Source organism: Ambystoma mexicanum, unplaced genomic scaffold (genome assembly GCF_040938575.1).
Source record: "Ambystoma mexicanum isolate Mex_15411 unplaced genomic scaffold, UKY_AmexF1_1 Mex_scaf5, whole genome shotgun sequence".
In the NCBI taxonomy this organism is placed as follows: Eukaryota; Metazoa; Chordata; class Amphibia; order Caudata; family Ambystomatidae; genus Ambystoma; species Ambystoma mexicanum.
In genome coordinates, this window is record NW_027182466.1 from 4,342,993 (window position 1) to 4,415,081 (window position 72,089).

Consider the following 72,089-nt stretch of genomic DNA (forward strand, 5'->3'; position numbering starts at 1 on the left):
CTTCGTTCGTGAGAACTCAGGAGATCGACCTGGTAGTGGTGTTTCCAGCTCCCTCTTATCCACGGTTCCCTTCGCGCCAAAACGGAGGGGAGCAAATGGGAGATCCGCTCATCAACACACATACCATACGTGGACCAATCACGGACCACGGTGGTCCCAGGCATTCACACCACCCTAGACTCTCTGGCACCCAGGATGTGTATTGGGACCAGACATCCCAGCCCCCACCCTGGAGGCACACAAACGACATGTAGAAGCCCGCGAAAGCAACCACGTTTCGCGGGAAAGTACATGCCCAAATAAGGAAGGCCCCGGGTCGCCCGACCTGGGGAAGGTGAAGGGAGCAAGACGGTCAGTGGACAGGACAAAGGAGCCTCGTGGTCTGGCCATTTTGGGAGCCAGGCCACCATTTTGGGTTCAGTGCGAAAAACGTGCTCAGAACGCCAAAAGGAGCTCAAAATAAACAAAACGATCGCTGCCACCATTCCAGTCCCTGAATGACTTGCACCGATCAAATACCATCCTAAAAGAGTATCTAGGGCCTGTAGAAGGCTAGAGACCCAAGAGAGCTGTAACTTAGCTTACAGTGCCCTCTTGTGTCATGTTGCACTAAAGCCGCAACACGATAAAAGAAACTACGGGAAACAGCGTTCCCCGGTACTGACTGCCTTAAGGGCATGTCAGTTTCCCCGTAAGAAAGGAGCGAAAGCCCAGAGAAGTGCGGCAGAAGGCTGTACTTCTCTGGCAAAGTCAAGAACAAGGTTAAAAACAATAGCAAAAAGTTTAGGGGTTGCCACATGGAAGGAAAATTCCCTACAATTACGAAATCTTTCCTAACACTCGCCCCTCCCAGACTATGGACAGGGGGAACTAATCCACCCCTGGATGAGTCTCTTGTTCAGGTCGGTTAAACATTCTGGACAACCCATCAGCATTGCTATGTTGGACACCTGGCCTATGCTCAATAGTGAAGTCGAAGCCTTGTAGACTTATGGACCACCTAAGCAACTTTGGATTCTCCCCCTTCATGTTCATTAGCCACTTTAACGGCTTATGGTCAGTCTGCACAGTGAAGTGGGTCCCATAGAGGTAGGGCCTCAGCTTCCTTAGGGCCCACACAACAGAGAAACATTCTTTCTCTACCGTGGACCATCTGAGCTCTCTGTCCTTAAGCTGGCGACTAATAAAACCGATAGGGTGTTCCTTACCCTTCTCATCTACTTGTGATCGTACAGCTCCTATCCCAGTGTCAGAGGCATCCGTCTGCACGATAAAAGGTCTTTGATAATCCGGGGCCCTAAGGACAGGGGCCTGGCACAAGGAGTCTTTTAAGCCATTGAAGGCCTTCTCACACTCGTCGGTCCAAGTTACCTTCTTGGGTTTCTTCGGAGTTGTGAGGGCAGTCAGAGGAGCAGCTATGGTGCCATAGTCTGCCACAAAAGTGCGGTAATACCCCGTGAGTCCTAAAAAGGCTCTCACTTGGGTTTGCGTAGTGGGGGTAGGCCAGTCTTGTACTGCTTGTACCTGACTGAGTAGAGGCTGTCTCCTCCCTCCACCTACTTCATGTCCAAGGTAAACCACTGAGCCTTGTCCATTTTGGTGAGGGGCCACGCGGACACCCTCAAAAGAGCTCTCTGAAGGACTGCTTTGGAACAGGTCGGGGAGAGGTTCAGACTCCTCTTCCTCAACGTCTGAAGCCAATAGCAGTGCTGCGATTTCGCCGCTTGGGACGAAAGCCTTCAGCCTATTCATGTGAAACACTTTGGGAGCCTTTCCAGGCCTTCCAAGGTCCACTGAATAGTTAACCTCACCCAGGGGCTCCACCACTGGGTAAGGGCCTGACCAATTGTCCTGTAAAGCTCGAGGCCTTATGGGATTCATGATCAGGACTTGCTGACCAAGTGTAAAGTTGATGAGGGAAGCTTTCTGGTCGTACCAAGGTTTCACCAGCGCTTGCCCTGCCTTCAATTTATCACTAGCCAAGCCCATCAGAAGTACCATCCGTTTTCTGAGCCCTAGCACATAATCAACTACATTGGTAGTAACAGGGGGAGTGGGCGTCTCCCATCCCTCCTTGACAATGGCTAAGGGTCCCCGTACGGGATGACCGAACAGAAGTTTGAAGGGGCTGAAGCCAACACCCTCCTGTGGTACCTCTCGGTAGGCAAACAGTAAGCATGAAACAAGAAGATCCCATTTTCTTCTCTGGGGCTCCTCCAGAGCCCCAATCATGCTCGTTAACGTCCTGTCGAAACGCCCCCCCAGACCATTGGTCTGGGGGTGGTATGCAGAAGAGAACCTGTAGGTGACCCCACATTCTTTCCACATAGCCTGCCTATACTTCGACATAAAGTTGCTGCCATGATCCGACACAACTTCTTTAGGGAAGCCAACCCTAGTAAACATGCCGAGTAAAGCTTCTGCAACTGGCTTGGCAGTTACAGTTGTAAATGGGACGGCCTCAGGATACCTGGTTGCATGGTCGACCAGCACCAGGATAAACCTATTGCCTGAGGATGTTTGCGGGTCAAGGGGACCAACCATGTCGATCCCTACCCTTTCAAATGGTACCCCCACAACTGGGAGCGGTACCAACGGAGCTTGGATTGTCGCGCCAACCTTACCAGACAACTGGCAGGAGGCACAACTCCTGCAGTGACTTTCTACTTGCTCCCCCATCTTGGGCCAGTAGAAGTGCATGGATAACCTTTGCTTGGTTTTCCTCATACCGAGGTGACCAGCAATGGGAACTTCATGCGCCAACTGCAGGAGGAAGGGCCTAACAGCAAGGGGAACCACCAACCTCCTATGGTCTCCTTCTGTAGACTCTGTGGGCTCACTATACAGGAGTCCACCTTCCTGGTAAATCCTACGCATCCCAGGAGGTTCACCCTCAAGCTGGGAGCAGGCCTGTCTCCTTAGGCCTTCCAGAGATGGGCACTCACGTTGGCCTTTACTGAATTCGTCCCTATCAGGACCTCCTTCAACTAACAAGTCTTTTAGTTCAGGATGATCGTTGGGGTCGAATACTTCAGGCATCGCCACCTCCTCGTCAGGCCCGGGCGATTGACCAACTTCCTCCACCGCAGTGGTAGGCGAGCTCGGGGGAATATTCTCTTTCCCTCGTTTTGACTTGTAGACTCCTTTCGCCTTGGGCTTCCCCTTCGGCTGGGGCGGCGTATTGGACTTGGCCAATGCTGCCGTGCTTGAGACCGTGTGTAGGGTCTTTCGGCAGTGTCTCCTACGAGCCCTAAAGCTCTGAGATCATTACCTAACAAGACCTTTCCCGGGACGTTTCTCTGAATGCTCACTGGAATCCTGAATGCTGTACCATTTAAAGTAAGATTTACAGGGATCACGGGAAACATACGGAGGGGGCTGTCAGCCAACTTAGTGGGCATCAGAGTAGCTCTGGCAACTTCCTCTGAGTCTACCAAGGTAGAATCCACTACAGTGCGACTGCACCCACTATCCCTAAGAGCTGGAGTATCCACTCCATTGATCAGCACACTGTCTTTAAAGTAGTGCTTGGTATTATCCGGAATCCTAGCATAAGCCTCTGCGACTTTAGGCTCCCAGGAACCCAGGGACACTAAAACTACCTCAGCCTCTATCCCGCTGGGAAATGAGTCTGAGGAGAAGGATGCTCCTGTAATCTCTTCTTCCTCGTAGGAGGAGAAGGCCAGATTAGCGGAGTGGACCCCCAAAGGTCTAACCTTACACCGGGGATCCCCCTTCACATGGTCAGTTGCTCCACAAGACAAACAAGCCCCAGTGGGTCTGTTTACGTAGGGAGGCTTATTGTAACCAGAGTTCTGTTTCGGAGGCTGACCTCCACTACCCTGTGAGTTCTCTTGTGTCTTACCCTTGTTTTTCTTTTTGTGGCCCTTATGGGAAGAAGATTTAGCAGATTCCCCACCCTCCATATCTTTGGACTTTTTCCCTTCCTCCTGCTTACCAGGATGAGTTTTGTCCTTATGGGACACTCGATGTGACACCCATAAGTCTGCTGCAATGGCCAGCTTCTTAGGATCTATCTCCTTCGAATCGGCCAAATGCTGCTTAAGCTCCGGGGAAGAAGAAGCAAAAATATGTTCCAGCATGACAAGATTTATCATGCCTTCGAAGGTAGAAACCTTATAATCTTCGACCCAGCCAGTTAAGTTTTTCAAGGATTCAGCGACATAAGATACCCAAGTACCACCTTCCTTTTTCTTATACTCTCGAAAACGCTTTAAATATTGGGCCGGAGTCTTCCCAAACTTTAAAATGAGAGTTTGCTTTAACATTGCGAAATCAGCCCGCTCAGCGTTCGACATTTCCATAATGGCACTACAGCCAGAATGGGGCAGTCTACTGAGCAACCACGCAATCTTATCAGCACTGTCAACTTTTTGAACCTCGCATGCATACTCAAACGCATTCAGCCAGTCCATAATGTCATTCCTTTCTTCATATACACTGAGCAGATCTTTTGGAAACCGTGGATGAGAGGAAGCCCCAGACCCATGTCCAGGACCCTTGGACCCATTTGCAACCTGAAGCTTGGCCAGTTCCAACTGGTGATCCCTGTCTTTCTGTTTTTCTGCCTGTTCGATTTTTAGTTTGGCTATGCTGAATTCAAGCTCCTGCTGCCTAAACCGCAGCTCTTGCTTCTTGAATTCAAGCATAGCCTCCCCATCAACACTGGCAGAGGAAACATTAGACATTACATCCTCCCTGTCCTCGTGGTCGCGATGGATCAGTGCAGCGGCAGAACCGTCGGTTCTACCAGTGAGAGCAGCCCCACCACCTTCTGCACTGTCCTCGGAAGTTATAGCGTCAAGCTGCGCTTCTTGCCACGCCACGATTCTCTGGATCATTTCCAATTTTGTGCCTTGAGAGGAAACACCTCTCTCCGCACACATCTTTTTCAATGTTTCTGATTTGGAAGCATTTAAAGTTAACAAGGTATTTGCTTCCATACTGTTTGATAGGACTATGGCCTTTTTAAAGTTATTCTATAACAATTCACTACGTGTACTGTTTGGAATAACCTGAAATGCCTTAGTTCGAGCGCAACACTGGATACCTTCAGTCGTATCCCACCGCTGTACACCAATTTGTTAAGACGGATTTCTGAACTCTGTCCTGGTGGCGCAGAAGTTCAGAAGGCCAACCTAATTACTTGGAACAGGGTAACCTCTGGACAAGCCAGACCAATCAAGGTAGCGATCGCGGCGGTCAAGACTAGGTCTCAAGAGGGGTGAGGGTGACTGAAAGCCCGCAATGAGCACACAAAGCAAGAGCGCTTACAAACTACTCCAAACAGTTGTTATATCAAAAATAGATATACATTTATTTTAAGGCCTTTAAAATAATGACCGTAGCGAGAAAATCACAATATCACAATATTAAACCAACACATACCATATCAACACAATATATATACAAATACACAGTCGCAAGCGTTTAAAGCACGAAATATGTAGTCCACCTGCCAGGGAAGGAAAACAGGCAGTGCGATACCGCTTTAGACTCAGTTCGCCTTCAGAGGCACCTACTAGATGGAAGTCCGAGCCCTGCGAAGAGTGGAGCCTTGTGCTCAAAGTACCTGCCACGCCGGTGCCAACGGGCAAAAGGGGAAGCTCTTCGGAGGAAGTCAGGCAGTTCGGGTTAGTGCACAGCAGAAGGAGAACAGGTTCCGTAACTCAAGCGCAGCCTCCACAGCGGGCAGAAGCAGAGCGCGAGTACGGCCAAAAGGGTGCTGTTTTTACACAGCAGGGAAAAGCAATGGGATACTGCAGGAGGGCGACCAGATCCTAGCTAAACTACTCACCGGTCCCCGAAGCAAGCAGACCCAGGCTTCTCCACGTTCGTTTTAGCAGCTGGCAGGTTCAGAAGAGCAGGGAACGCCTCGTAGTCGTGTAGAGCAAAAAGACGTCCCAATCGACGAAACCAGCACAGTTTGTTGTCGCAGCAGGACAACGGAGCGGCCGTGTGTATTCGAGCCAAATGTACACTCCTCCCTTCAGACTTGGGAACGCCAAGTGTACGAAGCGTGGGAGAGTGACAAGGACTCGGAATACAACACAACCTGGCGGCGGTTACAGAGCAGGACTCCCTTGTAAGCTGGTCAGTCAACTGGATGGCCCAGAGACACTTCCGAAGGCTTACTTGGCAGGAGAGGATGAAGTCGCCGGGAATAGCTGTTCCTGCTATTCCAAAGGTCGAAGCACCAGTACAGGCCTTCTGGTTCGATCCAAGGAGGAAAGGGTTTCACAGGACGACAGCAGTGCAAAGGAGGATTCCTTCAGCGGGTCACCAGCGATTCCTCGGTCCAGCCTCTTGGTTGCAGGATACTTGGCTCCTGTATTCCTTCGTTCGTGAGAACTCAGGAGATCGACCTGGTAGTGGTGTTTCCAGCTCCCTCTTATCCACGGTTCCCTTCGCGCCAAAACGGAGGGGAGCCAATGGGAGATCCGCTCATCAACACACATACCATACGTGGACCAATCACGGACCACGGTGGTCCCAGGCATTCACACCACCCTAGACTCTCTGGCACCCAGGATGTGTATTGGGACCAGACATCCCAGCCCCCACCCTGGAGGCACACAAACGACATGTAGAAGCCCGCGAAAGCAACCACGTTTCGCGGGAAAGTACATGCCCAAATAAGGAAGGCCCCGGGTCGCCCGACCTGGGGAAGGTGAAGGGAGCAAGACGGTCAGTGGACAGGACAAAGGAGCCTCGTGGTCTGGCCATTTTGGGAGCCAGGCCACCATTTTGGGTTCAGTGCGAAAAACGTGCTCAGAACGCCAAAAGGAGCTCAAAATAAACAAAACGATCGCTGCCAAAATTCCAGTCCCTGAATGACTTGCACCGATCAAATACCATCCTAAAAGAGTATCTAGGGCCTGTAGAAGGCTAGAGACCCAAGAGAGCTGTAACTTAGCTTACAGTGCCCTCTTGTGTCATGTTGCACTAAAGCCGCAACATGATAAAAGAAACTACGGGAAACAGCGTTCCCCGGTACTGACTGTCTTAAGGGCATGTCAGTTTCCCCGTAAGAAAGGAGCGAAAGCCCAGAGAAGTGCGGCAGAAGGCTGTACTTCTCTGGCAAAGTCAAGAACAAGGTTAAAAACAATAGCAAAAAGTTTAGGGGTTGCCACATGGAAGGAAAATTCCCTACAATTACGAAATCTTTCCTAACAGCGATGTGATATCTCAATGATTCTAATACCAAACCAGAGACCCGTCCTTTAACATGAGATGGGATATCCAACTCCTTCCCATTCCAATCCTGAGCCACTCCTGATAGCAGAGATGTGATGTCTCAATGCTTCCAATACCAAACCTGAGATCCTTCCTATAACATGAGATGTGATATCCAACTCCTTCCCATTCCAATCCTGAGACCCTTATGATAGCATGAGATGTGATATCTCAATGCCTCTTATACCAAACCTGAGATCCTTCCGATAGCATGAGATGTGATATCTCAATGCTTCTAATACCAAACCTGAGATCCTTCCTATAATATGAGATGTGATTTCCAAATCCTTCCCCTTCCAAACCTGAGACCCTCCCTTTAGCATGAGATGTGATATCCAACTCCTTCCCATTCCAATCCTGAGACCCTTCTGATAGCATGAGATGTGATTTCTCAATGCCTCTAATACCAAACCTGAGATCCTACCTCTAACATGAAATGTGATATCCATCTCCTTCCCTTTCCAAACCTGAGACCCTGCCTACAGCATGATATGTGATATCCAAGTCCTTCCCATTCCAATCCTGAGACCCTTCCTATAGCATGTGATGTGATATCTCAATGCTTATACCAAACCTGAGACCCTTCCTATGGCATGAGGTGGCATATACAACTCCTTCCCATTCCAATCCTGAGACCCTTCCTATAGCATGAGATGTGATATCTCAATGCTTATACCAAACCTGAGACCCTTCCTATAGCATGAGATGTGATATCCAACTTCTTCCCATTCCAATCCTGAGACCCTTCCTATAGCATGAGATGTGATATCTCAATGCTTATACCAAACCTGAGACCCTTCCTATAGCTTGAGATGTGATATCCAACTCCTTCCCATTCCAATCCTGAGACCCTTCCTATAGCATGAGATGTGATATCTCATGGCCTCTAATACCAAACCTGAGATCCTTCTTCTAACATGAAATGTGATATCCAACTCCTTCCCCTTCCAAACCTGAGAGCCTTCCTATAGCATGAGATATGATATCCAAGTCCTTCCCATTCCAATCCTGAGACACTTCCTATAACATGAAATGTGATATCCAACTCCTTCCCATTCCAACCTGAGACCCTTCCTATAGCATGAGATGGGATATCCAACTCCTTCCAAATCCAATACTGATACCCTTCCGATAGCATGAGATGTGATATCCCAATGCTTCTACCAAACCTGAGACCCATACTATGGCATGAGATGTGATATCAAACTCCTTCCCATTCCAATCCTGAGACCCTTCTTATACCATGAGACTTGATATCTCAATGCTTCTAATACCAAACCTGAGACCCGTCCTATAACATGAGATGTGATATCCAAATCCTTCCCCTTCCAAACCTTAGACCCTTCCTTTATCATGAAATGTGATATCCAACTCCTTCCCATTCCAATCCTGAGACCCTTCCGATATCATGAGATGTGATATCTCAATGCTTATACCAAATCTGAGACCCTTCCTATGGCCTGAGATGTCATATACAACTCCTTCCCATTCCAATCCTGAGACCCTTCCTATAGCATGAGATGTGATATCTCAATGCTTATACCAAATCTGAGACCCTTCCTATAGCATGAGATGTGATATCCAACTCCTTCCCATTCCAATCCTGAGACCCTTCCTATAGCATGAGAAGTGATATCTCCATGCTTATACCAAACCTGAGACCCTTCCTATAGCATAAGATGTGATATCCAAATCCTTCCCATTCCAATCCTGAGACCCTTCCTATAGCATGAGATGTGATATCTCAATGCTTATACCAAACCTGAGACCCTTCCTATAGCATGAGATGTGATATCCAACTCCTTCCCATTCCAATCCTGAGACCCTTCCTATAGCATGAGATGTGATGTCTCAATGCTTCTAATACCAAACCTGAGATCCTTCCTATAACATGAGATGTGATATCCAACTCCTTCCCATTCCAATCCTGAGACCCTTATGATAGCATGAGATGTGATATCTCAATGCCTCTTATACCAAACCTGAGATCCTTCCGATAGCATGAGATGTGATATCTCAATGCTTCTAATACCAAACCTGAGATCCTTCCTATAATATGAGATGTGATTTCCAAATCCTTCCCCTTCCAAACCTGAGACCCTCCCTTTAGCATGAAATGTGATATCCAACTCCTTCCCATTCCAATCCTGAGACCCTTCTGATAGCATGAGATGTGATATCTCAATGCCTCTAATACCAAACCTGAGATCCTACCTCTAACATGAAATGTGATATCCATCTCCTTCCCTTTCCAAACCTGAGACCCTGCCTATAGCATGAGAAGTGATATCCAAGTCCTTCCCATTCCAATCCTGAGACCCTTCCTATAGCATGTGATGTGATATCTCAATGCTTATACCAAACCTGAGACCCTTCCTATGGCATGAGATGTCATATACAACTCCTTCCCATTCCAACCCTAAGACCCTTCCTATAGCATGAGATGTGATATCTCAATGCTTATACCAAACCTGAGACCCTTCCTATAGCATGAGATGTGATATCCAACTCCTTCCCATTCCAATCCTGAGACCCTTCCTATAGCATGAGATGTGATATCTCAAGGCCTCTAATACCAAACCTGAGATCCTTCTTCTAACATGAAATGTGATATCCAACTCCTTCCCCTTCCAAACCTGAGAGCCTTCCTATAGCATGAGATATGATATCCAAGTCCTTCCCATTCCAATCCTGAGACACTTCCTATAACATGAAATGTGTTATCCAACTCCTTCCCATTCCAACCTGAGACCCTTCCTATAGCATGAGATGGGATATCCAACTCCTTCCAAATCCAATACTGATACCCTTCCGATAGCATGAGATGTGATATCCCAATGCTTCTACCAAACCTGAGACCCATACTATGGCATGAGATGTGATATCAAACTCCTTCCCATTCCAATCCTGAGACCCTTCTTATACCATGAGACTTGATATCTCAATGCTTCTAATACCAAACCTGAGACCCGTCCTATAACATGAGATGTGATATCCAAATCCTTCCCCTTCCAAACCTTAGACCCTTCCTTTATCATGAAATGTGATATCCAACTCCTTCCCATTCCAATCCTGAGACCCTTCCGATATCATGAGATGTGATATCTCAATGCTTATACCAAATCTGAGACCCTTCCTATGGCCTGAGATGTCATATACAACTCCTTCCCATTCCAATCCTGAGACCCTTCCTATAGCATGAGATGTGATATCTCAATGCTTATACCAAATCTGAGACCCTTCCTATAGCATGAGATGTGATATCCAACTCCTTCCCATTCCAATCCTGAGACCCTTCCTATAGCATGAGAAGTGATATCTCCATGCTTATACCAAACCTGAGACCCTTCCTATAGCATAAGATGTGATATCCAAATCCTTCCCATTCCAATCCTGAGACCCTTCCTATAGCATGAGATGTGATATCTCAATGCTTATACCAAACCTGAGACCCTTCCTATAGCATGAGATGTGATATCCAACTCCTTCCCATTCCAATCCTGAGACCCTTCCTATAGCATGAGATGTGATGTCTCAATGCTTCTAATACCAAACCTGAGATCCTTCCTATAACATGAGATGTGATATCCAACTCCTTCCCATTCCAATCCTGAGACCCTTATGATAGCATGAGATGTGATATCTCAATGCCTCTTATACCAAACCTGAGATCCTTCCGATAGCATGAGATGTGATATCTCAATGCTTCTAATACCAAACCTGAGATCCTTCCTATAATATGAGATGTGATTTCCAAATCCTTCCCCTTCCAAACCTGAGACCCTCCCTTTAGCATGAAATGTGATATCCAACTCCTTCCCATTCCAATCCTGAGACCCTTCTGATAGCATGAGATGTGATATCTCAATGCCTCTAATACCAAACCTGAGATCCTACCTCTAACATGAAATGTGATATCCATCTCCTTCCCTTTCCAAACCTGAGACCCTGCCTATAGCATGAGAAGTGATATCCAAGTCCTTCCCATTCCAATCCTGAGACCCTTCCTATAGCATGTGGTGTGATATCTCAATGCTTATACCAAACCTGAGACCCTTCCTATGGCATGAGATGTCATATACAACTCCTTCCCATTCCAACCCTAAGACCCTTCCTATAGCATGAGATGTGATATCTCAATGCTTATACCAAACCTGAGACCCTTCCTATAGCATGAGATGTGATATCCAACTTCTTCCCATTCCAATCCTGAGACCCTTCCTATAGCATGAGATGTGATATCTCAATGCTTATACCAAACCTGAGACCCTTCCTATAGCATGAGATGTGATATCCAACTTCTTCCCATTCCAATCCTGAGACCCTTCCTATAGCATGAGATGTGATATCTCAATGCTTATACCAAACCTGAGACCCTTCCTATAGCATAAGAAGTGATATCCAAATCCTTCTCATTCCAATCCTGAGACCCTTCCTATAGCATGAGATGTGATATCTCAATGCTTATACCAAACCTGAGACCCTTCCTATAGCATGAGATGTGATATCCAACTCCTTCCCATTCCAATCCTGAGACCCTTCCTATAGCATGAGATGTGATGTCTCAATGCTTCTAATACCAAACCTGAGATCCTTCCCATAACATGAGATGTGATATCCAACTCTTTCCCATTCCAATCCTGAGACCCTTATGATAGCATGAGATGTGATATCTCAATGCCTCTTATACCAAACCTGAGATCCTTCCGATAGCATGAGATGTGATATCCAACTCCTTCCCATTCCAATCCTGAGACCCTTCTGATAGCATGAGATGTGATATCTCATTGCCTCTAATACCAAACCTGAGATCCTACCTCTAACATGAAATGTGATATCCATCTCCTTCCCTTTCCAAACCTGAGACCCTGCCTATAGCATGAGATGTGATATCCAAGTCCTTCCCATTCCAATCCTGAGACCCTTCCTACAGCATGTGATGTGATATCCAAGTCCTTCCCATTCCAATCCTGAGACCCTTCCTATAGCATGTGATGTGAAATCTCAATGCTTATACCAAACCTGAGACCCTTCCTATGGCATGAGATGTCATATACAACTCCTTCCGATTCCAACCCTGAGACCCTTCCTATAGCATGAGATGTGATATCTCAATGCTTATACCAAACCTGAGACCCTTCCTATAGCTTGAGATGTGATATCCAACTTCTTCCCATTCCAATCCTGAGACCCTTCCTATAGCATGAGATGTGATATCCCAATGCTTCTACCAAACCTGAGACCCATACTATGGCATGAGATGTGATATCAAACTCCTTCCCATTCCAATCCTGAGACGCTTCCTATAGCTTGAGATGTGATATCCAACTCCTTCCCATTCCAATTCTGAGACCCTTCTTATACCATGAGACTTGATATCTCAATGCTTCTAATACCAAACCTGAGACCCGTCCTATAACATGAGATGTGATATCCAAATCCTTCCCCTTCCAAACCTTAGACCCTTCCTTTATCATGAAATGTGATATCCAACTCCTTCCCATTCCAATCCTGAGACCCTTCCGATATCATGAGATGTGATATCTCAATGCTTATACCAAATCTGAGACCCTTCCTATGGCCTGAGATGTCATATACAACTCCTTCCCATTCCAATCCTGAGACCCTTCCTATAGCATGAGATGTGATATCTCAATGCTTATACCAAATCTGAGACCCTTCCTATAGCATGAGATGTGATATCCAACTCCTTCCCATTCCAATCCTGAGACCCTTCCTATAGCATGAGAAGTGATATCTCCATGCTTATACCAAACCTGAGACCCTTCCTATAGCATAAGATGTGATATCCAAATCCTTCCCATTCCAATCCTGAGACCCTTCCTATAGCATGAGATGTGATATCTCAATGCTTATACCAAACCTGAGACCCTTCCTATAGCATGAGATGTGATATCCAACTCCTTCCCATTCCAATCCTGAGACCCTTCCTATAGCATGAGATGTGATGTCTCAATGCTTCTAATACCAAACCTGAGATCCTTCCTATAACATGAGATGTGATATCCAACTCCTTCCCATTCCAATCCTGAGACCCTTATGATAGCATGAGATGTGATATCTCAATGCCTCTTATACCAAACCTGAGATCCTTCCGATAGCATGAGATGTGATATCTCAATGCTTCTAATACCAAACCTGAGATCCTTCCTATAATATGAGATGTGATTTCCAAATCCTTCCCCTTCCAAACCTGAGACCCTCCCTTTAGCATGAAATGTGATATCCAACTCCTTCCCATTCCAATCCTGGGACCCTTCTGATAGCATGAGATGTGATATCTCAATGCCTCTAATACCAAACCTGAGATCCTACCTCTAACATGAAATGTGATATCCATCTCCTTCCCTTTCCAAACCTGAGACCCTGCCTATAGCATGAGAAGTGATATCCAAGTCCTTCCCATTCCAATCCTGAGACCCTTCCTATAGCATGTGATGTGATATCTCAATGCTTATACCAAACCTGAGACCCTTCCTATGGCATGAGATGTCATATACAACTCCTTCCCATTCCAACCCTAAGACCCTTCCTATAGCATGAGATGTGATATCTCAATGCTTATACCAAACCTGAGACCCTTCCTATAGCATGAGATGTGATATCCAACTCCTTCCCATTCCAATCCTGAGACCCTTCCTATAGCATGAGATGTGATATCTCAAGGCCTCTAATACCAAACCTGAGATCCTTCTTCTAACATGAAATGTGATATCCAACTCCTTCCCCTTCCAAACCTGAGAGCCTTCCTATAGCATGAGATATGATATCCAAGTCCTTCCCATTCCAATCCTGAGACACTTCCTATAACATGAAATGTGATATCCAACTCCTTCCCATTCCAACCTGAGACCCTTCCTATAGCATGAGATGGGATATCCAACTCCTTCCAAATCCAATACTGATACCCTTCCGATAGCATGAGATGTGATATCCCAATGCTTCTACCAAACCTGAGACCCATACTATGGCATGAGATGTGATATCAAACTCCTTCCCATTCCAATCCTGAGACCCTTCTTATACCATGAGACTTGATATCTCAATGCTTCTAATACCAAACCTGAGACCCGTCCTATAACATGAGATGTGATATCCAAATCCTTCCCCTTCCAAACCTTAGACCCTTCCTTTATCATGAAATGTGATATCCAACTCCTTCCCATTCCAATCCTGAGACCCTTCCGATATCATGAGATGTGATATCTCAATGCTTATACCAAATCTGAGACCCTTCCTATGGCCTGAGATGTCATATACAACTCCTTCCCATTCCAATCCTGAGACCCTTCCTATAGCATGAGATGTGATATCTCAATGCTTATACCAAATCTGAGACCCTTCCTATAGCATGAGATGTGATATCCAACTCCTTCCCATTCCAATCCTGAGACCCTTCCTATAGCATGAGAAGTGATATCTCCATGCTTATACCAAACCTGAGACCCTTCCTATAGCATAAGATGTGATATCCAAATCCTTCCCATTCCAATCCTGAGACCCTTCCTATAGCATGAGATGTGATATCTCAATGCTTATACCAAACCTGAGACCCTTCCTATAGCATGAGATGTGATATCCAACTCCTTCCCATTCCAATCCTGAGACCCTTCCTATAGCATGAGATGTGATGTCTCAATGCTTCTAATACCAAACCTGAGATCCTTCCTATAACATGAGATGTGATATCCAACTCCTTCCCATTCCAATCCTGAGACCCTTATGATAGCATGAGATGTGATATCTCAATGCCTCTTATACCAAACCTGAGATCCTTCCGATAGCATGAGATGTGATATCTCAATGCTTCTAATACCAAACCTGAGATCCTTCCTATAATATGAGATGTGATTTCCAAATCCTTCCCCTTCCAAACCTGAGACCCTCCCTTTAGCATGAAATGTGATATCCAACTCCTTCCCATTCCAATCCTGAGACCCTTCTGATAGCATGAGATGTGATATCTCAATGCCTCTAATACCAAACCTGAGATCCTACCTCTAACATGAAATGTGATATCCATCTCCTTCCCTTTCCAAACCTGAGACCCTGCCTATAGCATGAGAAGTGATATCCAAGTCCTTCCCATTCCAATCCTGAGACCCTTCCTATAGCATGTGATGTGATATCTCAATGCTTATACCAAACCTGAGACCCTTCCTATGGCATGAGATGTCATATACAACTCCTTCCCATTCCAACCCTAAGACCCTTCCTATAGCATGAGATGTGATATCTCAATGCTTATACCAAACCTGAGACCCTTCCTATAGCATGAGATGTGATATCCAACTTCTTCCCATTCCAATCCTGAGACCCTTCCTATAGCATGAGATGTGATATCTCAATGCTTATACCAAACCTGAGACCCTTCCTATAGCATAAGAAGTGATATCCAAATCCTTCCCATTCCAATCCTGAGACCCTTCCTATAGCATGAGATGTGATATCTCAATGCTTATACCAAACCTGAGACCCTTCCTATAGCATGAGATGTGATATCCAACTCCTTCCCATTCCAATCCTGAGACCCTTCCTATAGCATGAGATGTGATGTCTCAATGCTTCTAATACCAAACCTGAGATCCTTCCTATAACATGAGATGTGATATCCAACTCTTTCCCATTCCAATCCTGAGACCCTTATGATAGCATGAGATGTGATATCTCAATGCCTCTTATACCAAACCTGAGATCCTTCCGATAGCATGAGATGTGATATCCAACTCCTTCCCATTCCAATCCTGAGACCCTTCTGATAGCATGAGATGTGATATCTCATTGCCTCTAATACCAAACCTGAGATCCTACCTCTAACATGAAATGTGATATCCATCTCCTTCCCTTTCCAAACCTGAGACCCTGCCTATAGCATGAGATGTGATATCCAAGTCCTTCCCATTCCAATCCTGAGACCCTTCCTATAGCATGTGATGTGATATCCAAGTCCTTCCCATTCCAATCCTGAGACCCTTCCTATAGCATGTGATGTGAAATCTCAATGCTTATACCAAACCTGAGACCCTTCCTATGGCATGAGATGTCATATACAACTCCTTCCGATTCCAACCCTGAGACCCTTCCTATAGCATGAGATGTGATATCTCAATGCTTATACCAAACCTGAGACCCTTCCTATAGCTTGAGATGTGATATCCAACTTCTTCCCATTCCAATCCTGAGACCCTTCCTATAGCATGAGATGTGATATCCCAATGCTTCTACCAAACCTGAGACCCATACTATGGCATGAGATGTGATATCAAACTCCTTCCCATTCCAATCCTGAGACGCTTCCTATAGCTTGAGATGTGATATCCAACTCCTTCCCATTCCAATTCTGAGACCCTTCTTATACCATGAGACTTGATATCTCAATGCTTCTAATACCAAACCTGAGACCCGTCCTATAACATGAGATGTGATATCCAAATCCTTCCCCTTCCAAACCTTAGACCCTTCCTTTATAATGAGATGTGATATCCAACTCCTTCCCATTCCAATCCTGAGACCCTTCCGATATCATGAGATTTGTTATCTCAATGCTTCTAATATCAAACTTGAGACCCTCCCTATAGCATGAGATGTGACATCCAAGTCCTTCCCATTCCAATCCTGAGACCCTTCCATTAGCATGAGATGTGATATCTCAATGCTTCTAATACCAAACCTGAGACCCTTCCTATAACATGAGATGGGATATCCAACTCCTTCCCATTCCAATCCTGAGACCCTTCCGATAGCAGAGATGTGATATCTCAATGCTTATACCAAACCTGAGACCCTTCCTAAGGCTTGAGATGTCATATACAACTCCTTCCCATTCCAATCCTGAGACCCTTCCTATAGCATGAGATGTGATATCTCAATGCTTATCCCAAATCTGAGACCCTTCCTATAGCATGAGATGTGATATCCAAATCCTTCCCATTCCAATCCTGAGACCCTTCCTATAGCATGAGATGTGATATCTCAATGCTTATACCAAACCTGAGAGCCTACCTATAGCATGAGATGTGATATCCAAGTCCATCCCATTCCAATCCTTAGACCCTTCCTACAGCATGCGATGTGATATCTCAATGATTCTAATACCAAACCAGAGACCCGTCCTTTAACATGAGATGGGATATCCAACTCCTTCCCATTCCAATCCTGAGCCACTCCTGATAGCAGAGATGTGATATCTCAATGCTTCTAATACCAAACCTGAGATCCTTCCTATGACATGAGATGTGATATCCAAATCCTTCCCATTCCAATCCTGAGACCCTTCCTATAGCAAGAGATGTGATATCCAAATCCTTCCCATTCCAATCCTGAGACCCTTCCTATAACATGAGATGTGATATTCAACTCCTTCCCATTCCAACCTGAGACACTTCCTATAGCATGGGAAGGGATATCCAACTCCTTCCCAATCCAATCCTGAGAACCTTCCGATAGCAGAGATCTGATATCTCAATGCTTATACCAAACCTGAGACCCTTCCTATGGCATGAGATGTGATATCCAACTCCTTGCCATTCAAATCCTGAGACCCTTCCTATAGCATGAGATGTGATATCTCAATGCTTCTACCAAACCTGAGACCCTTCCTTTAGCATGAGATGTGATATCCAAATCCTTCACATTCCAATCCTGAGACCCTTCCTATAGCATGAGATGTGATATCTCAATGCTTCTAATACCAAACCTGAGATCCTTCCTATAACATGAGATGTGATATCCAATTCCTTCCCATTCCAAACCTGAGACCCTTCCTATTGGATGAGATGTGATATCCAACTCCTTCCCATTCCAACCCTGAGACCCTTCCTATACCATGAGATGTGATATCTCAATGCTTCTAATACCAAACCTGGGAACCGTCCTATAACATGAGATGTGATATCTCAATGTTTCTAATAAAAAACCTGAGACCCTTCCTATAACATGAGATGTGATATCCAATTCCTTCCCATTCCAAACCTGAGACCCTTCCTATTGGATGAGATGTGATATCCAAATCCTTCCCCTTCCAAACCTGAGACCCTTCCTTTAGCATGAGATGTGATATCCAAATACTTCCCATTCCAATCCTAAAACCCTTCCTATAGCATGAGATGTGATATCTCAATGTTTCTAATAAAAAACCTGAGACCCTTCCTATAGCAAGAGATGTGATATCCAAATCCTTCCCATTCCAATCCTGAGACCCTTCCTGTATATAACATGAGATGTGATATCCAACTCCTTCCCATTCCAACCTGAGACCCTTCCTATAGCATGAGATGTGATATCCAACTCCTTACCATTCAAATCCTGAGACCCTCCCTATAACAAGAGATGTCATATCCAACTCCTTCCCATTCCAAACCTGAGACCCTTCCTATAACATGAGATGTGATATCCAACTCCTTCCCATTCCAAACCTGATACCCTTCCGATAGCATGAGATGTGATATCTCAATGCTTCAAAAACCAAACATGAGAACCATCCTATAACATGAGATGTGAAATCCAAATCCTTCCCTTCCCAAACCTGAGACTCTTCCTATAGCATGAGATGTGATATCTCAATGCTTCTACCAAACCTGAAACCCTTCCTATAGCATGAGATGTGATATCCAACTCCTTCCCATTCCAATCCTGAGACACATCCTATAGCATGAGATGTGATATCACAATGCTTCTAATACCAAACCTGAGACCCGTCCTATAACATGAGATGTGATATCCAAATCCTTCCCCTTCCAAACCTGAGACCCTTCCTTTAGCATGAGATGTGATATATAGCTCCTCCCATTCCAATCCTGAGACCCTTCCGATAGCAGAGATGTGACATTTCAATGCTTATACCAAACCTGAGACCCTTCCCATAGCATGAGATGTGATATCCAACTCCTTCCCATTCCAATCCTGAGACCCTTCCTATAGCATGAGATGTGATATCTCAATGCTTCTAATACCAAACCTGAGATCCTTCCTATAACATGAGATGTGATATCCAACTCCTTCCCATTCCAATCTCGAGACCCTTCCTATAGCATGAGATGTGATATCTCAATGCTTCTAATACCAAACCTAAGGTCCTTCCTATAACATGAGATGTGATATCCAAATCCTTCCCATTCCAAACCTGAGACCCTCCCTTTAGCATGAGATGTGATATCCAACTCCTTCCCATTCCAATCCTGATACCCTTCTGATAGCATGAGATCTGATATCTCAATGCCTCTAATACCAAACCTGAGATCCTACCTCTAACATGAAATGTGATATCCAACTCCTTCCTTTTCCAAACCTGAGACCCTTCCTACAGCATGAGATGTGATATCCAAGTCCTTCCCATTCCAATCCTGAGACCCTTCCTATAACATGAGATGTGATATCCAACTCCTTCTATTCCAACCTGAGACCCTTCCTATAGCATGAGATGGGATATCCAACTCCTTCCAAATCCAATCCTGATACCCTTCCGATAGCATGAGATGTGATATACCAATGCTTCTACAAAACCTGAGACCCATACCATGGCATGAGATGTGATATCAAACTCCCGTCCTATACCATGAGACTTGATATCTCAATGCTTCTAATACCAAACCTGAGACCGGTCCAATAACATGAGATGTGATATCCAAATCCTTCCCCTTCCAAACCTTAGACCCTTCCTTTATCATGAGATGTGATATCCAAGTCCTTCCCATTCCATTCCTGAGACCCTTCCTATAGCATGAGATGTGATATCTCAATGCTTCTAATACCAAACCTGAGACCCTTCCTATAACATGAGATGTGATATCCAAGTCCTTCCCATTCCAATCCTGAGACCCTTCCTAAAGCATGAGATGTGATATCTCAATGCTTCTAATACCAAACCTGAGACCCTTCCTATAACATGAATTATGATATCCAAATCCTTCCCATTCCAATCCTGAGACCCTTCCGATAGCAGAGATGTGATATCTCAATGCTTATACCAAACCTAAGACCCTTCCGATAGCATGAGATGTGATATCTCAATGCTTCTAATACCAAACCTGAGATCCTTCCAATAACATGAGATGTGATATCCAACTCCTTCCCATTCCAATCCCGAGACCCTTCCTATAGCATGAGATGTGATATCTCAATGCTTCTAATACCAAACCTAAGGTCCTTCCTATAACATGAGATGTGATATCCAAATCCTTCCCATTCCAAACCTGAGACCCTCCCTTTAGCATGAGATGTGATATCCAACTCCTTCCCCTTCCAAACCTGAGACCCTTCCTTTAGCATGAGATGTGATATCCAGCTCCTCCCATTCCAATCCTGAGACCCTTCCGATAGCAGAGATGTGATATTTCAATGCTTATACCAAACCTGAGACCCTTCCCATAGCATGAGATGTGATATCCAGCTCCTCCCATTCCAATCCTGAGACCCTTCCGATAGCAGAGATGTGATATTTCAATGCTTATACCAAACCTGAGACCCTTCCCATAGCATGAGATGTGATATCCAACTCCTTCCCATTCCAATCCTGAGACCCTTCCTATAGCATGAGATGTGATATCTCAATGCTTCTAATACCAAACCTGAGATCCTTCCTATAACATGAGATGTGATATCCAACTCCTTCCCATTCCAATCCCGAGACCCTTCCTATAGCATGAGATGTGATATCTCAATGCTTCTAATACCAAACCTAAGGTCCTTCCTATAACATGAGATGTGATATCCAAATCCTTCCCATTCCAAACCTGAGACCCTCCCTTTAGCATGAGATGTGATATCCAACTCCTTCCCATTCCAATCCTGATACCCTTCTGATAGCATGAGATGTGATATCTCAATGCCTCTAATACCAAACCTGAGATCCTACCTCTAACATGAAATGTGATATCCAACTCCTTCCTTTTCCAAACCTGAGACCCTTCCTACAGCATGAGATGTGATATCCAAGTCCTTCCCATTCCAATCCTGAGACCCTTCCTATAACATGAGATGTGATATCCAACTCCTTCTATTCCAACCTGAGACCCTTCCTATAGCATGAGATGGGATATCCAACTCCTTCCAAATCCAATCCTGATACCCTTCCGATAGCATGAGATGTGATATCCCAATGCTTCTACAAAACCTGAGACCCATACCATGGCATGAGATGTGATATCAAACTCCCGTCCTATACCATGAGACTTGATATCTCAATGCTTCTAATACCAAACCTGAGACCGGTCCAATAACATGAGATGTGATATCCAAATCCTTCCCCTTCCAAACCTTAGACCCTTCCTTTATCATGAGATGTGATATCCAAGTCCTTCCCATTCCATTCCTGAGACCCTTCCTATAGCATGAGATGTGATATCTCAATGCTTCTAATACCAAACCTGAGACCCTTCCTATAACATGAGATGTGATATCCAAGTCCTTCCCATTCCAATCCTGAGACCCTTCCTATAGCATGAGATGTGATATCTCAATGCTTCTAATACCAAACCTGAGACCCTTCCTATAACATGAATTGTGATATCCAAATCCTTCCCATTCCAATCCTGAGACCCTTCCGATAGCAGAGATGTGATATCTCAATGCTTATACCAAACCTAAGACCCTTCCGATAGCATGAGATGTGATATCTCAATGCTTCTAACACCAAACCTGAGACCGGTCCAATAACATGAGATGTGATATCCAAATCCTTCCCCTTCCAAACCTTAGACCATCCCTTTAGCATGAGATTTGATATCCAACTCCTTTCCATTCCAATCCTGAGACCCTTCTGATGGCATGAGATGTGATATCTCAATGCCTCTAAAACCAAACCTGAGATCCTACCTCTAACATGAAATGTGATATCCAACTCCTTCCCCTTCCAACCCTGAGAGCCTTCCTATAGAATGAGATGTGATATCCAAGTCCTTCCCATTCCAATCCTGAGACCCTTCCTATAACATGAGATGTGATATCCAACTCCTTCCCATTCCAATCATGAGACCCTTCCTATAGCTTGAGATGTGATATCCAACTCCTTCTCATTCCAATTCTGAGACCCGTCCTATACCATGAGACTTGATATCTCAATGCTTCAAATACCAAACCTGAGACCGGTCCTATAACATGAGATGTGATACCCAAATCCGTCCCCTTCCAAACCTTAGACCCTTCCTATAGCATGAGATGTGATATCTCATTGCTTCTAATACCAAACCTGAGACCCTTCCTATAACGAGATGGGATATCCAACTCCTTCCCATTCCAATCCTGAGACCCTTCAGATAGCAGAGATGTGATATCCAACTCCTTCCCATTCCAAACCTGAGACCCTTCCTATAGCATGAGATGTTATAATTTAATGCTTCTAAAACCAAACCTGAGAACCATCCTATAACATGTGAAATCCAAATCCTTCCCTTTCCAAACCTGAGACCCTTCCGATAGCATGAGATGTGATATCTCAATGCTTCTAAAACCAAACATGAGAACCATCCTATAACATGAGATGTGAAATCCAAATCCTTCCCTTTCCAAACCTGAGACCCTTCCTATAGCTTGAGATGAAATATCAAACTCCTTCCCATTCCAATCCTGAGATAGCTTGAGATGTGATATCCAACTCCATCCCATTCCAATCCTGAGACCCTTCCGATAGCATGAGATGTGATAGCTCAATGCTTCTAATATCAAAACTGAGACCCTCCCTATAGTATGAGATGTGAATTCTAAGTCCTTACCATTCCTATCCTGAGACCCTTCCGATAGCAGAGATGTGATATCTCAATGCTTATACCAAACCTGATGACCCTTCCTATGGCATTAGATGTGATATCCAACTCCTTCCCATTCCAATCCTGAGTTCCTTCCTATAGCATGAGATGTGATATCTCAATAATTCTATCAAACCTGATACCCTTCCTTTAGCATGAGAGGTGATATTCAACTCCTGCCCATTCCAATCCTGAGACCCTTCCTATATCATGAGACGTGATATCCAACTCCTTCCCATTCCAATCCTGAGACTCCTCCTATAGCATGAGATGTGATATCTCAATGCTTCTAATACCAGACCTGGGACTGGTCCTATAACATGAGATATGATATCCAAATCCTTCCCCTTCCAAACCTGAGACCCTTCCTATAGCAAGAGATGTGATATCCAATTCCTTCCCATTCCAATCCTGAGACCCTTCCTATAACGAGATGTGATATCCAACTCCTTCCCATTCCAACCTGAGACCCTTCCTGTAGCATGAGAAGGGAGATCCAACTCCTTCCCATTCCAATCCTGAGACCCTTCCTATACCATGAGATGTGATATCTCAATGCTTCTAATACCAAACCTGGGACCCGTCCTATAACATGAGATATGTCCTATAACATGAGATATGATATCCAAATCCTTCCCCTTCCAAACCTGAGACCCTTCCTTTAGCATGAGATGTGATATCCAAATCCTTCCCATTCCAATACTGAAACCCTTCCTATAGCATGAGATGTCATATCTCAATGTTTCTAATAGAAAACCTGAGACCCTTCCTATAGCAAGAGATGTGATATCCAAATCCTTCCCATTTCAATCTTGAGACCCTTCCTATAACATGAGATGTGATATCCAACTCCTACCCATTCCAACCTGAGACCCTTCCTATAGCATGAGAAGGGATATCCAATTCCTTCCCAATCCAATCCTTAGACCCTTCCGATAGCAGAGATGTGATATCTCAATGCTTATACCAAACCTGAGACCCTTCCTTTAGCATGAGATGTGATATCCAAATGCTTCACATTCCAATCCTGAGACCCTTCCTATAGCATGAGATGTGATATCTCAATGCTTCTAATACAAAACCTGAGATCCTTCCTATAACATGAGATGTGATATCCAAGTCCTTCCCATTCCAATCCTGAGACCCTTCCTATAACATGAGATGTGATATCCAACTCCTTCTACTCCAACCTGAGACCCTTCCTATAGCATGAGATGGGATATCCAACTCCTTCCAAATCCAATCCTGATACCCTTCCAATAGCATGAGATGTGATATCCCAATGCTTCTACAAAACCTGAGACCCATACCATGGCATGAGATGTGATATCAAACTCCCGTCCTATACCATGAGACTTGATATCTCAATGCTTCTAATACCAAACCTGAGACCGGTCCAATAACATGAGATGTGATATCCAAATCCTTCCCCTTCCACACCTTAGACCCTTCCTTTATCATGAGATGTGATATCCAAGTCCTTCCCATTCCATTCCTGAGACCCTTAATATAGCATGAGATGTGATATCTCAATGATTCTAATACCAAACCTGAGACCCTTCCTATAACATGAGATGTGATATCCAAATCCTTCCCATTCCAATCCTGAGACCCTTCCGATAGCAGAGATGTGATATCTCAATGCTTATACCAAACCTGAGACCCTTCCGATAGCATGAGATGTGATATCTCAATGCTTCTAATACCAAACCTCAGATCCTTCCAATAACATGAGATGTGATGTCCAAATCCTTCCCCTTCCAAACCTTAGACCCTCCCTTTAGCATGAGATGTGATATCCAACTCCTTCCCATTCCAATCCTGAGACCCTTCTGATGGCATGAGATGTCATATCTCAATGCCTCTAATACCAAACCTGAGATCCTACCTCTAACATGAGATGTGATATCAAACTCCTTCCCATTCCAAACCTGAGACCCTTCAGATAGCATGAGATGTGATATTTCAATGCTTCTAAAACCAAACATGAGAACCATCCTATAACATGAGATGTGAAATCCAAATCATTCCCATTCCAAACATGAGGCCCTTCCTATAGCTTGAGATGTGATATCAAACTCCTTCCCATTCAATGTGATATCCAACTCCTTCCCATTCCAATCCTGGGACCCTTCCTATACCATGAGATGTGATAGTTCAATGCTTCTAATACCAAACCTGAGACCCGTCCTAAAACATGAGATGTGAGATCCAAATCCTTCCCCTTCCAGACCTGAGACCTTTCCTTTAGCATGAGATGTGATAACCAACTCCTTCCCATTCCAAACCTGAGACCCTTCCCATAGCATGAGATGTGATATCTCAATGCTTCTAAAACCAAACATGAGAACCATCCTATAACATGAGATGTGAAATCCAAATCCTTCCCTTTCCAAACCTGAGACCCTTCCTATAGCTTGAGATGAAATATCAAACTCCTTCCCATTCCAATCCTGAGATAGCTTGAGATGTGAGATCCAAATCCTTCCCCTTCCAAACCTGAGACCCTTCCTATAGCTTGATATGTGATATCAAACTCCTTCCCATTACAATCCTGAGATAGCTTGAGATGTGATATCCAACTCCATCCCATTCCAATCCTGAGACCCTTCCGATAGCATGAGATGTGATAGCTCAATGCTTCTAATATCAAAACTGAGACCCTCCCTATAGTATGAGATGTGAAATCTACGTCCTTCCCATTCCTATCCTGAGACCCTTCCGATAGCAGAGATGTGATATCTCAATGCTTATACCGAACCTGATGACCCTTCCTTTAGCATGAGATGTGATATTCAACTCCTTCCCATTCCAAACCTGAGACCCTTCCTATAACATGAGACGTGATATCCAACTCCTTCCCATTCCAAACCTGAGACCTTTCCTTTAGCATATGTGATATCCAACTCCTTCCAATTCCAATACTGAGACCCTTCCAATAGCATATGTGATATCTCAATGCTTCTAATATCAAAACTGAGACCCTCCCTATAACATGAGATGTGATATCCAACTCCTTCCCATTCCAATACTGAGACCCTTCCAATAGCATATGTGATATCTCAATGCTTCTAATATGAAAACTGAGACCCTCCCTATAACATGAATTGTGATATCCAAATCCTTCCCATTCCAATCCTGAGACCCTTCCGATAGCAGAGATGTGATATCTCAATGCTTATACCAAACCTTAGACCCTTCCGATAGCATGAGATGTGATATCTCAATGCTTCTAATACCAAACCTGAGATCCTTCCAATAACATGAGATATGATGTCCAAATCCCTCCCCTTCCAAACCTTAGACCATCCCTTTAGCATGAGATTTGATATCCAACTCCTTCCCATTCCAATCCTGAGACCCTTCTGATAGCATGAGATGTGATATCTCAATGCCTCTAATACCAAACCTGAGATCCTACCTCTAACATGAAATGTGATATCCATCTCCTTCCCTTTCCAAACCTGAGACCCTGCCTATAGCACGAGATGTGATATCCAAGTCCTTCCCATTCCAATCCTGAGACCCTTCCTATAGCATGTGATGTGATATCTCAATGCTTATACCAAACCTGAGACCCTTCCTATGGCATGAGATGTCATATACAACTCCTTCCCATTCCAACCCTGAGACCCTTCCTATAGCATGAGATGTGATATCTCAATGCTTATACCAAACCTGAGACCCTTCCTATAGCATGAGATGTGATATCCAACTTCTTCCCATTCCAATCCTGAGACCCTTCCTATAGCATGAGATGTGATATCTCAATGCTTATACCAAACCTGAGACCCTTCCTATAGCTTGAGATGTGATATCCAACTCCTTCCCATTCCAATCCTGAGACCCTTCCTATAGCATGAGATGTGATATCTCAAGGCCTCTAATACCAAACCTGAGATCCTTCCTCTAACATGAAATGTGATATCCAACTCCTTCCCCTTCCAAACCTGAGAGCCTTCCTATAGCATGAGATATGATATCCAAGTCCTTCCCATTCCAATCCTGAGACCCTTCCTATAACATGAAATGTGATATCCAACTCCTTCCCATTCTAACCTGAGACCCTTCCTATAGCATGAGATGGGATATCCAACTCCTTCCAAATCCAATACTGATACCCTTCCGATAGCATGAGATGTGATATCCCAATGCTTCTACCAAACCTGAGACCCATACTATGGCATGAGATGTGATATCAAACTCCTTCCCATTCCAATCCTGAGACGCTTCCTATAGCTTGAGATGTGATATCCAACTCCTTCCCATTCCAATTCTGAGACCCTTCTTATACCATGACACTTGATATCTCAATGCTTCTAATACCAAACCTGAGACCCGTCCTATAACATGAGATGTGATATTCAAATCCATCCCCTTCCAAACCTTAGACCCTTCCTTTATAATGAGATGTGATATCCAACTCCTTCCCATTCCAATCCTGTGACCCTTCCGATATCATGAGATTTGTTATCTCAATGCTTCTAATATCAAACTTGAGACCCTCCCTATAGCATGAGATGTGACATCCAAGTCCTTCCCATTCCAATCCTGAGACCCTTCCTATAGCATGAGATGTGATATCTCAATGCTTCTAATACCAAACCTGAGACCCTTCCTATAACATGAGATGGGATATCCAACTCCTTCCCATTCCAATCCTGAGACCCTTCCGATAGCAGAGATGTGATATCTCAATGCTTATACCAAACCTGAGACCCTTCCTAAGGCCTGAGATGTCATATACAACTCCTTCCCATTGAAATCCTGAGACCCTTCCTAGAGCATGAGATGTGATATCTCAATGCTTATACCAAATCTGAGACCCTTCCTATAGCATGAGATGTGATATCCAACACCTTCCCATTCCAATCCTGAGACCCTTCCTATAGCATGAGAAGTGATATCTCCATGCTTATACCAAACCTGAGACCCTTCCTATAGCATGAGATGTGATATCCAAATCCTTCCCATTCCAATCCTGAGACCCTTCCTATAGCATGAGATGTGATATCTCAATGCTTATACCAAACCTGAGAGCCTACCTATAGCATGAGATGTGATATCCAAGTCCATCCCATTCCAATCCTTAGACCCTTCCTACAGCATGCGATGTGATATCTCAATGATTCTAATACCAAACCAGAGACCCGTCCTTTAACATGAGATGGGATATCCAACTCCTTCCCATTCCAATCCTGAGCCACTCCTGATAGCAGAGATGTGATACCTCAATGCTTATACCAAACCTGAGACCCTTCCTATAACATGAGATGTGATATCCAACTCCTTCCCGTTCCAAACCTGAGACACTTCCTATAGCATATGTGATATCCAACTCCTTCCCATTCCAAACATGAGACCCTTCCTATAGCAAGAATGTAATATCCAACTCCTACCCATTCCAATCCTGAGACCATTCCTATAGCATGAGATGTGATGTCTCAATGCTTCCAATACCAAACCTGAGATCCTTCCTCTAACATGAGATGTGATATCCAACTCCTTCCCATTCCAATCCTGAGACCCTTATGATAGCATGAGATGTGATATCTCAATGCCTCTTATACCAAACCTGAGATCCTTCCGATAGCATGAGATGTGATATCTCAATGCTTCTAATACCAAACCTGAGATCCTTCCTATAATATGAGATGTGATTTCCAAATCCTTCCCCTTCCAAACCTGAGACCCTCCCTTTAGCATGAGATGTGATATCCAACTCCTTCCCATTCCAATCCTGAGACCCTTCTGATAGCATGAGATGTGATTTCTCAATGCCTCTAATACCAAACCTGAGATCCTACCTCTAAGATGAAATGTGATATCCATCTCCTTCCCTTTCCAAACCTGAGACCCTGCCTATAGCATGATATGTGATGTCCAAGTCCTTCCCATTCCAATCCTGAGACCCTTCCTATAGCATGAGATGTGATATCTCAATGCTTATACCAAACCTGAGACCCTTCCTATAGCATGAGATGTGATATCCAACTTCTTCCCATTCCAATCCTGAGACCCTTCCTATAGCATGAGATGTGATATCTCAATGCTTATACCAAACCTGAGACCCTTCCTATAGCTTGAGATGTGATATCCAACTCCTTCCCATTCCAATCCTGAGACCCTTCCTATAGCATGAGATGTGATATCTCAAGGCCTCTAATACCAAACCTGAGATCCTTCCTCTAACATGAAATGCGATATCCAACTCCTTCCCCTTCCAAACCTGAGAGCCTTCCTATAGCATGAGATATGATATCCAAGTCCTTCCCATTCCAATCCTGAGACCCTTCCTATAACATGAAATGTGATATCCAACTCCTTCCCATTCCAACCTGAGACCCTTCCTATAGCATGAGATGGGATATCCAACTCCTTCCAAATCCAATACTGATACCCTTCCGATAGCATGAGATGTGATATCCCAATGCTTCTACCAAACCTGAGACCCATACTATGGCATAAGATGTGATATCAAACTCCTTCCCATTCCAATCCTGAGACCCTTCTTATACCATGAGACTTGATATCTCAATGCTTCTAATACCAAACCTGAGACCCGTCCTATAACATGAGATGTGATATCCAAATCCTTCCCCTTCCAAACCTTAGACCCTTCCTTTATCATGAAATGTGATATCCAACTCCTTCCCATTCCAATCCTGAGACCCTTCCGATATCATGAGATGTGATATCTCAATGCTTATACCAAATCTGAGACCCTTCCTATGGCCTGAGATGTCATATACAACTCCTTCCCATTCCAATCCTGAGACCCTTCCTATAGCATGAGATGTGATATCTCAATGCTTATACCAAATCTGAGACCCTTCCTATAGCATGAGATGTGATATCCAACTCCTTCCCATTCCAATCCTGAGACCCTTCCTATAGCATGAGATGTGATGTCTCAATGCTTCTAATACCAAACCTGAGATCCTTCCTATAACATGAGATGTGATATCCAACTCCTTCCCATTCCAATCCTGAGACCCTTATGATAGCATGAGATGTGATATCTCAATGCCTCTTATACCAAACCTGAGATCCTTCCGATAGCATGAGATGTGATATCTCAATGCTTCTAATACCAAACCTGAGATCCTTCCTATAATATGAGATGTGATTTCCAAATCCTTCCCCTTCCAAACCTGAGACCGTCCCTTTAGCATGAAATGTGATATCCAACTCCTTCCCATTCCAATCCTGAGACTCTTCTGATAGCATGAGATGTGATATCTGTTAAGACGGATTTCTGAACTCTGTCCTGGTGGCGCAGAAGTTCAGAAGGCCAACCTAATTACTTGGAACAGGGTAACCTCTGGACAAGCCAGACCAATCAAGGTAGCGATCGCGGCGGTCAAGACTAGGTCTCAAGAGGGGTGAGGGTGACTGAAAGCCCGCAATGAGCACACAAAGCAAGAGCGCTTACAAACTACTCCAAACAGTTGTTATATCAAAAATATAAACACATTTATTTTAAGGCCTTTAAAACAACGACCGTAGCGAGAAAATCACAATAACACAGTATTAAGCCAACACATACCAAATCAACACAATATATATACAAATACACAGTCGCAAGCGTTTAAAGCACGAAATATGTAGTCCACCTGAAAGGAAAGGAAAACAGGCAGTGCGATAACGCTTTTGACTCAGTTCGCCTTTAGAGGCACCTAACTAGATGGAAGTCCGAGCCCTGCGAAGAGTGGAGCCTTGTGCTCAAAGTACCTGCCACGCCGGTGCCAACGGGCAAAAGGGGAAGCTCTTCGGAGGAAGTCAGGCAGTTCGGGTTAGTGCACAGCAGAAGGAGAACAGGTTCCGCAACTCAAGCGCAGCCTCCACAGCGAGCAGAAGCAGAGCGCGAGTACGGCAAAAGGGTGCTGTTTTTACACAGCAGGGAAAAGCAATGGGATACTGCAGGAGGGCGACCAGATCCTAGCTAAACTACTCACCGGTCCCCGAAGCAAGCAGACCCAGGCTTCTCCACGTTTGTTTCAGCAGCTGGCAGGTTCAGAAGAGCAGGGAACGCCTCGTAGTCGTGTAGAGCAAAAAGACGTCCCAATCGACGAAACCAGCACAGTTTTGTTGCCGCACAGGACAACGGAGCGGCCGTGTGTATTCGAGCCAAATGAACCCTCCTCCCTTCAGACCTGGGAACGCCAAGCGTACGAAGCGTGGGAGAGGGTCAAGGACTCGCAATACAACACAACCTGGCGGCGGTTGCAGAGCCAAACCCCTTTGTAAGCTGGTCAGTCAACTGGATGGCCCAGAGACGCTTCCGAAGGCTTACTTGGCAGGAGATGGTTGAAGATGCCGGGAATAGCTGTTCCTGCTATTCCAAAGGTCGAAGCACCAGTACAGGCCTTCTGGTTCGATCAAAGGAGGACAGGGGCTCTCCGGACGACAGCAGTGCAAAGGAGGATTCCTTCAGCGGGTCACCAGCGATTCCTCGGTCCAGCCTCGTAGTTGCAGGATACTTGGCTCCTGTATTCCTTCGTTCGTGAGAACTCAGGAGATCGACCTGGTAGTGGTGTTTCTAGCTCCCTCTTATCCACGGTTCCCTTCGCGCCAAAACGGAGGGGAGCCAATGGGAGATCCGCTCATCAACACACATACCATACGTGGACCAATCACGGACCACGGTGGTCCCAGGCATTCACACCACCCCAGACTCTCTGGCACCCAGGATGTGTATTGGGACCAGACATCCCAGCCCACACCCTGGAGGCACACAACCGACATGTAGAAGCCCGCGAAAGCAACCACCTTTCGCGGGAAAGTACATGCCCAAATAAGGAAGGCCCCGGGTCGCCGGACCTGGGGAAGGTGAAGGGAGCAAGACGGTCAGTGGACAAGACAAAGGAGCCTCGCGGCCTGGCCATTTTGGGAGCCAGGCCACCATTTTGGGTTCAGTGCAAAAATGTGCTCAGAACGCCAAAAGGAGCTCAAAATAAACAAAACGATCGCTGCCACCATTCGAGTCCCTGAATGACTTGCACCGATCAAATACCATCCTAAAAGAGTATCTAGGGTCTGTAGAAGGCTAGAGACCCAAGAGAGCTGTAACTTAGCTTACAGTGCCCTCTTGTGTCGTGTTGCACTAAAGCTGCGACACGATAAAAGAAACTACGGGAAACCACGTTCCCCGGTACCGACTGTCTTAAGGGCATGTCAGTTTCCCCGTAAGAAAGGAGCGAAAGCCCAGAGGAGTGCGGCAGAAGGCTGTACTTCTCTGGCAAAGTCAAGAACAAGGTTAAAAACAATAGCAAAAAGTTTAGGGGTTGCCACATGGAAGGAAAATTCCCTACAATTACGAAATCTTTCCTAACACTCGCCCCTCCCAGACTATGGACAGGGGGAACTAATCCACCCCTGGATGAGTCTCTTGTTCAGGTCGGTAAAACATTCTGGACAACCCATCAGCATTGCTATGTTGGACACCTGGCTTATGCTCAATAGTGAAGTCGAAGCCTTGTAGACTTATGGACCACCTAAGCAACTTTGGATTCTCCCCCTTCATGTTCATTAGCCACTTTAACGGCTTATGGTCAGTCTGCACAGTGAAGTGGGTCCCATAGAGGTAGGGCCTCAGCTTCCTTAGGGCCCACACAACAGAGAAACATTCTTTCTCTACCGTGGACCATCTGAGCTCTCTGTCCTTAAGCTGGCGACTAATACAACCGATAGGGTGTTCCTTACCCTTCTCATCTACTTGTGATAGTACAGCTCCTATCCCAGTGTCAGAGGCATCCGTCTGCACGATAAAAGGTCTTTGATAATCAGGGGCCCTGAGCACAGGCGCCTGGCACAAGGAGTCTTTTAAGCCATTGAAGGCCTTCTCACACTCGTCAGTCCAAGTTACCTTCTTGGGTTTCTTCGGAGTTGTGAGGGCAGTCAGAGGAGCAGCTATGGCGCCATAGTCTGCCACAAAAGTGCGGTAATACCCCGTGAGTCCTAAAAAGGCTCTCACTTGGGTTTGCGTAGTGGGGGTAGGCCAGTCTTGTACTGCTTGTACTTTACTGGGTAGAGGCTGTCTCCTCCCTCCACCTACTTCATGTCCAAGGTAAACCACTGAGCCTTGTCCATTTTGGTGAGGGGCCACTCGGACACCCTCAAAAGAGCTAACTGAAGGACTGCTTGGGAACAGGTCGGGGAGAGGTTCAGACTCCTCTTCCTCAACATCTGAAGCCAGTAGCAGTGCTGCGATTTCGACGCTTGGGCCGAAAGCCTTCAGCCTATTCATGGGAAACACTTTGGGAGCCTGTCCAGGCCTTCCAAGGTCCACTGAATAGTTAACTTCACCCAGGGGCTCCCCCACTGGGTAAGGGCCTGACCATTTGTCCTGTAAAGCTCGAGGCCTTATGAGATTCATGATCAGGACTTGCTGACCAAGTGTAAAGTTGATGAGGGAAGCTTTCTGGTCGTACCAATGTTTCACCAGCGCTTGCCCTGCCTTCAATTTATCACTAGCCAAGCCCATCAGAAGTACCATCCGTTTTCTGAGCCCTAGCACATAATCAACTACATTGGTAGTAACAGGGGGAGTGGGCATCTCCCATCCCTCTTTGACGATGGCTAAGGGTCCCCGTACGGGATGACCGAACAGAAGTTCGAAGGGGCTGAAGCCAACACCCTCCTGTGGTACCTCTCTGTAGGCAAACAGTAAGCATGAAGCAAGAAGATCCCATTTTCTTCTCTGAGGCTCCTCCAGAGCCCCAATCATGCTCTTTAATGTCCTGTTGAAACGCCCCCCCAGACCATCGGTCTGGGGGCGGTATGCAGAAGAGAACCTGTAGGTGACCCCACATTCTTTCCACATAGCCTGCCTATACTTCGACATAAAGTTGCTGCCATGATCCGACACAACTTCTTTAGGGAAGCCAACCCTAGTAAACATGCCGAGTAAAGCTTCTGCAACTGGCTTGGCAGTTACAGTTGTAAATGGGACGGCCTCAGGATACCGGGTTGCATGGTCGACCAGCACCAGGATAAACCTATTGCCTGAGGATGTTTGCGGGTCAAGGGGACCAACCATGTCGATCCCTACCCTTTCAAATGGTACCCCCACAACTGGGAGCGGTACCAACGGAGCTTGGATTGTCGTGCCAACCTTACCAGACAACTGGCAGGCGGCACAACTCCTGCAGTGACTTTCTACTTGCTCCCCCATCTTGGGCCAGTAGAAGTGCATGGATAACCTTTGCTTGGTCTTCATCATACCGAGGGGACCAGCAAGGGGAACTTCATGCGCCAACTGCAGGAGGAAGGGCCTAACAGCAAGGGGAACCACCAACCTCCTATGGTCTCCTTCTGTAGACTCTGTGGGCTCACTATACAGGAGTCCACCTTCCTGGTAAATCCTATGCATCCCAGGAGGTTCACCCTCAAGCTGGGAGCAGGCCTGTCTCCTTAGGCCTTCCAGAGATGGGCACTCACGTTGGCCTTTACTGAATTCGTCCCTATCAGGACCTCCTTCAACTAACAAGTCTTTTAGTTCAGGATGATCGTTGGGGTCGAATACTTCAGGCATCGCCACCTCCTCGTCAGGCCCGGGCGATTGACCAACTTCCTCCACCGCAGTGGTAGGCGAGCTCGGGGGAATATTCTCTTTCCCTCGTCTTGACTTGTAGACTCCTTTCGCCTTGGGTTTCCCCTTCGGCTGGGGCGGCGTATTGGACTTGGCCAATGCTGCCATTGCTTGAGACCGTGTGTAGGGTCTTTCGGCAGTGTCTCCTACGAGCCCTAAAGCTCTGAGATCATTGCCCAACAAGACCTTTCCCGGGACGTTTCTCTGAATGCTCACTGGAATCCTGACTGCTGTACCATTTAAAGTAAGATTTACAGGGATCACGGGAAACATACGGAGGGGGCCGTCAGCCAACTTAGTGGGCATCAGAGTAGCTCTGGCAACTTCCTCTGAGTCTACCAAGGTAGAATCCACTACAGTTCGACTGCACCCACTATCCCTAAGAGCTGGAGTATCCACTCCATTGATCAGCACACTGTCTTTAAAGTAGTGCTTGGTATTATCCGGAATCCTAGCATAAGCCTCTGCGACTTTAGGCTCCCAGGAACCCAGGGACACTAAAACTACCTCAGCCTCTATTCCGCTGGGAAATGAGTCTGAGGAGAAGGATGCTCCTGTAATCTCTTCTTCCTCGTAGGAGGAGAAGGCCAGATTAGCGGAGTGGACCCCCAAAGGTCTAACCTTACAACGGGGATCCCCCTTCACATGGTCAGTTGCTCCACAAGAAAAACAAGCCCCATTGGGTCTGTTTACGTAGGGAGGCTTATTATAACCAGAGTTCTGTTTCGGAGGCGAACCTCCACTACCATGTGAGTTCTATTGTGTCTTACCCTTGTTTTTCTTTTTGTGGCCCTTATGGGAAGAAGATTTAGCAGATTCCCCACCCTCCATATCTTTGGACTTTTTCCCTTCCTCCTGCTTACCAGGATGAGTTTTGTCCTTATGGGACACTCGATGTGACACCCATAAGTCTGCTGCAATGGCCAGCTTCTTAGGATCTATCTCCTTCGAATCGGCCAAATGCTGCTTAAGCTCCGGGGAAGAAGAAGCAAAAATATGTTCCAGCATGACAAGATTTATCATGCCTTCGAAGGTAGAAACCTTATAACCTTCGACCCAGCCAGTTAAGTTTTTCAAGGATTCAGCGACATAAGATACCCAAGTACCACCTTCCTTTTTCTTATACTCTCGAAAACGCTTTAAATATTGGGCCGGAGTCTTCCCAAACTTTAAAATGAGAGTCTGCTTTAACATTGCGAAATCAGCCCGCTCAGCCTTCGACATTTCCATAATGGCACTACAGCCAGAATGGGGCAGTCTACGGAGCAACCACGCAATCTTATCAGCATTGTCAACTTGTTGAACTTCGCATGCATACTCAAACGCATTCAGCCAGTCCATAATGTCATTCCTCTCTTCATACACACTGAGCAGATCTTTTGGAAACCGTGGATGAGAGGAAGCCCCAGAACCATGTCCAGGACCCTTGGATCCATTTGCAACCTGAAGCTTGGCCAGTTCCAACTGGTGATCCCTGTCTTTCTGTTTTTCTGCCTGTTCGATTTTTAGTTTGGCTATGCTGAATTCAAGCTCCTGCTGCCTAAACCGCAGCTCTTGCTTCTTGAATTCAAGCATAGCCTCCCCATCAGCACTGGCAGAGGAAACATTAGACATCACATCCTCCCTGTCCTCGTGGTCGCGATTGATCAGTGCAGCGGCAGAACCGTCGGTTCTACCAGTGAGAGCAGCCCCACCACCTTCTGCACTGTCCTCGGAAGTAATAGCGTCAAGCTGCGCTTCTTGCCACGCCACGATTCTCTGGATCATTTCCAATTTTGTGCCTTGAGAGGAAACACCTCTCTCCGCACACATCTTTTTCAGCGTTTCTGATTTGGAAGCATTTAAAGTTAACAACGTATTTGTTTCCATACTGTTTGATAGGACTATGGCCTTTTTACAGTTATATTACAACAATTCACTACGTGTACTGTTTGGAATAACCTGAAATGCCTTAGTTCGAGCGCAACACTGGATACCTTCAGTCGTATCCCACCGCTGTACACCAATTTGTTAAGACGGATTTCTGAACTCTGTCCTGGTGGCGCAGAAGTTCAGAAGGCCAACCTAATTACTTGGAACAGGGTAACCTCTGGACAAGCCAGACCAATCAAGGTAGCGATCGCGGCGGTCAAGACTAGGTCTCAAGAGGGGTGAGGGTGACTGAAAGCCCGCAATGAGCACACAAAGCAAGAGCGCTTACAAACTACTCCAAACAGTTGTTATATCAAAAATATAAACACATTTATTTTAAGGCCTTTAAAACAACGACCGTAGCGAGAAAATCACAATAACACAGTATTAAGCCAACACATACCAAATCAACACAATATATATACAAATACACAGTCGCAAGCGTTTAAAGCACGAAATATGTAGTCCACCTGAAAGGAAAGGAAAACAGGCAGTGCGATAACGCTTTTGACTCAGTTCGCCTTTAGAGGCACCTAACTAGATGGAAGTCCGAGCCCTGCGAAGAGTGGAGCCTTGTGCTCAAAGTACCTGCCACGCCGGTGCCAACGGGCAAAAGGGGAAGCTCTTCGGAGGAAGTCAGGCAGTTCGGGTTAGTGCACAGCAGAAGGAGAACAGGTTCCGCAACTCAAGCGCAGCCTCCACAGCGAGCAGAAGCAGAGCGCGAGTACGGCAAAAGGGTGCTGTTTTTACACAGCAGGGAAAAGCAATGGGATACTGCAGGAGGGCGACCAGATCCTAGCTAAACTACTCACCGGTCCCCGAAGCAAGCAGACCCAGGCTTCTCCACGTTTGTTTCAGCAGCTGGCAGGTTCAGAAGAGCAGGGAACGCCTCGTAGTCGTGTAGAGCAAAAAGACGTCCCAATCGACGAAACCAGCACAGTTTTGTTGCCGCACAGGACAACGGAGCGGCCGTGTGTATTCGAGCCAAATGAACCCTCCTCCCTTCAGACCTGGGAACGCCAAGCGTACGAAGCGTGGGAGAGGGTCAAGGACTCGCAATACAACACAACCTGGCGGCGGTTGCAGAGCCAAACCCCTTTGTAAGCTGGTCAGTCAACTGGATGGCCCAGAGACGCTTCCGAAGGCTTACTTGGCAGGAGATGGTTGAAGATGCCGGGAATAGCTGTTCCTGCTATTCCAAAGGTCGAAGCACCAGTACAAGCCTTCTGGTTCGATCAAAGGAGGACAGGGGCTCTCCGGACGACAGCAGTGCAAAGGAGGATTCCTTCAGCGGGTCACCAGCGATTCCTCGGTCCAGCCTCGTAGTTGCAGGATACTTGGCTCCTGTATTCCTTCGTTCGTGAGAACTCAGGAGATCGACCTGGTAGTGGTGTTTCTAGCTCCCTCTTATCCACGGTTCCCTTCGCGCCAAAACGGAGGGGAGCCAATGGGAGATCCGCTCATCAACACACATACCATACGTGGACCAATCACGGACCACGGTGGTCCCAGGCATTCACACCACCCCAGACTCTCTGGCACCCAGGATGTGTATTGGGACCAGACATCCCAGCCCACACCCTGGAGGCACACAACCGACATGTAGAAGCCCGCGAAAGCAACCACGTTTCGCGGGAAAGTACATGCCCAAATAAGGAAGGCCCCGGGTCGCCGGACCTGGGGAAGGTGAAGGGAGCAAGACGGTCAGTGGACAAGACAAAGGAGCCTCGCGGCCTGGCCATTTTGGGAGCCAGGCCACCATTTTGGGTTCAGTGCAAAAACGTGCTCAGAACGCCAAAAGGAGCTCAAAATAAACAAAACGATCGCTGCCACCATTCGAGTCCCTGAATGACTTGCACCGATCAAATACCATCCTAAAAGAGTATCTAGGGTCTGTAGAAGGCTAGAGACCCAAGAGAGCTGTAACTTAGCTTACAGTGCCCTCTTGTGTCGTGTTGCACTAAAGCTGCGACACGATAAAAGAAACTACGGGAAACCACGTTCCCCGGTACCGACTGTCTTAAGGGCATGTCAGTTTCCCCGTAAGAAAGGAGCGAAAGCCCAGAGGAGTGCGGCAGAAGGCTGTACTTCTCTGGCAAAGTCAAGAACAAGGTTAAAAACAATAGCAAAAAGTTTAGGGGTTGCCACATGGAAGGAAAATTCCCTACAATTACGAAATCTTTCCTAACAATATCTCAATGCCTCTAATACCAAACCTGAGATCCTACCTCTAACATGAAATGTGATATCCATCTCCTTCCCTTTCCAAACCTGAGACCCTGCCTATAGCATGAGATGTGATATCCAAGTCCTTCCCATTCCAATCGTGAGACCCTTCCTATAGCATGTGATGTGATATCTCAATGCTTATACCAAACCTGAGACCCTTCCTATGGCATGAGATGTCATATACAACTCCTTCCCATTCCAACCCTGAGACCCTTCCTATAGCATGAGATGTGATATCTCAATGCTTATACCAAACCTGAGACCCTTCCTATAGCATGAGATGTGATATCCAACTTCTTCCCATTCCAATCCTGAGACCCTTCCTATAGCATGAGATGTGATATCTCAGTGCTTATACCAAACCTGAGACCCTTCCTATAGCATAAGATGTGATATCCAAATCCTTCCCATTCCAATCCTGAGACCCTTCCTATAGCATGAGATGTGATATCTCAATGCTTATACCAAACCTGAGACCCTTCCTATAGCATGAGATGTGATATCCAACTCCTTCCCATTCCAATCCTGAGACCCTTCCTATAGCATGAGATGTGATGTCTCAATGCTTCTAATACCAAACCTGAGATCCTTCCTATAACATGAGATGTGATATCCAACTCCTTCCCATTCCAATCCTGAGACCCTTATGATAGCATGAGATGTGATATCTCAATGCCTCTTATACCAAACCTGAGATCCTTCCGATAGCATGAGATGTGATATCTCAATGCTTCTAATACCAAACCTGAGATCCTTCCTATAATATGAGATGTGATTTCCAAATCCTTCCCCTTCCAAACCTGAGACCCTCCCTTTAGCATGAAATGTGATATCCAACTCCTTCCCATTCCAATCCTGAGACCCTTCTGATAGCATGAGATGTGATATCTCATTGCCTCTAATACCAAACCTGAGATCCTACCTCTAACATGAAATGTGATATCCATCTCCTTCCCTTTCCAAACCTGAGACCCTGCCTATAGCATGAGATGTGATATCCAAGTCCTTCCCATTCCAATCCTGAGACCCTTCCTATAGCATGTGATGTGATATCCAAGTCCTTCCCATTCCAATCCTGAGACCCTTCCTATAGCATGTGATGTGATATCTCAATGCTTATACCAAACCTGAGACCCTTCCTATGGCATGAGATGTCATATACAACTCCTTCCCATTCCAACCCTGAGACCCTTCCTATAGCATGAGATGTGATATCTCAATGCTTATACCAAACCTGAGACCCTTCCTATAGCTTGAGATGTGATATCCAACTTCTTCCCATTCCAATCCTGAGACCCTTCCTATAGCATGAGATGTGATATCCCAATGCTTCTACCAAACCTGAGACCCATACTATGGCATGAGATGTGATATCAAACTCCTTCCCATTCCAATCCTGAGACGCTTCCTATAGCTTGAGATGTGATATCCAACTCCTTCCCATTCCAATTCTGAGACCCTTCTTATACCATGAGACTTGATATCTCAATGCTTCTAATACCAAACCTGAGACCCGTCCTATAACATGAGATGTGATATCCAAATCCTTCCCCTTCCAAACCTTAGACCCTTCCTTTATAATGAGATGTGATATCCAACTCCTTCCCATTCCAATCCTGAGACCCTTCCGATATCATGAGATTTGTTATCTCAATGCTTCTAATATCAAACTTGAGACCCTCCCTATAGCATGAGATGTGACATCCAAGTCCTTCCCATTCCAATCCTGAGACCCTTCCTATAGCATGAGATGTGATATCTCAATGCTTCTAATACCAAACCTGAGACCCTTCCTATAACAGGAGATGGGATATCCAACTCCTTCCCATTCCAATCCTGAGACCCTTCCGATAGCAGAGATGTGATATCTCAATGCTTATACCAAACCTGAGACCCTTCCTAAGGCTTGAGATGTCATATACAACTCCTTCCCATTCCAATCCTGAGACCCTTCCTATATCATGAGATGTGATATCTCAATGCTTATACCAAATCTGAGACCCTTCCTATAGCATGAGATGTGATATCCAAATCCTTCCCATTCCAATCCTGAGACCCTTCCTATAGCATGAGATGTGATATCTCAATGCTTATACCAAACCTGAGAGCCTACCTATAGCATGAGATGTGATATCCAAGTCCATCCCATTCCAATCCTTAGACCCTTCCTACAGCATGCGATGTGATATCTCAATGATTCTAATACCAAACCAGAGACCCGTCCTTTAACATGAGATGGGATATCCAACTCCTTCCCATTCCAATCCTGAGCCACTCCTGATAGCAGAGATGTGATATCTCAATGCTTATACCAAACCTGAGACCCTTCCTATAACATGAGATGTGATATCCAACTCCTTCCCGTTCCAAACCTGAGACACTTCCTATAGCATATGTGATATCCAACTCCTTCCCATTCCAAACATGAGACCCTTACTATAGCAAGAATGTAATATCCAACTCCTACCCATTCCAATCCTGAGACCATTCCTATAGCATGAGATGTGATATATCAATGCTTCTAATACCAAACCTGAGATCCTTCCTATGACATGAGATGTGATATCCAAATCCTTCCCATTCCAATCCTGAGACCCTTCCTATAGCAAGAGATGTGATATCCAAATCCTTCCCATTCCAATCCTGAGACCCTTCCTATAACATGAGATGTGATATTCAACTCCTTCCCATTCCAACCTGAGACACTTCCTATAGCATGGGAAGGGATATCCAACTCCTTCCCAATCCAATCCTGAGAACCTTCCGATAGCAGAGATGTGATATCTCAATGCTTATACCAAACCTGAGACGCTTCCTATGGCATGAGATGTGATATCCAACTCCTTGCCATTCAAATCCTGAGACCCTTCCTATAGCATGAGATGTGATATCTCAATGCTTCTACCAAACCTGAGACCCTTCCTTTAGCATGAGATGTGATATCCAATTCCTTCCTATTCCAAACCTGAGACCCTTCCTAATGGATGAGATGTGATATCCAACTCCTTCCCATTCCAACCCTGAGACCCTTCCTATACCATGAGATGTGATATCTCAATGCTTCTAATACCAAACCTGGGAACCGTCCTATAACATGAGATGTGATATCTCAATGTTTCTAATAAAAAACCTGAGACCCTTCCTATAACATGAGATGTGATATCCAATTCCTTCCCATTCCAAACCTGAGACCCTTCCTATTGGATGAGATGTGATATCCAAATCCTTCCCCTTCCAAACCTGAGACCCTTCCTTTAGCATGAGATGTGATATCCAAATACTTCCCATTCCAATCCTAAAACCCTTCCTATAGCATGAGATGTGATATCTCAATGTTTCTAATAAAAAACCTGAGACCCTTCCTATAGCAAGAGATGTGATATCCAAATCCTTCCCATTCCAATTCTGAGACCCTTCCTGTATATAACATGAGATGTGATATCCAACTCCTTCCCATTCCAACCTGAGACCCTTCCTATAGCATGAGATGTGATATCCAACTCCTTACCATTCAAATCCTGAGACCCTCCCTATAACAAGAGATGTCATATCCAACTCCTTCCCATTCCAAACCTGAGACCCTTCATATAACATGAGATCTGATATCCAACTCCTTCCCATTCCAAACCTGAGACCCTTCCGATAGCATGAGATGTGATATCTCAATGCTTCAAAAACCAAACATGAGAACCATCCTATAACATGAGATGTGAAATCCAAATCCTTCCCTTCCCAAACCTGAGACTCTTCCTATAGCATGAGATGTGATATCTCAATGCTTCTACCAAACCTGAAACCCTTCCTATAGCATGAGATGTGATATCCAACTCCTTCCCATTCCAATCCTGAGACACATCCTATAGCATGAGATGTGATATCACAATGCTTCTAATACCAAACCTGAGACCCGTCCTATAACATGAGATGTGATATCCAAATCCTTCCCCTTCCAAACCTGAGACCCTTCCTTTAGCATGAGATGTGATATATAGCTCCTCCCATTCCAATCCTGAGACCCTTCCTATAGCATGAGATGTGATATCTCAATGCTTCTAATACCAAACCTGAGATCCTTCCTATAACATGAGATGTGATATCCAACTCCTTCCCATTCCAATCCCGAGACCCTTCCTATAGCATGAGATGTGATATCTCAATGTATCTAATACCAAACCTAAGGTCCTTCCTATAACATGAGATGTGATATCCAAATCCTTCCCATTCCAAACCTGAGACCCTCCCTTTAGCATGAGATGTGATATCCAACTCCTTCCCATTCCAATCCTGATACCCTTCTGATAGCATGAGATCTGATATCTCAATGCCTCTAATACCAAACCTGAGATCCTACCTCTAACATGAAATGTGATATCCAACTCCTTCCTTTTCCAAACCTGAGACCCTTCCTACAGCATGAGATGTGATATCCAAGTCCTTCCCATTCCAATCCTGAGACCCTTCCTATAACATGAGATGTGATATCCAACTCCTTCTATTCCAACCTGAGACCCTTCCTATAGCATGAGATGGGATATCCAACTCCTTTCAAATCCAATCCTGATACCCTTCCGATAGCATGAGATGTGATATACCAATGCTTCTACAAAACCTGAGACCCATACCATGGCATGAGATGTGATATCAAACTCCCGTCCTATACCATGAGACTTGATATCTCAATGCTTCTAATACCAAACCTGAGACCGGTCCAATAACATGAGATGTGATATCCAAATCCTTCCCCTTCCAAACCTTAGACCCTTCCTTTATCATGAGATGTGATATCCAAGTCCTTCCCATTCCATTCCTGAGACCCTTCCTATAGCATGAGATGTGATATCTCAATGCTTCTAATACCAAACCTGAGACCCTTCCTATAACATGAGATGTGATATCCAAGTCCTTCCCATTCCAATCCTGAGACCCTTCCTATAGCATGAGATGTGATATCTCAATGCTTCTAATACCAAACCTGAGACCCTTCCTATAACATGAATTATGATATCCAAATCCTTCCCATTCCAATCCTGAGACCCTTCCGATAGCAGAGATGTGATATCTCAATGCTTATACCAAACCTAAGACCCTTCCGATAGCATGAGATGTGATATCTCAATGCTTCTAATACCACACCTGAGATCCTTCCAATAACATGAGATGTGATATCCAACTCCTTCCCATTCCAATCCCGAGACCCTTCCTATAGCATGAGATGTGATATCTCAATGCTTCTAATACCAAACCTAAGGTCCTTCCTATAACATGAGATGTGATATCCAAATCCTTCCCATTCCAAACCTGAGACCCTCCCTTTAGCATGAGATGTGATATCCAACTCCTTCCCCTTCCAAACCTGAGACCCTTCCTTTGGCATGAGATGTGATATCCAGCTCCTCCCATTCCAATCCTGAGACCCTTCCGATAGCAGAGATGTGATATTTCAATGCTTATACCAAACCTGAGATGCTTCCCATAGCATGAGATGTGATATCCAGCTCCTCCCATTCCAATCCTGAGACCCTTCCGATAGCAGAGATGTGATATTTCAATGCTTATACCAAACCTGAGACCCTTCCCATAGCATGAGATGTGATATCCAACTCCTTCCCATTCCAATCCTGAGACCCTTCCTATAGCATGAGATGTGATATCTCAATGCTTCTAATACCAAACCTGAGATCCTTCCTATAACATGAGATGTGATATCCAACTCCTTCCCATTCCAATCCCGAGACCCTTCCTATAGCATGAGATGTGATATCTCAATGCTTCTAATACCAAACCTAAGGTCCTTCCTATAACATGAGATGTGATATCCAAATCCTTCCCATTCCAAACCTGAGACCCTCCCTTTAGCATGAGATGTGATATCCAACTCCTTCCCATTCCAATCCTGATACCCTTCTGATAGCATGAGATGTGATATCTCAATGCCTCTAATACCAAACCTGAGATCCTACCTCTAACATGAAATGTGATATCCAACTCCTTCCTTTTCCAAACCTGAGACCCTTCCTACAGCATGAGATGTGATATCCAAGTCCTTCCCATTCCAATCCTGAGACCCTTCCTATAACATGAGATGTGATATCCAACTCCTTCTATTCCAACCTGAGACCCTTCCTATAGCATGAGATGTGATATCCAAATCCTTCCCCTTCCAAACCTTAGACCCTTCCTTTATCATGAGATGTGATATCCAAGTCCTTCCCATTCCAATCCTGAGACCCTTCCTATAGCATGAGATGTGATATCTCAATGCTTCTAATACCAAACCTGAGATCCTTCCTATAACATGAGATGTGATATCCAACTCCTTCCCATTCCAATCCCGAGACCCTTCCTATAGCATGAGATGTGATATCTCAATGCTTCTAATACCAAACCTGAGACCCTTCCTATAACATGAGATGTGATATCCAAGTCCTTCCCATTCCAATCCTGAGACCCTTCCTATAGCATGAGATGTGATATCTCAATGCTTCTAATACCAAACCTGAGACCCTTCCTATAACATGAATTATGATATCCAAATCCTTCCCATTCCAATCCTGAGACCCTTCCGATAGCAGAGATGTGATATCTCAATGCTTATACCAAACCTAAGACCCTTCCGATAGCATGAGATGTGATATCTCAATGCTTCTAATACCACACCTGAGATCCTTCCAATAACATGAGATGTGATATCCAACTCCTTCCCATTCCAATCCCGAGACCCTTCCTATAGCATGAGATGTGATATCTCAATGCTTCTAATACCAAACCTAAGGTCCTTCCTATAACATGAGATGTGATATCCAAATCCTTCCCATTCCAAACCTGAGACCCTCCCTTTAGCATGAGATGTGATATCCAACTCCTTCCCCTTCCAAACCTGAGACCCTTCCTTTGGCATGAGATGTGATATCCAGCTCCTCCCATTCCAATCCTGAGACCCTTCCGATAGCAGAGATGTGATATTTCAATGCTTATACCAAACCTGAGATGCTTCCCATAGCATGAGATGTGATATCCAGCTCCTCCCATTCCAATCCTGAGACCCTTCCGATAGCAGAGATGTGATATTTCAATGCTTATACCAAACCTGAGACCCTTCCCATAGCATGAGATGTGATATCCAACTCCTTCCCATTCCAATCCTGAGACCCTTCCTATAGCATGAGATGTGATATCTCAATGCTTCTAATACCAAACCTGAGATCCTTCCTATAACATGAGATGTGATATCCAACTCCTTCCCATTCCAATCCCGAGACCCTTCCTATAGCATGAGATGTGATATCTCAATGCTTCTAATACCAAACCTAAGGTCCTTCCTATAACATGAGATGTGATATCCAAATCCTTCCCATTCCAAACCTGAGACCCTCCCTTTAGCATGAGATGTGATATCCAACTCCTTCCCATTCCAATCCTGATACCCTTCTGATAGCATGAGATGTGATATCTCAATGCCTCTAATACCAAACCTGAGATCCTACCTCTAACATGAAATGTGATATCCAACTCCTTCCTTTTCCAAACCTGAGACCCTTCCTACAGCATGAGATGTGATATCCAAGTCCTTCCCATTCCAATCCTGAGACCCTTCCTATAACATGAGATGTGATATCCAACTCCTTCTATTCCAACCTGAGACCCTTCCTATAGCATGAGATGTGATATCCAAATCCTTCCCCTTCCAAACCTTAGACCCTTCCTTTATCATGAGATGTGATATCCAAGTCCTTCCCATTCCATTCCTGAGACCCTTCCTATAGCATGAGATGTGATATCTCAATGCTTCTAATACCAAACCTGAGACCCTTCCTATAACATGAGATGTGATATCCAAGTCCTTCCCATTCCAATCCTGAGACCCTTCCTATAGCATGAGATGTGATATCTCAATGCTTCTAATACCAAACCTGAGACCCTTCCTATAACATGAATTGTGATATCCAAATCCTTCCCATTCCAATCCTGAGACCCTTCCGATAGCAGAGATGTGATATCTCAATGCTTATACCAAACCTAAGACCCTTCCGATAGCATGAGATGTGATATCTCAATGCTTCTAATACCAAACCTGAGATCCTTCCAATAACATGAGATATGATGTCCAAATCCCTCCCCTTCCAAACCTTAGACCATCCCTTTAGCATGATATTTGATATCCAACTCCTTCCCATTCCAATCCTGAGACCCTTCTGATGGCATGAGATGTGATATCTCAATGCCTCTAAAACCAAACCTGAGATCCTACCTCTAACATGAAATGTGATATCCAACTCCTTCCCCTTCCAACCCTGAGAGCCTTCCTATAGAATGAGATGTGATATCCAAGTCCTTCCCATTCCAATCCTGAGACCCTTCCTATAACATGAGATGTGATATCCAACTCCTTCCCATTCCAATCATGAGACCCTTCCTATAGCTTGAGATGTGATATCCAACTCCTTCTCATTCCAATTCTGAGACCCGTCCTATACCATGAGACTTGATATCTCAATGCTTCAAATACCAAACCTGAGACCGGTCCTATAACATGAGATGTGATACCCAAATCCGTCCCCTTCCAAACCTTAGACCCTTCCTATAGCATGAGATGTGATATCTCAATGCTTCTAAAACCAAACATGAGAACCATCCTATAACATGAGATGTGAAATCCAAATCCTTCCCTTTCCAAACCTGAGACCCTTCCTATAGCTTGAGATGAAATATCAAACTCCTTCCCATTCCAATCCTGAGATAGCTTGAGATGTGATATCCAACTCCATCCCATTCCAATCCTGAGACCCTTCCGATAGCATGAGATGTGATAGCTCAATGCTTCTAATATCAAAACTGAGACCCTCCCTATAGTATGAGATGTGAATTCTAAATCCTTCCCATTCCTATCCTGAGACCCTTCCGATAGCAGAGATGTGATATCTCAATGCTTATACCGAACCTGATGACCCTTCCTTTAGCATGAGATGTGATATTCAACTCCTTCCCTTTCCAAACCTGAGACCCTGCCTACAGCATGATATGTGATATCCAAGTCCTTCCCATTCCAATCCTGAGACCCTTCCTATAGCATGTGATGTGATATCTCAATGCTTATACCAAACCTGAGACCCTTCCTATGGCATGAGGTGGCATATACAACTCCTTCCCATTCCAATCCTGAGACCCTTCCTATAGCATGAGATGTGATATCTCAATGCTTATACCAAACCTGAGACCCTTCCTATAGCATGAGATGTGATATCCAACTTCTTCCCATTCCAATCCTGAGACCCTTCCTATAGCATGAGATGTGATATCTCAATGCTTATACCAAACCTGAGACCCTTCCTATAGCTTGAGATGTGATATCCAACTCCTTCCCATTCCAATCCTGAGACCCTTCCTATAGCATGAGATGTGATATCTCATGGCCTCTAATACCAAACCTGAGATCCTTCTTCTAACATGAAATGTGATATCCAACTCCTTCCCCTTCCAAACCTGAGAGCCTTCCTATAGCATGAGATATGATATCCAAGTCCTTCCCATTCCAATCCTGAGACACTTCCTATAACATGAAATGTGATATCCAACTCCTTCCAAATCCAATACTGATACCCTTCCGATAGCATGAGATGTGATATCCCAATGCTTCTACCAAACCTGAGACCCATACTATGGCATGAGATGTGATATCAAACTCCTTCCCATTCCAATCCTGAGACCCTTCTTATACCATGAGACTTGATATCTCAATGCTTCTAATACCAAACCTGAGACCCGTCCTATAACATGAGATGTGATATCCAAATCCTTCCCCTTCCAAACCTTAGACCCTTCCTTTATCATGAAATGTGATATCCAACTCCTTCCCATTCCAATCCTGAGACCCTTCCGATATCATGAGATGTGATATCTCAATGCTTATACCAAATCTGAGACCCTTCCTATGGCCTGAGATGTCATATACAACTCCTTCCCATTCCAATCCTGAGACCCTTCCTATAGCATGAGATGTGATATCTCAATGCTTATACCAAATCTGAGACCCTTCCTATAGCATGAGATGTGATATCCAACTCCTTCCCATTCCAATCCTGAGACCCTTCCTATAGCATGAGAAGTGATATCTCCATGCTTATACCAAACCTGAGACCCTTCCTATAGCATAAGATGTGATATCCAAATCCTTCCCATTCCAATCCTGAGACCCTTCCTATAGCATGAGATGTGATATCTCAATGCTTATACCAAACCTGAGACCCTTCCTATAGCATGAGATGTGATATCCAACTCCTTCCCATTCCAATCCTGAGACCCTTCCTATAGCATGAGATGTGATGTCTCAATGCTTCTAATACCAAACCTGAGATCCTTCCTATAACATGAGATGTGATATCCAACTCCTTCCCATTCCAATCCTGAGACCCTTATGATAGCATGAGATGTGATATCTCAATGCCTCTTATACCAAACCTGAGATCCTTCCGATAGCATGAGATGTGATATCTCAATGCTTCTAATACCAAACCTGAGATCCTTCCTATAATATGAGATGTGATTTCCAAATCCTTCCCCTTCCAAACCTGAGACCCTCCCTTTAGCATGAAATGTGATATCCAACTCCTTCCCATTCCAATCCTGAGACCCTTCTGATAGCATGAGATGTGATATCTCAATGCCTCTAATACCAAACCTGAGATCCTACCTCTAACATGAAATGTGATATCCATCTCCTTCCCTTTCCAAACCTGAGACCCTGCCTATAGCATGAGAAGTGATATCCAAGTCCTTCCCATTCCAATCCTGAGACCCTTCCTATAGCATGTGATGTGATATCTCAATGCTTATACCAAACCTGAGACCCTTCCTATGGCATGAGATGTCATATACAACTCCTTCCCATTCCAACCCTAAGACCCTTCCTATAGCATGAGATGTGATATCTCAATGCTTATACCAAACCTGAGACCCTTCCTATAGCATGAGATGTGATATCCAACTCCTTCCCATTCCAATCCTGAGACCCTTCCTATAGCATGAGATGTGATATCTCAAGGCCTCTAATACCAAACCTGAGATCCTTCTTCTAACATGAAATGTGATATCCAACTCCTTCCCCTTCCAAACCTGAGAGCCTTCCTATAGCATGAGATATGATATCCAAGTCCTTCCCATTCCAATCCTGAGACACTTCCTATAACATGAAATGTGATATCCAACTCCTTCCCATTCCAACCTGAGACCCTTCCTATAGCATGAGATGGGATATCCAACTCCTTCCAAATCCAATACTGATACCCTTCCGATAGCATGAGATGTGATATCCCAATGCTTCTACCAAACCTGAGACCCATACTATGGCATGAGATGTGATATCAAACTCCTTCCCATTCCAATCCTGAGACCCTTCTTATACCATGAGACTTGATATCTCAATGCTTCTAATACCAAACCTGAGACCCGTCCTATAACATGAGATGTGATATCCAAATCCTTCCCCTTCCAAACCTTAGACCCTTCCTTTATCATGAAATGTGATATCCAACTCCTTCCCATTCCAATCCTGAGACCCTTCCGATATCATGAGATGTGATATCTCAATGCTTATACCAAATCTGAGACCCTTCCTATGGCCTGAGATGTCATATACAACTCCTTCCCATTCCAATCCTGAGACCCTTCCTATAGCATGAGATGTGATATCTCAATGCTTATACCAAATCTGAGACCCTTCCTATAGCATGAGATGTGATATCCAACTCCTTCCCATTCCAATCCTGAGACCCTTCCTATAGCATGAGAAGTGATATCTCCATGCTTATACCAAACCTGAGACCCTTCCTATAGCATAAGATGTGATATCCAAATCCTTCCCATTCCAATCCTGAGACCCTTCCTATAGCATGAGATGTGATATCTCAATGCTTATACCAAACCTGAGACCCTTCCTATAGCATGAGATGTGATATCCAACTCCTTCCCATTCCAATCCTGAGACCCTTCCTATAGCATGAGATGTGATGTCTCAATGCTTCTAATACCAAACCTGAGATCCTTCCTATAACATGAGATGTGATATCCAACTCCTTCCCATTCCAATCCTGAGACCCTTATGATAGCATGAGATGTGATATCTCAATGCCTCTTATACCAAACCTGAGATCCTTCCGATAGCATGAGATGTGATATCTCAATGCTTCTAATACCAAACCTGAGATCCTTCCTATAATATGAGATGTGATTTCCAAATCCTTCCCCTTCCAAACCTGAGACCCTCCCTTTAGCATGAAATGTGATATCCAACTCCTTCCCATTCCAATCCTGAGACCCTTCTGATAGCATGAGATGTGATATCTCAATGCCTCTAATACCAAACCTGAGATCCTACCTCTAACATGAAATGTGATATCCATCTCCTTCCCTTTCCAAACCTGAGACCCTGCCTATAGCATGAGAAGTGATATCCAAGTCCTTCCCATTCCAATCCTGAGACCCTTCCTATAGCATGTGGTGTGATATCTCAATGCTTATACCAAACCTGAGACCCTTCCTATGGCATGAGATGTCATATACAACTCCTTCCCATTCCAACCCTAAGACCCTTCCTATAGCATGAGATGTGATATCTCAATGCTTATACCAAACCTGAGACCCTTCCTATAGCATGAGATGTGATATCCAACTTCTTCCCATTCCAATCCTGAGACCCTTCCTATAGCATGAGATGTGATATCTCAATGCTTATACCAAACCTGAGACCCTTCCTATAGCATGAGATGTGATATCCAACTTCTTCCCATTCCAATCCTGAGACCCTTCCTATAGCATGAGATGTGATATCTCAATGCTTATACCAAACCTGAGACCCTTCCTATAGCATAAGAAGTGATATCCAAATCCTTCTCATTCCAATCCTGAGACCCTTCCTATAGCATGAGATGTGATATCTCAATGCTTATACCAAACCTGAGACCCTTCCTATAGCATGAGATGTGATATCCAACTCCTTCCCATTCCAATCCTGAGACCCTTCCTATAGCATGAGATGTGATGTCTCAATGCTTCTAATACCAAACCTGAGATCCTTCCCATAACATGAGATGTGATATCCAACTCTTTCCCATTCCAATCCTGAGACCCTTATGATAGCATGAGATGTGATATCTCAATGCCTCTTATACCAAACCTGAGATCCTTCCGATAGCATGAGATGTGATATCCAACTCCTTCCCATTCCAATCCTGAGACCCTTCTGATAGCATGAGATGTGATATCTCATTGCCTCTAATACCAAACCTGAGATCCTACCTCTAACATGAAATGTGATATCCATCTCCTTCCCTTTCCAAACCTGAGACCCTGCCTATAGCATGAGATGTGATATCCAAGTCCTTCCCATTCCAATCCTGAGACCCTTCCTACAGCATGTGATGTGATATCCAACTCCTTCCCATTCCAATCCTGAGACCCTTCTGATAGCATGTGATGTGAAATCTCAATGCTTATACCAAACCTGAGACCCTTCCTATGGCATGAGATGTCATATACAACTCCTTCCGATTCCAACCCTGAGACCCTTCCTATAGCATGAGATGTGATATCTCAATGCTTATACCAAACCTGAGACCCTTCCTATAGCTTGAGATGTGATATCCAACTTCTTCCCATTCCAATCCTGAGACCCTTCCTATAGCATGAGATGTGATATCCCAATGCTTCTACCAAACCTGAGACCCATACTATGGCATGAGATGTGATATCAAACTCCTTCCCATTCCAATCCTGAGACGCTTCCTATAGCTTGAGATGTGATATCCAACTCCTTCCCATTCCAATTCTGAGACCCTTCTTATACCATGAGACTTGATATCTCAATGCTTCTAATACCAAACCTGAGACCCGTCCTATAACATGAGATGTGATATCCAAATCCTTCCCCTTCCAAACCTTAGACCCTTCCTTTATCATGAAATGTGATATCCAACTCCTTCCCATTCCAATCCTGAGACCCTTCCGATATCATGAGATGTGATATCTCAATGCTTATACCAAATCTGAGACCCTTCCTATGGCCTGAGATGTCATATACAACTCCTTCCCATTCCAATCCTGAGACCCTTCCTATAGCATGAGATGTGATATCTCAATGCTTATACCAAATCTGAGACCCTTCCTATAGCATGAGATGTGATATCCAACTCCTTCCCATTCCAATCCTGAGACCCTTCCTATAGCATGAGAAGTGATATCTCCATGCTTATACCAAACCTGAGACCCTTCCTATAGCATAAGATGTGATATCCAAATCCTTCCCATTCCAATCCTGAGACCCTTCCTATAGCATGAGATGTGATATCTCAATGCTTATACCAAACCTGAGACCCTTCCTATAGCATGAGATGTGATATCCAACTCCTTCCCATTCCAATCCTGAGACCCTTCCTATAGCATGAGATGTGATGTCTCAATGCTTCTAATACCAAACCTGAGATCCTTCCTATAACATGAGATGTGATATCCAACTCCTTCCCATTCCAATCCTGAGACCCTTATGATAGCATGAGATGTGATATCTCAATGCCTCTTATACCAAACCTGAGATCCTTCCGATAGCATGAGATGTGATATCTCAATGCTTCTAATACCAAACCTGAGATCCTTCCTATAATATGAGATGTGATTTCCAAATCCTTCCCCTTCCAAACCTGAGACCCTCCCTTTAGCATGAAATGTGATATCCAACTCCTTCCCATTCCAATCCTGGGACCCTTCTGATAGCATGAGATGTGATATCTCAATGCCTCTAATACCAAACCTGAGATCCTACCTCTAACATGAAATGTGATATCCATCTCCTTCCCTTTCCAAACCTGAGACCCTGCCTATAGCATGAGAAGTGATATCCAAGTCCTTCCCATTCCAATCCTGAGACCCTTCCTATAGCATGTGATGTGATATCTCAATGCTTATACCAAACCTGAGACCCTTCCTATGGCATGAGATGTCATATACAACTCCTTCCCATTCCAACCCTAAGACCCTTCCTATAGCATGAGATGTGATATCTCAATGCTTATACCAAACCTGAGACCCTTCCTATAGCATGAGATGTGATATCCAACTCCTTCCCATTCCAATCCTGAGACCCTTCCTATAGCATGAGATGTGATATCTCAAGGCCTCTAATACCAAACCTGAGATCCTTCTTCTAACATGAAATGTGATATCCAACTCCTTCCCCTTCCAAACCTGAGAGCCTTCCTATAGCATGAGATATGATATCCAAGTCCTTCCCATTCCAATCCTGAGACACTTCCTATAACATGAAATGTGATATCCAACTCCTTCCCATTCCAACCTGAGACCCTTCCTATAGCATGAGATGGGATATCCAACTCCTTCCAAATCCAATACTGATACCCTTCCGATAGCATGAGATGTGATATCCCAATGCTTCTACCAAACCTGAGACCCATACTATGGCATGAGATGTGATATCAAACTCCTTCCCATTCCAATCCTGAGACCCTTCTTATACCATGAGACTTGATATCTCAATGCTTCTAATACCAAACCTGAGACCCGTCCTATAACATGAGATGTGATATCCAAATCCTTCCCCTTCCAAACCTTAGACCCTTCCTTTATCATGAAATGTGATATCCAACTCCTTCCCATTCCAATCCTGAGACCCTTCCGATATCATGAGATGTGATATCTCAATGCTTATACCAAATCTGAGACCCTTCCTATGGCCTGAGATGTCATATACAACTCCTTCCCATTCCAATCCTGAGACCCTTCCTATAGCATGAGATGTGATATCTCAATGCTTATACCAAATCTGAGACCCTTCCTATAGCATGAGATGTGATATCCAACTCCTTCCCATTCCAATCCTGAGACCCTTCCTATAGCATGAGAAGTGATATCTCCATGCTTATACCAAACCTGAGACCCTTCCTATAGCATAAGATGTGATATCCAAATCCTTCCCATTCCAATCCTGAGACCCTTCCTATAGCATGAGATGTGATATCTCAATGCTTATACCAAACCTGAGACCCTTCCTATAGCATGAGATGTGATATCCAACTCCTTCCCATTCCAATCCTGAGACCCTTCCTATAGCATGAGATGTGATGTCTCAATGCTTCTAATACCAAACCTGAGATCCTTCCTATAACATGAGATGTGATATCCAACTCCTTCCCATTCCAATCCTGAGACCCTTATGATAGCATGAGATGTGATATCTCAATGCCTCTTATACCAAACCTGAGATCCTTCCGATAGCATGAGATGTGATATCTCAATGCTTCTAATACCAAACCTGAGATCCTTCCTATAATATGAGATGTGATTTCCAAATCCTTCCCCTTCCAAACCTGAGACCCTCCCTTTAGCATGAAATGTGATATCCAACTCCTTCCCATTCCAATCCTGAGACCCTTCTGATAGCATGAGATGTGATATCTCAATGCCTCTAATACCAAACCTGAGATCCTACCTCTAACATGAAATGTGATATCCATCTCCTTCCCTTTCCAAACCTGAGACCCTGCCTATAGCATGAGAAGTGATATCCAAGTCCTTCCCATTCCAATCCTGAGACCCTTCCTATAGCATGTGATGTGATATCTCAATGCTTATACCAAACCTGAGACCCTTCCTATGGCATGAGATGTCATATACAACTCCTTCCCATTCCAACCCTAAGACCCTTCCTATAGCATGAGATGTGATATCTCAATGCTTATACCAAACCTGAGACCCTTCCTATAGCATGAGATGTGATATCCAACTTCTTCCCATTCCAATCCTGAGACCCTTCCTATAGCATGAGATGTGATATCTCAATGCTTATACCAAACCTGAGACCCTTCCTATAGCATAAGAAGTGATATCCAAATCCTTCCCATTCCAATCCTGAGACCCTTCCTATAGCATGAGATGTGATATCTCAATGCTTATACCAAACCTGAGACCCTTCCTATAGCATGAGATGTGATATCCAACTCCTTCCCATTCCAATCCTGAGACCCTTCCTATAGCATGAGATGTGATGTCTCAATGCTTCTAATACCAAACCTGAGATCCTTCCTATAACATGAGATGTGATATCCAACTCTTTCCCATTCCAATCCTGAGACCCTTATGATAGCATGAGATGTGATATCTCAATGCCTCTTATACCAAACCTGAGATCCTTCCGATAGCATGAGATGTGATATCCAACTCCTTCCCATTCCAATCCTGAGACCCTTCTGATAGCATGAGATGTGATATCTCATTGCCTCTAATACCAAACCTGAGATCCTACCTCTAACATGAAATGTGATATCCATCTCCTTCCCTTTCCAAACCTGAGACCCTGCCTATAGCATGAGATGTGATATCCAAGTCCTTCCCATTCCAATCCTGAGACCCTTCCTATAGCATGTGATGTGATATCCAAGTCCTTCCCATTCCAATCCTGAGACCCTTCCTATAGCATGTGATGTGAAATCTCAATGCTTATACCAAACCTGAGACCCTTCCTATGGCATGAGATGTCATATACAACTCCTTCCGATTCCAACCCTGAGACCCTTCCTATAGCATGAGATGTGATATCTCAATGCTTATACCAAACCTGAGACCCTTCCTATAGCTTGAGATGTGATATCCAACTTCTTCCCATTCCAATCCTGAGACCCTTCCTATAGCATGAGATGTGATATCCCAATGCTTCTACCAAACCTGAGACCCATACTATGGCATGAGATGTGATATCAAACTCCTTCCCATTCCAATCCTGAGACGCTTCCTATAGCTTGAGATGTGATATCCAACTCCTTCCCATTCCAATTCTGAGACCCTTCTTATACCATGAGACTTGATATCTCAATGCTTCTAATACCAAACCTGAGACCCGTCCTATAACATGAGATGTGATATCCAAATCCTTCCCCTTCCAAACCTTAGACCCTTCCTTTATAATGAGATGTGATATCCAACTCCTTCCCATTCCAATCCTGAGACCCTTCCGATATCATGAGATTTGTTATCTCAATGCTTCTAATATCAAACTTGAGACCCTCCCTATAGCATGAGATGTGACATCCAAGTCCTTCCCATTCCAATCCTGAGACCCTTCCATTAGCATGAGATGTGATATCTCAATGCTTCTAATACCAAACCTGAGACCCTTCCTATAACATGAGATGGGATATCCAACTTCTTCCCATTCCAATCCTGAGACCCTTCCGATAGCAGAGATGTGATATCTCAATGCTTATACCAAACCTGAGACCCTTCCTAAGGCTTGAGATGTCATATACAACTCCTTCCCATTCCAATCCTGAGACCCTTCCTATAGCATGAGATGTGATATCTCAATGCTTATACCAAATCTGAGACCCTTCCTATAGCATGAGATGTGATATCCAAATCCTTCCCATTCCAATCCTGAGACCCTTCCTATAGCATGAGATGTGATATCTCAATGCTTATACCAAACCTGAGAGCCTACCTATAGCATGAGATGTGATATCCAAGTCCATCCCATTCCAATCCTTAGACCCTTCCTACAGCATGCGATGTGATATCTCAATGATTCTAATACCAAACCAGAGACCCGTCCTTTAACATGAGATGGGATATCCAACTCCTTCCCATTCCAATCCTGAGCCACTCCTGATAGCAGAGATGTGATATCTCAATGCTTCTAATACCAAACCTGAGATCCTTCCTATGACATGAGATGTGATATCCAAATCCTTCCCATTCCAATCCTGAGACCCTTCCTATAGCAAGAGATGTGATATCCAAATCCTTCCCATTCCAATCCTGAGACCCTTCCTATAACATGAGATGTGATATTCAACTCCTTCCCATTCCAACCTGAGACACTTCCTATAGCATGGGAAGGGATATCCAACTCCTTCCCAATCCAATCCTGAGAACCTTCCGATAGCAGAGATCTGATATCTCAATGCTTATACCAAACCTGAGACCCTTCCTATGGCATGAGATGTGATATCCAACTCCTTGCCATTCAAATCCTGAGACCCTTCCTATAGCATGAGATGTGATATCTCAATGCTTCTACCAAACCTGAGACCCTTCCTTTAGCATGAGATGTGATATCCAAATCCTTCACATTCCAATCCTGAGACCCTTCCTATAGCATGAGATGTGATATCTCAATGCTTCTAATACCAAACCTGAGATCCTTCCTATAACATGAGATGTGATATCCAATTCCTTCCCATTCCAAACCTGAGACCCTTCCTATTGGATGAGATGTGATATCCAACTCCTTCCCATTCCAACCCTGAGACCCTTCCTATACCATGAGATGTGATATCTCAATGCTTCTAATACCAAACCTGGGAACCGTCCTATAACATGAGATGTGATATCTCAATGTTTCTAATAAAAAACCTGAGACCCTTCCTATAACATGAGATGTGATATCCAATTCCTTCCCATTCCAAACCTGAGACCCTTCCTATTGGATGAGATGTGATATCCAAATCCTTCCCCTTCCAAACCTGAGACCCTTCCTTTAGCATGAGATGTGATATCCAAATACTTCCCATTCCAATCCTAAAACCCTTCCTATAGCATGAGATGTGATATCTCAATGTTTCTAATAAAAAACCTGAGACCCTTCCTATAGCAAGAGATGTGATATCCAAATCCTTCCCATTCCAATCCTGAGACCCTTCCTGTATATAACATGAGATGTGATATCCAACTCCTTCCCATTCCAACCTGAGACCCTTCCTATAGCATGAGATGTGATATCCAACTCCTTACCATTCAAATCCTGAGACCCTCCCTATAACAAGAGATGTCATATCCAACTCCTTCCCATTCCAAACCTGAGACCCTTCCTATAACATGAGATGTGATATCCAACTCCTTCCCATTCCAAACCTGATACCCTTCCGATAGCATGAGATGTGATATCTCAATGCTTCAAAAACCAAACATGAGAACCATCCTATAACATGAGATGTGAAATCCAAATCCTTCCCTTCCCAAACCTGAGACTCTTCCTATAGCATGAGATGTGATATCTCAATGCTTCTACCAAACCTGAAACCCTTCCTATAGCATGAGATGTGATATCCAACTCCTTCCCATTCCAATCCTGAGACACATCCTATAGCATGAGATGTGATATCACAATGCTTCTAATACCAAACCTGAGACCCGTCCTATAACATGAGATGTGATATCCAAATCCTTCCCCTTCCAAACCTGAGACCCTTCCTTTAGCATGAGATGTGATATATAGCTCCTCCCATTCCAATCCTGAGACCCTTCCGATAGCAGAGATGTGACATTTCAATGCTTATACCAAACCTGAGACCCTTCCCATAGCATGAGATGTGATATCCAACTCCTTCCCATTCCAATCCTGAGACCCTTCCTATAGCATGAGATGTGATATCTCAATGCTTCTAATACCAAACCTGAGATCCTTCCTATAACATGAGATGTGATATCCAACTCCTTCCCATTCCAATCCCGAGACCCTTCCTATAGCATGAGATGTGATATCTCAATGCTTCTAATACCAAACCTAAGGTCCTTCCTATAACATGAGATGTGATATCCAAATCCTTCCCATTCCAAACCTGAGACCCTCCCTTTAGCATGAGATGTGATATCCAACTCCTTCCCATTCCAATCCTGATACCCTTCTGATAGCATGAGATCTGATATCTCAATGCCTCTAATACCAAACCTGAGATCCTACCTCTAACATGAAATGTGATATCCAACTCCTTCCTTTTCCAAACCTGAGACCCTTCCTACAGCATGAGATGTGATATCCAAGTCCTTCCCATTCCAATCCTGAGACCCTTCCTATAACATGAGATGTGATATCCAACTCCTTCTATTCCAACCTGAGACCCTTCCTATAGCATGAGATGGGATATCCAACTCCTTCCAAATCCAATCCTGATACCCTTCCGATAGCATGAGATGTGATATACCAATGCTTCTACAAAACCTGAGACCCATACCATGGCATGAGATGTGATATCAAACTCCCGTCCTATACCATGAGACTTGATATCTCAATGCTTCTAATACCAAACCTGAGACCGGTCCAATAACATGAGATGTGATATCCAAATCCTTCCCCTTCCAAACCTTAGACCCTTCCTTTATCATGAGATGTGATATCCAAGTCCTTCCCATTCCATTCCTGAGACCCTTCCTATAGCATGAGATGTGATATCTCAATGCTTCTAATACCAAACCTGAGACCCTTCCTATAACATGAGATGTGATATCCAAGTCCTTCCCATTCCAATCCTGAGACCCTTCCTAAAGCATGAGATGTGATATCTCAATGCTTCTAATACCAAACCTGAGACCCTTCCTATAACATGAATTATGATATCCAAATCCTTCCCATTCCAATCCTGAGACCCTTCCGATAGCAGAGATGTGATATCTCAATGCTTATACCAAACCTAAGACCCTTCCGATAGCATGAGATGTGATATCTCAATGCTTCTAATACCAAACCTGAGATCCTTCCAATAACATGAGATGTGATATCCAACTCCTTCCCATTCCAATCCCGAGAACCTTCCTATAGCATGAGATGTGATATCTCAATGCTTCTAATACCAAACCTAAGGTCCTTCCTATAACATGAGATGTGATATCCAAATCCTTCCCATTCCAAACCTGAGACCCTCCCTTTAGCATGAGATGTGATATCCAACTCCTTCCCCTTCCAAACCTGAGACCCTTCCTTTAGCATGAGATGTGATATCCAGCTCCTCCCATTCCAATCCTGAGACCCTTCCGATAGCAGAGATGTGATATTTCAATGCTTATACCAAACCTGAGACCCTTCCCATAGCATGAGATGTGATATCCAGCTCCTCCCATTCCAATCCTGAGACCCTTCCGATAGCAGAGATGTGATATTTCAATGCTTATACCAAACCTGAGACCCTTCCCATAGCATGAGATGTGATATCCAACTCCTTCCCATTCCAATCCTGAGACCCTTCCTATAGCATGAGATGTGATATCTCAATGCTTCTAATACCAAACCTGAGATCCTTCCTATAACATGAGATGTGATATCCAACTCCTTCCCATTCCAATCCCGAGACCCTTCCTATAGCATGAGATGTGATATCTCAATGCTTCTAATACCAAACCTAAGGTCCTTCCTATAACATGAGATGTGATATCCAAATCCTTCCCATTCCAAACCTGAGACCCTCCCTTTAGCATGAGATGTGATATCCAACTCCTTCCCATTCCAATCCTGATACCCTTCTGATAGCATGAGATGTGATATCTCAATGCCTCTAATACCAAACCTGAGATCCTACCTCTAACATGAAATGTGATATCCAACTCCTTCCTTTTCCAAACCTGAGACCCTTCCTACAGCATGAGATGTGATATCCAAGTCCTTCCCATTCCAATCCTGAGACCCTTCCTATAACATGAGATGTGATATCCAACTCCTTCTATTCCAACCTGAGACCCTTCCTATAGCATGAGATGGGATATCCAACTCCTTCCAAATCCAATCCTGATACCCTTCCGATAGCATGAGATGTGATATCCCAATGCTTCTACAAAACCTGAGACCCATACCATGGCATGAGATGTGATATCAAACTCCCGTCCTATACCATGAGACTTGATATCTCAATGCTTCTAATACCAAACCTGAGACCGGTCCAATAACATGAGATGTGATATCCAAATCCTTCCCCTTCCAAACCTTAGACCCTTCCTTTATCATGAGATGTGATATCCAAGTCCTTCCCATTCCATTCCTGAGACCCTTCCTATAGCATGAGATGTGATATCTCAATGCTTCTAATACCAAACCTGAGACCCTTCCTATAACATGAGATGTGATATCCAAGTCCTTCCCATTCCAATCCTGAGACCCTTCCTATAGCATGAGATGTGATATCTCAATGCTTCTAATACCAAACCTGAGACCCTTCCTATAACATGAATTGTGATATCCAAATCCTTCCCATTCCAATCCTGAGACCCTTCCGATAGCAGAGATGTGATATCTCAATGCTTATACCAAACCTAAGACCCTTCCGATAGCATGAGATGTGATATCTCAATGCTTCTAACACCAAACCTGAGACCGGTCCAATAACATGAGATGTGATATCCAAATCCTTCCCCTTCCAAACCTTAGACCATCCCTTTAGCATGAGATTTGATATCCAACTCCTTTCCATTCCAATCCTGAGACCCTTCTGATGGCATGAGATGTGATATCTCAATGCCTCTAAAACCAAACCTGAGATCCTACCTCTAACATGAAATGTGATATCCAACTCCTTCCCCTTCCAACCCTGAGAGCCTTCCTATAGAATGAGATGTGATATCCAAGTCCTTCCCATTCCAATCCTGAGACCCTTCCTATAACATGAGATGTGATATCCAACTCCTTCCCATTCCAATCATGAGACCCTTCCTATAGCTTGAGATGTGATATCCAACTCCTTCTCATTCCAATTCTGAGACCCGTCCTATACCATGAGACTTGATATCTCAATGCTTCAAATACCAAACCTGAGACCGGTCCTATAACATGAGATGTGATACCCAAATCCGTCCCCTTCCAAACCTTAGACCCTTCCTATAGCATGAGATGTGATATCTCATTGCTTCTAATACCAAACCTGAGACCCTTCCTATAACGAGATGGGATATCCAACTCCTTCCCATTCCAATCCTGAGACCCTTCAGATAGCAGAGATGTGATATCCAACTCCTTCCCATTCCAAACCTGAGACCCTTCCTATAGCATGAGATGTTATAATTTAATGCTTCTAAAACCAAACCTGAGAACCATCCTATAACATGTGAAATCCAAATCCTTCCCTTTCCAAACCTGAGACCCTTCCGATAGCATGAGATGTGATATCTCAATGCTTCTAAAACCAAACATGAGAACCATCCTATAACATGAGATGTGAAATCCAAATCCTTCCCTTTCCAAACCTGAGACCCTTCCTATAGCTTGAGATGAAATATCAAACTCCTTCCCATTCCAATCCTGAGATAGCTTGAGATGTGATATCCAACTCCATCCCATTCCAATCCTGAGACCCTTCCGATAGCATGAGATGTGATAGCTCAATGCTTCTAATATCAAAACTGAGACCCTCCCTATAGTATGAGATGTGAATTCTAAGTCCTTACCATTCCTATCCTGAGACCCTTCCGATAGCAGAGATGTGATATCTCAATGCTTATACCAAACCTGATGACCCTTCCTATGGCATTAGATGTGATATCCAACTCCTTCCCATTCCAATCCTGAGTTCCTTCCTATAGCATGAGATGTGATATCTCAATAATTCTATCAAACCTGATACCCTTCCTTTAGCATGAGAGGTGATATTCAACTCCTGCCCATTCCAATCCTGAGACCCTTCCTATATCATGAGACGTGATATCCAACTCCTTCCCATTCCAATCCTGAGACTCCTCCTATAGCATGAGATGTGATATCTCAATGCTTCTAATACCAGACCTGGGACTGGTCCTATAACATGAGATATGATATCCAAATCCTTCCCCTTCCAAACCTGAGACCCTTCCTATAGCAAGAGATGTGATATCCAATTCCTTCCCATTCCAATCCTGAGACCCTTCCTATAACGAGATGTGATATCCAACTCCTTCCCATTCCAACCTGAGACCCTTCCTGTAGCATGAGAAGGGAGATCCAACTCCTTCCCATTCCAATCCTGAGACCCTTCCTATACCATGAGATGTGATATCTCAATGCTTCTAATACCAAACCTGGGACCCGTCCTATAACATGAGATATGTCCTATAACATGAGATATGATATCCAAATCCTTCCCCTTCCAAACCTGAGACCCTTCCTTTAGCATGAGATGTGATATCCAAATCCTTCCCATTCCAATACTGAAACCCTTCCTATAGCATGAGATGTCATATCTCAATGTTTCTAATAGAAAACCTGAGACCCTTCCTATAGCAAGAGATGTGATATCCAAATCCTTCCCATTTCAATCTTGAGACCCTTCCTATAACATGAGATGTGATATCCAACTCCTACCCATTCCAACCTGAGACCCTTCCTATAGCATGAGAAGGGATATCCAATTCCTTCCCAATCCAATCCTTAGACCCTTCCGATAGCAGAGATGTGATATCTCAATGCTTATACCAAACCTGAGACCCTTCCTTTAGCATGAGATGTGATATCCAAATGCTTCACATTCCAATCCTGAGACCCTTCCTATAGCATGAGATGTGATATCTCAATGCTTCTAATACAAAACCTGAGATCCTTCCTATAACATGAGATGTGATATCCAAGTCCTTCCCATTCCAATCCTGAGACCCTTCCTATAACATGAGATGTGATATCCAACTCCTTCTACTCCAACCTGAGACCCTTCCTATAGCATGAGATGGGATATCCAACTCCTTCCAAATCCAATCCTGATACCCTTCCAATAGCATGAGATGTGATATCCCAATGCTTCTACAAAACCTGAGACCCATACCATGGCATGAGATGTGATATCAAACTCCCGTCCTATACCATGAGACTTGATATCTCAATGCTTCTAATACCAAACCTGAGACCGGTCCAATAACATGAGATGTGATATCCAAATCCTTCCCCTTCCAAACCTTAGACCCTTCCTTTATCATGAGATGTGATATCCAAGTCCTTCCCATTCCATTCCTGAGACCCTTAATATAGCATGAGATGTGATATCTCAATGATTCTAATACCAAACCTGAGACCCTTCCTATAACATGAGATGTGATATCCAAATCCTTCCCATTCCAATCCTGAGACCCTTCCGATAGCAGAGATGTGATATCTCAATGCTTATACCAAACCTGAGACCCTTCCGATAGCATGAGATGTGATATCTCAATGCTTCTAATACCAAACCTCAGATCCTTCCAATAACATGAGATGTGATGTCCAAATCCTTCCCCTTCCAAACCTTAGACCCTCCCTTTAGCATGAGATGTGATATCCAACTCCTTCCCATTCCAATCCTGAGACCCTTCTGATGGCATGAGATGTCATATCTCAATGCCTCTAATACCAAACCTGAGATCCTACCTCTAACATGAGATGTGATATCAAACTCCTTCCCATTCCAAACCTGAGACCCTTCAGATAGCATGAGATGTGATATTTCAATGCTTCTAAAACCAAACATGAGAACCATCCTATAACATGAGATGTGAAATCCAAATCATTCCCATTCCAAACATGAGGCCCTTCCTATAGCTTGAGATGTGATATCAAACTCCTTCCCATTCAATGTGATATCCAACTCCTTCCCATTCCAATCCTGGGACCCTTCCTATACCATGAGATGTGATAGTTCAATGCTTCTAATACCAAACCTGAGACCCGTCCTAAAACATGAGATGTGAGATCCAAATCCTTCCCCTTCCAGACCTGAGACCTTTCCTTTAGCATGAGATGTGATAACCAACTCCTTCCCATTCCAAACCTGAGACCCTTCCCATAGCATGAGATGTGATATCTCAATGCTTCTAAAACCAAACATGAGAACCATCCTATAACATGAGATGTGAAATCCAAATCCTTCCCTTTCCAAACCTGAGACCCTTCCTATAGCTTGAGATGAAATATCAAACTCCTTCCCATTCCAATCCTGAGATAGCTTGAGATGTGAGATCCAAATCCTTCCCCTTCCAAACCTGAGACCCTTCCTATAGCTTGATATGTGATATCAAACTCCTTCCCATTACAATCCTGAGATAGCTTGAGATGTGATATCCAACTCCATCCCATTCCAATCCTGAGACCCTTCCGATAGCATGAGATGTGATAGCTCAATGCTTCTAATATCAAAACTGAGACCCTCCCTATAGTATGAGATGTGAAATCTACGTCCTTCCCATTCCTATCCTGAGACCCTTCCGATAGCAGAGATGTGATATCTCAATGCTTATACCGAACCTGATGACCCTTCCTTTAGCATGAGATGTGATATTCAACTCCTTCCCATTCCAAACCTGAGACCCTTCCTATAACATGAGACGTGATATCCAACTCCTTCCCATTCCAAACCTGAGACCTTTCCTTTAGCATATGTGATATCCAACTCCTTCCAATTCCAATACTGAGACCCTTCCAATAGCATATGTGATATCTCAATGCTTCTAATATCAAAACTGAGACCCTCCCTATAACATGAGATGTGATATCCAACTCCTTCCCATTCCAATACTGAGACCCTTCCAATAGCATATGTGATATCTCAATGCTTCTAATATGAAAACTGAGACCCTCCCTATAACATGAATTGTGATATCCAAATCCTTCCCATTCCAATCCTGAGACCCTTCCGATAGCAGAGATGTGATATCTCAATGCTTATACCAAACCTAAGACCCTTCCGATAGCATGAGATGTGATATCTCAATGCTTCTAATACCAAACCTGAGATCCTTCCAATAACATGAGATATGATGTCCAAATCCCTCCCCTTCCAAACCTTAGACCATCCCTTTAGCATGAGATTTGATATCCAACTCCTTCCCATTCCAATCCTGAGACCCTTCTGATAGCATGAGATGTGATATCTCAATGCCTCTAATACCAAACCTGAGATCCTACCTCTAACATGAAATGTGATATCCATCTCCTTCCCTTTCCAAACCTGAGACCCTGCCTATAGCACGAGATGTGATATCCAAGTCCTTCCCATTCCAATCCTGAGACCCTTCCTATAGCATGTGATGTGATATCTCAATGCTTATACCAAACCTGAGACCCTTCCTATGGCATGAGATGTCATATACAACTCCTTCCCATTCCAACCCTGAGACCCTTCCTATAGCATGAGATGTGATATCTCAATGCTTATACCAAACCTGAGACCCTTCCTATAGCATGAGATGTGATATCCAACTTCTTCCCATTCCAATCCTGAGACCCTTCCTATAGCATGAGATGTGATATCTCAATGCTTATACCAAACCTGAGACCCTTCCTATAGCTTGAGATGTGATATCCAACTCCTTCCCATTCCAATCCTGAGACCCTTCCTATAGCATGAGATGTGATATCTCAAGGCCTCTAATACCAAACCTGAGATCCTTCCTCTAACATGAAATGTGATATCCAACTCCTTCCCCTTCCAAACCTGAGAGCCTTCCTATAGCATGAGATATGATATCCAAGTCCTTCCCATTCCAATCCTGAGACCCTTCCTATAACATGAAATGTGATATCCAACTCCTTCCCATTCTAACCTGAGACCCTTCCTATAGCATGAGATGGGATATCCAACTCCTTCCAAATCCAATACTGATACCCTTCCGATAGCATGAGATGTGATATCCCAATGCTTCTACCAAACCTGAGACCCATACTATGGCATGAGATGTGATATCAAACTCCTTCCCATTCCAATCCTGAGACGCTTCCTATAGCTTGAGATGTGATATCCAACTCCTTCCCATTCCAATTCTGAGACCCTTCTTATACCATGACACTTGATATCTCAATGCTTCTAATACCAAACCTGAGACCCGTCCTATAACATGAGATGTGATATTCAAATCCATCCCCTTCCAAACCTTAGACCCTTCCTTTATAATGAGATGTGATATCCAACTCCTTCCCATTCCAATCCTGTGACCCTTCCGATATCATGAGATTTGTTATCTCAATGCTTCTAATATCAAACTTGAGACCCTCCCTATAGCATGAGATGTGACATCCAAGTCCTTCCCATTCCAATCCTGAGACCCTTCCTATAGCATGAGATGTGATATCTCAATGCTTCTAATACCAAACCTGAGACCCTTCCTATAACATGAGATGGGATATCCAACTCCTTCCCATTCCAATCCTGAGACCCTTCCGATAGCAGAGATGTGATATCTCAATGCTTATACCAAACCTGAGACCCTTCCTAAGGCCTGAGATGTCATATACAACTCCTTCCCATTGAAATCCTGAGACCCTTCCTAGAGCATGAGATGTGATATCTCAATGCTTATACCAAATCTGAGACCCTTCCTATAGCATGAGATGTGATATCCAACACCTTCCCATTCCAATCCTGAGACCCTTCCTATAGCATGAGAAGTGATATCTCCATGCTTATACCAAACCTGAGACCCTTCCTATAGCATGAGATGTGATATCCAAATCCTTCCCATTCCAATCCTGAGACCCTTCCTATAGCATGAGATGTGATATCTCAATGCTTATACCAAACCTGAGAGCCTACCTATAGCATGAGATGTGATATCCAAGTCCATCCCATTCCAATCCTTAGACCCTTCCTACAGCATGCGATGTGATATCTCAATGATTCTAATACCAAACCAGAGACCCGTCCTTTAACATGAGATGGGATATCCAACTCCTTCCCATTCCAATCCTGAGCCACTCCTGATAGCAGAGATGTGATACCTCAATGCTTATACCAAACCTGAGACCCTTCCTATAACATGAGATGTGATATCCAACTCCTTCCCGTTCCAAACCTGAGACACTTCCTATAGCATATGTGATATCCAACTCCTTCCCATTCCAAACATGAGACCCTTCCTATAGCAAGAATGTAATATCCAACTCCTACCCATTCCAATCCTGAGACCATTCCTATAGCATGAGATGTGATGTCTCAATGCTTCCAATACCAAACCTGAGATCCTTCCTCTAACATGAGATGTGATATCCAACTCCTTCCCATTCCAATCCTGAGACCCTTATGATAGCATGAGATGTGATATCTCAATGCCTCTTATACCAAACCTGAGATCCTTCCGATAGCATGAGATGTGATATCTCAATGCTTCTAATACCAAACCTGAGATCCTTCCTATAATATGAGATGTGATTTCCAAATCCTTCCCCTTCCAAACCTGAGACCCTCCCTTTAGCATGAGATGTGATATCCAACTCCTTCCCATTCCAATCCTGAGACCCTTCTGATAGCATGAGATGTGATTTCTCAATGCCTCTAATACCAAACCTGAGATCCTACCTCTAAGATGAAATGTGATATCCATCTCCTTCCCTTTCCAAACCTGAGACCCTGCCTATAGCATGATATGTGATATCCAAGTCCTTCCCATTCCAATCCTGAGACCCTTCCTATAGCATGAGATGTGATATCTCAATGCTTATACCAAACCTGAGACCCTTCCTATAGCATGAGATGTGATATCCAACTTCTTCCCATTCCAATCCTGAGACCCTTCCTATAGCATGAGATGTGATATCTCAATGCTTATACCAAACCTGAGACCCTTCCTATAGCTTGAGATGTGATATCCAACTCCTTCCCATTCCAATCCTGAGACCCTTCCTATAGCATGAGATGTGATATCTCAAGGCCTCTAATACCAAACCTGAGATCCTTCCTCTAACATGAAATGCGATATCCAACTCCTTCCCCTTCCAAACCTGAGAGCCTTCCTATAGCATGAGATATGATATCCAAGTCCTTCCCATTCCAATCCTGAGACCCTTCCTATAACATGAAATGTGATATCCAACTCCTTCCCATTCCAACCTGAGACCCTTCCTATAGCATGAGATGGGATATCCAACTCCTTCCAAATCCAATACTGATACCCTTCCGATAGCATGAGATGTGATATCCCAATGCTTCTACCAAACCTGAGACCCATACTATGGCATAAGATGTGATATCAAACTCCTTCCCATTCCAATCCTGAGACCCTTCTTATACCATGAGACTTGATATCTCAATGCTTCTAATACCAAACCTGAGACCCGTCCTATAACATGAGATGTGATATCCAAATCCTTCCCCTTCCAAACCTTAGACCCTTCCTTTATCATGAAATGTGATATCCAACTCCTTCCCATTCCAATCCTGAGACCCTTCCGATATCATGAGATGTGATATCTCAATGCTTATACCAAATCTGAGACCCTTCCTATGGCCTGAGATGTCATATACAACTCCTTCCCATTCCAATCCTGAGACCCTTCCTATAGCATGAGATGTGATATCTCAATGCTTATACCAAATCTGAGACCCTTCCTATAGCATGAGATGTGATATCCAACTCCTTCCCATTCCAATCCTGAGACCCTTCCTATAGCATGAGATGTGATGTCTCAATGCTTCTAATACCAAACCTGAGATCCTTCCTATAACATGAGATGTGATATCCAACTCCTTCCCATTCCAATCCTGAGACCCTTATGATAGCATGAGATGTGATATCTCAATGCCTCTTATACCAAACCTGAGATCCTTCCGATAGCATGAGATGTGATATCTCAATGCTTCTAATACCAAACCTGAGATCCTTCCTATAATATGAGATGTGATTTCCAAATCCTTCCCCTTCCAAACCTGAGACCGTCCCTTTAGCATGAAATGTGATATCCAACTCCTTCCCATTCCAATCCTGAGACTCTTCTGATAGCATGAGATGTGATATCTGTTAAGACGGATTTCTGAACTCTGTCCTGGTGGCGCAGAAGTTCAGAAGGCCAACCTAATTACTTGGAACAGGGTAACCTCTGGACAAGCCAGACCAATCAAGGTAGCGATCGCGGCGGTCAAGACTAGGTCTCAAGAGGGGTGAGGGTGACTGAAAGCCCGCAATGAGCACACAAAGCAAGAGCGCTTACAAACTACTCCAAACAGTTGTTATATCAAAAATATAAACACATTTATTTTAAGGCCTTTAAAACAACGACCGTAGCGAGAAAATCACAATAACACAGTATTAAGCCAACACATACCAAATCAACACAATATATATACAAATACACAGTCGCAAGCGTTTAAAGCACGAAATATGTAGTCCACCTGAAAGGAAAGGAAAACAGGCAGTGCGATAACGCTTTTGACTCAGTTCGCCTTTAGAGGCACCTAACTAGATGGAAGTCCGAGCCCTGCGAAGAGTGGAGCCTTGTGCTCAAAGTACCTGCCACGCCGGTGCCAACGGGCAAAAGGGGAAGCTCTTCGGAGGAAGTCAGGCAGTTCGGGTTAGTGCACAGCAGAAGGAGAACAGGTTCCGCAACTCAAGCGCAGCCTCCACAGCGAGCAGAAGCAGAGCGCGAGTACGGCAAAAGGGTGCTGTTTTTACACAGCAGGGAAAAGCAATGGGATACTGCAGGAGGGCGACCAGATCCTAGCTAAACTACTCACCGGTCCCCGAAGCAAGCAGACCCAGGCTTCTCCACGTTTGTTTCAGCAGCTGGCAGGTTCAGAAGAGCAGGGAACGCCTCGTAGTCGTGTAGAGCAAAAAGACGTCCCAATCGACGAAACCAGCACAGTTTTGTTGCCGCACAGGACAACGGAGCGGCCGTGTGTATTCGAGCCAAATGAACCCTCCTCCCTTCAGACCTGGGAACGCCAAGCGTACGAAGCGTGGGAGAGGGTCAAGGACTCGCAATACAACACAACCTGGCGGCGGTTGCAGAGCCAAACCCCTTTGTAAGCTGGTCAGTCAACTGGATGGCCCAGAGACGCTTCCGAAGGCTTACTTGGCAGGAGATGGTTGAAGATGCCGGGAATAGCTGTTCCTGCTATTCCAAAGGTCGAAGCACCAGTACAGGCCTTCTGGTTCGATCAAAGGAGGACAGGGGCTCTCCGGACGACAGCAGTGCAAAGGAGGATTCCTTCAGCGGGTCACCAGCGATTCCTCGGTCCAGCCTCGTAGTTGCAGGATACTTGGCTCCTGTATTCCTTCGTTCGTGAGAACTCAGGAGATCGACCTGGTAGTGGTGTTTCTAGCTCCCTCTTATCCACGGTTCCCTTCGCGCCAAAACGGAGGGGAGCCAATGGGAGATCCGCTCATCAACACACATACCATACGTGGACCAATCACGGACCACGGTGGTCCCAGGCATTCACACCACCCCAGACTCTCTGGCACCCAGGATGTGTATTGGGACCAGACATCCCAGCCCACACCCTGGAGGCACACAACCGACATGTAGAAGCCCGCGAAAGCAACCACCTTTCGCGGGAAAGTACATGCCCAAATAAGGAAGGCCCCGGGTCGCCGGACCTGGGGAAGGTGAAGGGAGCAAGACGGTCAGTGGACAAGACAAAGGAGCCTCGCGGCCTGGCCATTTTGGGAGCCAGGCCACCATTTTGGGTTCAGTGCAAAAATGTGCTCAGAACGCCAAAAGGAGCTCAAAATAAACAAAACGATCGCTGCCACCATTCGAGTCCCTGAATGACTTGCACCGATCAAATACCATCCTAAAAGAGTATCTAGGGTCTGTAGAAGGCTAGAGACCCAAGAGAGCTGTAACTTAGCTTACAGTGCCCTCTTGTGTCGTGTTG